At 38.0% G+C, this 69,719-nt stretch overlaps 4 protein-coding genes across 4 annotated transcripts; 1 reads left to right on the plus strand and 3 right to left on the minus strand.

Moving 5' to 3' along the window:
* The first annotated feature begins 16,471 nt into the window (after positions 1 to 16,471).
* Positions 16,472 to 17,434, plus strand: LOC128123905 (olfactory receptor 51F1-like). The gene has a single exon (XM_052760182.1). It carries the CDS (start codon positions 16,472 to 16,474, stop codon positions 17,432 to 17,434), a length of 963 nt encoding a protein of 320 aa, XP_052616142.1.
* Positions 17,435 to 29,264: 11,830 nt separating this feature from the next.
* LOC128094665 (olfactory receptor 51F2-like) lies at positions 29,265 to 30,215 on the minus strand. Its single transcript, XM_052713144.1, has one exon. The coding sequence runs from the start codon at positions 30,213 to 30,215 to the stop codon at positions 29,265 to 29,267; it is 951 nt and encodes a 316-aa protein (XP_052569104.1).
* A 9,130-nt stretch (positions 30,216 to 39,345) lies between these two features.
* On the minus strand, positions 39,346 to 40,325 carry LOC128094661 (olfactory receptor 51F2-like). The gene has a single exon (XM_052713141.1). It carries the CDS (start codon positions 40,294 to 40,296, stop codon positions 39,346 to 39,348), a length of 951 nt encoding a protein of 316 aa, XP_052569101.1. The 5' UTR covers positions 40,297 to 40,325.
* A 13,904-nt stretch (positions 40,326 to 54,229) lies between these two features.
* On the minus strand, positions 54,230 to 55,174 carry LOC128094632 (olfactory receptor 51F2-like). Its single transcript, XM_052713100.1, has one exon. It carries the CDS (start codon positions 55,172 to 55,174, stop codon positions 54,230 to 54,232), a length of 945 nt encoding a protein of 314 aa, XP_052569060.1.
* Between the last annotated feature and the right edge of the window lie 14,545 nt (positions 55,175 to 69,719).

The following is a 69,719-nucleotide window of genomic DNA, read 5'->3' on the forward strand; positions in this document are numbered from 1 at the left end:
GCACATGGTAAGTATGCTAACAACAGGGCAAACAAGAACTTTAAATAGAAAGATTTGTGTTTAATGAAATAACTAAGCTAAGTATTTAAATGAAAATGAACATGACAGATAGGCTCTAACTTGGAGTGGGAGGAGGGAAGAGAGGGGGATCTGTGGTTGGTATCTAAAATGAATAAAAAGTTCTTAATAAAATAAAACACAGTCCAAGAGAGAGAGAGAGAGGAAAAAAAGAACTCTATAGTATACAAGAACTACAGTAATGATCAAAATGCCTGGAAATCAGCAATTTTAACACATGAGCTGTGCCATTTCAGGAACTTCCTACAGATTATCACGCTTTCCATTAACTCCACTTCCACAGTTTTCTTCTTGACTAGAATTCTATGGCTGGAAGCTTTTCATGTGTGGTTTTTCATCCATTTTTGCTGTCTCTATTTGATTGCCTTCTTGGGGAACAGCAGTATCCTCTGTCTGGTGGTGAGAGATGTCAGTGTCCATGAGCCCATGTACTATTTCCTCTCCATATTCTCTGCTACTGACACGGGTATCACTATTTCTTGTCTTCCTACAACACTGGGTATCTTATGATTCAACACCAGCCTTGATGGATGCATCCTACAGATGTTCTTTCTACGTGGATTCACCATCATGGAATCATCTCTGCTTTTAGCCATAGCTTTTGACCATTTTGTTGCCATCTGCAAGCCCCTGCAATGTGCTAGAATCTGAACCAACTCTAGGATCACAAAAGTGGGGGGTAGTGATTTGTGTATGTATGCTGTTCATTCTGATGCCCTTGTTCCTGCTCTTTAAATGACTGACACTCCGTGGCCCTAATGTGCTTTCTCATTCCTTACTCTAACACCTGGATGTGCTCAAGTGTTCTTGCTCAAGTATTAAAGTCAACAGCATTTGTGGGTTAGTTGTTCTCATTCTGAAAACAGGTATAGACATCCCCTGAGTTTTCCTTTCCTATGTGCTTATCATCAAGTCTATCCTCAGCATTGCCTCCACAGAGGAAAGGCAAAGGGGCTTTGGCACATTTGTCTCTCATATTGGTGGTGTCATAATCTTTTACATCCCCTGCATCGTCTTATCTCCGGTCCATCGCTTTGGTCATAATGCCTCTCTATATGTTCATACACTAATGTCCAATCTCCATTTCCTCTCTCCCCTCCCCCCAGTGTTAAACCCTATTTTATATCATGTAAGGACTAAACAAATCCGTAAAACTTTTATCAAGATTTTTCCAAGCACAGAGTAGATTATCTGACTAGGCAATTACCTAGATGGGGCAATCTTCCTTTCATCCTCTATTTTCTTCTTTCTTCAACATTTTATTTCTTAACATCAGGGTTTTTTTCTTAGGGATGATAATACAAGTATACACAAGAATCTTATCTCTCTTCTCAAATACTTTCTGTGGTCTCATAGTAGAGACATGAAACTAAATAATAATAACAGTAATACTACTAATAAAAAATAATGATGATGATTGCCAAATTATTCAAGAAGCTGTATAGACACTGAGGCAAATACAAACCATCCTTAGAGAAAGTGATTAGTTGGACTGAGAATACGTTATAACAAATATAGATATAATATGCTGAGGCCCAGAGCACATCATTGTGAATCCAACAAAGACTATACCAAGGATCTACATACAGTTAGTGTAATAGGAACAAGTGTTACGTCCAATATGGAAAGGAGTAAGAAGTGTAATATATGAGATTATGGAAGAATCTTTATACTTGGCAAAGTCACAACTATAAAAGCTTCCCAAAGGAGATAATGTGTAATGAAATAATTGTAGTGACAATGAAGAAAATGGAAACTCTGCACTGTAGTCTATAGGCAGTTGTGCCTACATTCTCTCCTTGACCCACAAAGATCATATGTCCATCCTCAAATAAAATTATTTATGAGCCAATTTTTCAATATTACAAAAGAGAGCCCAGCCAGTGCAGCATGGTAAAAAAAAAATATAAACAGACACATATTCACAAATATTAAATGGAAAGAAATGAAGAAATATGTATACTAACACTTACTTAAAATAATGTTATATAGAAAACAAAAAAGAATATGTTTATAAGCTTTTTATGATTAAATGATTTGGAAACATATCTACCATAAGGCTACCATACAAACATTAGTGCTTATATCTCCTACTAAAACAAAATAAATGTAATATGTTTAAAACATCCAAAGCAATGAATATTTAAGGATAAATTTAAAGAGGTCTAAGACATCTCTACCTGAAAACTGAATTAGAGAAATTCTAAATAAATGGAAACATAAGCCATTCTCATTGGACAATTCATTACTTAAACTGTTGTAAAGTTTCTCCCAAAATTGAATTGTATACTCATTGCAATTCCACCAGAACCTCACAAATGCCTATGTGTATATGTTTATTATGTATGTATATAAGTGTGTAATTATGTTAAGCTGCTTTTAAATCCATGATGAAATTATAACAATGAACTTTGAATTTTATTCTACTTGTTATCTGTTATTACAAAGCTTTGCTAATTTAAACAACATAGTTTTACTCTGACTTGACACAAACTAAGTGACAAGACTGAATAGAATACAAAACTGATAGCCATGTATTTAGTCGATGTAATTATATAATGTAACAATCTTATAACAGTAGGGGAAAAGATGGTTTCCTTTGTAGAATTTACCCAGTTATTTGTCTGTGACCCCATTTTACACCTTAAGAAATAGATTCCTTTTCCTTAAAAATTCTTTTCTTATACATTACACCCTGACAGCAGTTTCCCCTCCCTCCACTCCTCCCACATTCCCCTCACACCTCCCCTCCCCCACCAGATCCACTCCTCCTCCATTTCCCTTCAGAAAAGATCAAACCTTCCAGGGAGATCAACTGAACACAGCTTAACAAGTTACAGTAAGACTAGGCACAGACCCTCCTGTCAAAGCTGGACAAAGCAACCCAGTAGGAGAAAAAGGTCCCAAGAGTGAGCAAAGAGTAAATGGGTTTCTAATGGAGTTTATTTAAAGGTGAATAATTTTTTAAAAAGCTGCTATAGATGATATAGAGAAATATACTTGTTTAAGTACATCACAAATAGCATATGGAAACCACTAAATAAAAATTTGAAATTTAATAGAAACTTTTACTAAACAAAATACAATGTTAATTTTATATATGTTAGCTAGACCACAATATACAGGTATTCACAAAGACCTTTTGCAAGTTTATTTATAGTAGCTTTATTTAAAACACGTAAAATGAGAAGCAATACAAAATATTCATCAACAGGTGGACAGGAAAACACATAAGAATTACTGATACAACAATCAATATGAGCAAGTTGCATTTGATTTCTATAATCACTGGACCCATTTACACATCATGTTGATTTTATCCCGTTTCTATGCTTCTGGGTGTCAATTGGCAAGTCTGAAAGAAAGATTCAATACCAAAGATTTAGGACAAAAATCAATAGTTCCCTCCACCACATTTGGTGCTGAGATCATAACTTATGTTCATCACTACCTTCCTTTACCAGATTTTTACTGAATTTCTTTTACTGTGAGCCACTTCCCATGATGTAGGTTTCTGCTCATTAGACTAATCTAGTTCTTTACTCTTGAAAAATATAAGAACTTCATTATAAATCTCTCATAGGCTATAGCTTGTACAATTGTCCCTTTCTCCTTTTGTTTGTTTTAAATTTTCACATGTGAATACTGCATGTATAACATTTCCTCTAAAAAACTCTTGTCACTCTTACTCCTCAAATTCATGGCCTCTTATTATAAATATATAATATAATATATAATATAATTATGTATCATTTATACATAATATAATATGTATGTGTATATTATATATTATTATATTATGTAACATGCAATATAATATAATATAATATATTATTTATGTGTGTATTTATATATATAGCCTGCTGAGTTCATTTGGTGCTGCTTATATATGTCTGTATATGGCAACATTTGTTGAAGTAAAACTGATATGGTCCAAAAAAATATTTAATCCATAAAATTTATTGAGTTTTTACATATGTATATATCCTTGAAGCTATCAAAATAAGAAAGGTAATGATCACCTCTGAACATTCTCTTGTGTTCTTGTTATGTTTTTGTTTGTTGTTGTTATTTGCCTTGGTTTTATGGAAGGAATTTGTACTATGAGACATACTATCTTAATAAATTATTTACATGTTCAATACATTGCTATTAACCACAGGAGCTGTGTTGCCTCTCAGATCTCTAGAATTTGTTCATCTGGTGTAACTGGATATTTACACACAATGAACAAAAGCTCCCCATTTCTCCAAAATTTCTCTTTGACTCTATATTCATTAATAACATAGTGTCCCCAGTGAATGTTCCAAACCCATATATAAGGCCCTGACTATGCACCAACAGCCTTAGTTCTTCATGGTGGTGATAAATGAGTTAATGGTCACAATAGCACAGTACATAGACAGGATAGTAGAAATAAAATCAAACTGTTGTGTAGTTCTAAACAGTTACTCAAGGTCATTAGATGTCTTCAAGTCAAAGCCACCTATCAGGGCAGTCCTGAGTCTTCCAGGAATGGGCTTTGTTTAGTTTCCAAATCCTCATCATTTTCTAGAAGCATGGAGAAGAGGTCACTATGTCATATGATGATGATCTGGGACCATTAGCATTCATAACTTGAAATGTGAAGGGAACGATGAACAGCTGTCAAGTGTATCAAATTAAAAGGAGCATAAACAAGGTGAAACACAACAGAGTCAAACCACCAAACCTCCAGACAAAGAAATCAGACAACCTATGAACAACTTCTTGAGAGAAATTCAACGATATGCCATTTTTCAGTCTTCATGTGCCTCCCTTAAAATTTCAAATGCTCAGGAAATGGTGTGTGAAGACAGAGGATATATGACAAATTAATAACCTTCACACAACTTTTCTATATCTCCGAAAGTTTTTGAAATATGTTCAGAAAAGGGGAAATATTTTGCCAAAGAAATACCCAATACCACTTACACCTACAAAATCACTGATCATAGGAATAACAAAACAATTTCACAAAAATTAGAGTATACACATTTTGTTATGACATACCTTTCCTACTGGTTATCAGGGGCAGTATCATACACTTTAAAGTAACAACTAAAAAATAATCAAGATTAAAAATTTATGTTACTAGGCTAAGAAACAATAAAATCCTTTATACATAATTTAGATTATACATAAAATTCTCATGCTTGTTATATTAAAGAATTGCTTATTCTGACAATTATTGTTTTAGGAATCTCATTTAATATTAAAACTTGGCTAATGGCAAATGATGTAAACTATTAGATTTTTTAAAAAGCTAATATTTCTTAATCTGTGACAATTTAGGAGAATTAAAATATGCAAAACTAACCACTAAAAAAATCTCAATTGTAACTTAAATCTGTTTTTTCACTAATTGCCCTATGATTTGGTAGAAATCCATTTTTCAAAATTAATTTCACAAATTATGTCCTTATTGTTCATTGTTCATTCACTGAATATTTCTCAACACCTGCTCCATACAAATGTTAAAATGCACTTTTCTAACCACCTTCCTAGACAACCCACACAAAATCCTTCAAGTTCCTTGGTCCTTCAAAATCAGCAAGTGAATCCAAGTCAACATAGTTTACCTTGCGTGCTCCATCCTGCCTCATTTGTCAGTAAGGAATACAAGACATTTAAAGCACTTTACTTTCAGAATCTCAGACTCCTGTCTCTGTGTTTAAACTTCCTTTTTAATCGAAATAGTATTTCTTATTTCCCTTTTTGAGATGCTATCCTGTTTGACCAGCTAAGCTGGATATATTAATGTCACTTGTGACTTGTCTCTGAAACACCATTCAAACTGATTCCACCTTACAAAAATATGATTGGTTTGGTTTCACTCTTCATATATTTTACCACTTTGGCTTCATTTTTCGGTCTCTGCAGACTCTCTTGTTATAGGCACATGTAGGGGTGGTTGTCTGTTCTTTACCTTGAAGCACTGCCCCTAGTAGGCAGCAGGAAACTGTTAGGTACCTACCTCCCCTAGGGCATGGCCTAAGGGGGACTAAGACCTGGAATGCATACATGCTGGCGCTCTTGGCTACCTCGTGGTCTTAGATGCTGAATGCTGGTGCTGCAGAAGGCAAAGCTCTCCAGAGAACCTCATTGGACCCTGCCACACCCTTTCTGGATCCTGCGACCAACTTCCTTATGTGTATTGTAAGTTAAAACAGAATAAATCCCCTTTGAACATCAGACAGACTCTGTGGTATGGCCACTTCAGGCACATTTTATCAGGAGCCCCTAACTTCATCCATTTCTCATTTGCACTTTTGAATTTTAATCCATGCAAATATACAATTGATCTTATACTGAAATCACATATTAAGTGAAAATATCCCAAGGTTTCTTCTGCTCTCTAAATCACAAATCCACCTGCAAAGAAGATACTAAGTCATAAGCCTATATATTGACTTTAGATTTTTCAGAAGTGATCTGTGCCATTATCCTATTCTGCTGATAAGAAAACAAATGCCGGTAAGTGTGGTGTCCTTTTTTCTGACCACCAGTATTATCAAAGCAGAGTTTTCTGTATTTCGGCTAATGCTCCACAGAGATCTTGGTGCTCTGAGATGCTTCTCCCAAAAGCAGGAATGTTTGAGCCAGTTGGCTATCATCCTCCAAATATGTCACCGATGCCAGCAGCTGGACCCTTGGAGATCATCCTCTAAGCAGCAGTACCTCACTACCCCGTTAAGCAGCTATCATCAACTTTTTTTGTATCATTTCTCAATGAGCATAATTATCATAATGGGATTTTTACATGGCCTATTGAATATTTTGCTAATTACAAGGAAAATAATACAGACTTACAGTTTTCAGTTTCCTTAAAAGGCTCAACATGAAAGAATGAATGTGTCTGTAATTTCTAGATTAAAATAAAATATTAAACATAGGTTAAAATACTCCTGGCTCAAGTTACATCACTTTTGCTAGTTTATTAACCTAATAGCCCAAATAGAATTGAACAAAATGTCTTCTACTTTTCTACTTTCTTTACTCCCATGATTGTCTTTCCTAGTCTGAAGTATTTAAGAGTGAGGATAATATATCCAATGAGAATCCATTGGAGAAAAGTATTTTTTTTCCTTTGCAGGAGATTGTCAAGTGCCCAGAGTAGTTGGTCAACACAGAACTAACCCAATGTATTTTTGTAGCCCTTTTGTCTCATGCTGCTTTGTTTGAGCTTTGTTTTTTTTTTTTTAATTTGTCCTATTGGTCTTTTGCTTGTATATTTTGTTTTCCTGTGTGTACATATGCCGTGTGTGTGTGTGTGTGTGTGTGTGTGTGTGTGTGTGCGCGCGCGCGCGTGCATGCGCGTGCATGTATGTTTTTGTTGTTTAGTTTGTTGTATGTTTGTTTTTAAAGAGAGAGAAAGAAAGGATGAGGAGTGAGTGGGGAAGAAGATCTGGGAAGGATCAGAAGAGAGGGTAAACGTGATCAAAGTAGATAGCATGAAGATTTTTCCAATAAAAAGAGAACGTTAAAAAAGAGTGAGAGTAAGTTATTTCAACAGACACTGTGGGTGGTATATAGTTTTTCAAACACCAAGTTCATTGGTACAAAAGGTAAATTAAAAGGTATGCCTTGGCTTGGCATGAATAATCAAGGTTAAATAGGATAACGTAAAACTGCTTAGAAAGCCTTAACTACTGGACAAGATTTAATCAGTATAAAAACCTGAATAACAGTAATTTCTTCTGGAAGTCTCTTTCACTTGAGTTCCCAAGCTGCCAATTCTTCCTTCTATTGAAATAGCAGCTCACAATGGAACCCTTGATTTTGTCTCTCTAATTTACTGCTTACTTCTGAATCTTGGAGATTCGTGTCTTCATTTTAACAGATACTTAAGACATGCATACTATGTAACTGCAATGCATACATACTATGTAATTTATGTTAACAGTAATCCTCTTGAAGTTTCTGTTACTCCAATTATACACATAACAGATGTTAGTATTCTGACACACCCCTTGAAGGCCCACCCAGCGTCCTGATGTAAAGTCTCCTTTAAAAAAGAAAACTTTATTTGGTTCTTTTCCATATGTCTAAGTTTTCATGAGCCCAGAGGTCAGTTAAGCATCCCAGGGGGGCAGAGCACTGAGACATAGCAGTGTGGCCCAGAAATCCCACATGCTTGTGTTTACTCCAGCTGAGTAAGTGATTCTGTCACCAAAAGTCCTTATAAAGATTCTCCATTCATAGAGAGAAGTGGGTGGCCTTCATATATTCCACTATGTAAGAATAAGAGAAACCTCCACTAAGGGTCCAGACAACCAGCCACATTCTGGTAGGAAACCATACTTTCTCTGCCTGTAATAAGTTTCATCTCAAAAGACACAAGATTTCAGTGGACATAAGTATAAAAACAACTGCAAAGTTGGTGGTGTTTTTCCTTCAACATACCCACCTGTAAGGCTTCTAATTCTCCACATTGTTCAAGGTAAGGCCCTCCCTTACTTAGCCTATACCATTCCACTCCTCTGAACTCCTCACTATACTTATGAGGCCTGTTGCGTTCACTTCTGTGGGACTGCCTACTCAGAAACTTCAAATTCAATGTAGATGTTTTACTTATATATGTTTAAGTAGTCATAGTAAATTAATATACAAGTGTGAAAATGTCTAATTAGACCCAACATTTTGTAAGACATATATTCTGTATTTAACTTATGATGTATTTGTGATACATGTAATAATGAAACTCCCAAGTACAGACATGGGCACATGCTCTTACATTTCTAGTTGATTTGCACTTCTACAGCACATTTATTCCATTTATGGTCCTGGGAGCATCAATTGAATTAATACTTATAATTTAATTCTGAACAACAGAAAGACAATGTGACATAGTAAGGACCACACTGAAAAGACATGGATTCACATACTGGATCCACTACATCATTCAGAGGAACCTTCAATAAATTCTTCAGTCTGAAACTACATGGTCATTCTTTTGCCTGTTGTTGATGTCAAATCATCCTTTATTAAGGGTGGACTCGTAATTATTTAGTGAATTCCACTTTTGCATTTTTTTCAGGAACCAGTGAGTTTTAATGGGGTTACTTCCGGGAGTATACATGAGGGGTGACTTACAGGAGCAGAAATGACTTCTCATGTTCCATTGTTTCTTCAGTAAGCATATTATCTAACTGAATGGTGTATATGTTCAAGCATTTCTATCACTTTGCAATCAGCTTTTTTTTTTTTTTTTTTTTTGGTTTTTTCGAGACATGGTTTCTCTGTGTAGCTTTGCGCCTTTCCTGGAACTCGCTCTGGAGCCCAGGCTGGCCTCGAACTCACAGAGATCCGCCTGGCTCTGCCTCCCGAGTGCTGGGATTAAAGGCGTGCGCCACCACCGCCCGGCGCAATCAGCTTTTTAAATATGGGAGACATTTTGCTATAAAATAATTCTTCATATTTTACCAAAATAAAAACAACAAGTTTGACCCCTTTGGCTTTTAGATTTAGTTTTGTTATTAGAAATTCTGCTTTCACTCTGAAATTATATTAATGTTTACCTGCATTTTGTTCTAAAGCATCTGTGGTTTATTGATATTTAGTTATTTAACTGTCAGGAAATAATTTCAATATAATTTTGGTGATATGTCTTATGTTATTTTTATCAAGTCATTTTATGTAACACTTTTTCCTCACTACCTCATTCAATTGCTACTGGTTTTAAAGTCTACTTAGTGTTTACCTGGACCTCTTTCTATAATTATATTCCAGGACTCTGTTTCCAAATGGGAACTAAATTCTCCTATTTATGTCAGTATCTAATACAATAGTGCAGATAACAGCAAATCTTTCTATGTTGGTAAATACCTGCCAATCATTTCAGATAAAAATTTTTTTCCAGCCGGGCGGTGGTGGCGCACGCCTTTAATCCCAGCACTCGGGAGGCAGAGCCAGGCGGATCTCTGTGAGTTCGAGGCCAGCCTGGTCTCCAAAGTGAGTTCCAGGAAAGGCGCAAAGCTACACAGAGAAACCCTGTCTCGAAAAACCAAAAAAAAAAAAAAAAAAAAAAAAAATTTTTTCCTTGCCTGTTCTTGTTCCATTCTCAAAAAACACTGCAGCATTTCATGTTTTATTTTAAAGCTACATTTTATGTTTTATTTATATGAAGATGTATTTTCTGAACTTTTGTTTATTGCTTATGAGAAACCATCACCACTATCCAATTTTAGAAGATTTTCCATCACCCAAAATAGTTTCCTGGTTGTTGTCCAACTCCTACCCCTAGAGAGAAACAAGTGCTAACCTGCTTTCTGTCTTTAAATCAAATTTCTTTTCAAGACTAAGGATATAGCTCAGTGGATAAGAGAATTTTCTAGTCAAGCATGAGGACCTGAGTTTGAATCCCAAATAATCCAAAGAAAATGCTAAGTTCTGACAGTATATGGAAAAACTGGAAACACCCTGCAGGGCTGGTAGCACGTAACAGTACATCCACTTTGAAAAATGAATTGGCAGTTTCCTAAATATTCAACCATAAACTCACCATAGGACCCAGAAATTCTTCTTCCAGAAACTTTCCAAAGACAAAGGAAAGCATATGTACATACACTTACACATCAATGCTCATAACAGCGTTAGTTACAATAGCCCCAAACTGGGAACTATTGTTTGATAAGACATGGCCATTCACACTGTAACCCCGGCTCTGAGGAGGTGGGTCAGAAACAGGTGACTCACTGAGGCTTGCTGGCCACCCAGCCTAGTTGCAGCTTCAGTGACAGACCCTGTCTCATAGGACTAAAGTGAGAAATGATAGAGCAGGGCACCTGATGACTTCCCCTGGTCTCTGAACATGCACAAGCAGGAGCACCTGCACACACATGTATAGTACTCTACACACACAGGTCACACACCGAATTTTTTCTCTTTTCTAATGATTTGATTAAAGTGGATCACACTGTAATTTTCAAACTAGGGCTTTTCTCATCCTGCACAATGTGTCTGCGGTTCATCCACATTGCAGCAGTCTGAACATCATTCCATCATGCGGGTGCTTCATAGTTTGTTCACCACACATCCAGCAGATAGAATTGGATTGTTCCCAGTTTGGGGCTATTGTAACTAATGCTGTTATGAGCATTGATGTGTAAGTGTATGTACATATGCTTTCCTTTGTCTTTGGAAAGTTTCTGGAAGAAGAATTTCTGGGTCCTATGGTGAGTTTATGGTTGAATATTTAGGAAACTGCCAATTCATTTTTCAAAGTGGATGTACTGTTACGTGCTACCAGCCCTGCAGGGTGTTTCCAGTTTTTCCATATACTGTCAGAACTTAGCATTTTCTTTCTTGCCTTCTTCTCAGCTCTAGACATTCAAATATTTACGTAGCCTTAGCTCATTGCATTTAGAGAACCGCTATCTTGCATGTTGACCTTTCTAATCACTTTATGGGGACATTCTACATATTCATATCTTATAGTTCACAGTCTCTAAACTTCTACTAATTTATGTCTTATACTCCACAATGTCCAAGTCTTAGTCATTGGGGGAGGGTGGATAAGTTTTCGGAAAAGTTTATTATTTCTACAGCTTAATTTAAACATTTCTTTAGTTAGTCTAGCTTTTTAAAACAGCTTTATTTAAATTTTTATAGAAATCCATATTTTATTCTGAAAAATGTGTAACTTCTAAAAAACTTATTAAAGTCAAGAATTTTGTATATGATTTCATGCCTTATCAAATATTTTCTCATTATTTTCTTTTCACTATTCTTTGTTTCTATAAGAATTTTTCAAGTGAATTTGTCCAAATTGAGCTGATTTGAACAATTACACTTCAATTTCACTTTTGATTGTATCCAGTATGTTCATTAATTTTGTATTTTTAGTGTTTCATTATTTTGACTCCTTTTTTCTATATACTTTTTTTTTCTCCTGGTACAGTGTGGTGGTATTATATGCACTGCTGTAAGGATATTTTCTTTGAGTTCTACAAAAGTTTGGACACCTATGAAGATGACATAAAACAATTTTATGATGTAATAGACTCTGTTCTGGGTGGCTTACAGATACTACTGCACATCTCTATATATGTACATTCTCTGTTTTTCAGATGCTATTTTCTTTTAATGTAATGTTTTTAACATTTCATAATACTATTTTTTTCTTTACACTTTCCCAGTACAAAGGAAAATCTCTTTAGTTTTTTGTTTGTTTTTGTTTTTTGCTTATTTGTTTGTTTTGGGTTTTGCTTTGTTTTGGTTTTTGGTTTTTGTTGTTTTGTTTTATTTTGTTTTGTTTTGTAAGCTGGGTACATGACTTATCCTTGGTGGCTGTCTCAATAGGCATTATTATATGGTGTGTGATCTGATTCCTCGGTTACAGAAGACTCTAACTTCCACTAAGACAACACCCATCTGTAGCACTGTGTAGTTCTTTTCTATTCTGAATTAATAATGAAAATCAGAATCCTGAATTTCTAAAATATGTTTTTTTCCTTGTTTCCACTTCTTCTGATGAAAATGTGTATGTTAATGCTAATTACAAAATTCAAAGTTTCTCCATCAGAACCACCCTATATGCCATTGTCTTTGCCTGTTTTTCTTAATAAGAGGTATATGTCACAAGGAAAAACATCTAGGTTGATCGTATAGTTAAACATCCTATGAAATCTAAAAGCCCGTTTCTCATAGTTTCTTTGGTAAAAACCAGATTGGCTTGTATAGACTTGAACATGCATTGAGTGTTGCCCTGTCTCTCTAATTCTTTCATTTTTTGAGATTATAATATATTACATCATTCCTCCATTCCCTTTTCTCCCTTCAAGCCCTTCCATAGACCTCTCTTTGCTCTCTTTCAAATTCATGGCCTCTTTCTTTCAATAAATTAATATTACAGGCACATATGTATACACATATGTATTCATAACTATATAAATGCAACCTACTCAGTCTGTATAGTGCTGTGTGGATATTTGAAGAGCTGACCATTTGGTACTGGATAATCAGTTGGTGTGCTCTTCCCTGGCAAACACTATCTCTCCTCTCTCAGTATTCTTTCGTTGCCTTTGTAGAACTGAGGCTTTCTGAGATGCCCCCTTGTACTGCAGCAGGTCTTTTGTTGCTGTCCTTGTTCAATTCATCTTCCTTAGGGAGTCATGTTGGTGAGACTTTATGGGCATAGCTTCTCACAGTCCTGAGAGACAGTCTTACAGAAAACTCTCTGATTCTCTGGCAGTTAGAAGCTTTCCTCCTCTCTCCTTCAATGTTCCCTGAGCCTTAGTGTTTTGTAGATGTGCCCACTGGGACAGAGTTCCACAACTCTGCACTTTGGTTGGTTGTGATTTTATGCAGTGGTCTCTATTGCAAAGAGAAGTTTCCTTTATGAGGTCTGAGGGCTACATTTATCTGTGGGTATAAAGAAGCATTGTCCTGCTTTTTTAGTCAATCCATCTCCATATGCTTTATTTTAAAGGAGTTACTCTCAAAGATATTTGATTTAGGATGATTATCAATTTTAGCAGTAGATCATATGTTTGCTCATCTTTATCAGTGTTGAAAATTTAATAGAAATAAAATAGTTGAGGAAGACTTCCTTTTACACTGTGATTGTAATAAAGTTACTCTGAAATGAAAGCCTCAGAAAACAGACAGTGGTGTGAGCTAGACACAGCTGCAGCAAACCAGGAATTGAGGATTAACAAAGAAAAAGAGGTTATGGATTTCAGAGAGAGTTGAGGTTACATGGGAAGAGCTGAAGGGAGAAAATGAGGTCATTGTATTTGAACTTCAAAAATTACAAAAAAAAACCCACATGGGGTGAGAATATGCAGATTTCTGAATTTGGGAGCATGCCTTATGGTGCTGCCATGGATCTGCAGATATGTCTGTAAGACTATCATATAACTCATGGAAAGCTACCAGCTGAAAAGAGAAAAAATGCACAGGCTAAGTTTCCATGTATAAGACTGAATTCTGATGAAGATATTGTGTTTGAGCTTACATTCAGAGAGTGAAGTGAAGAAATAAAAAAAAAAGCTAGATGGATCTACTAGTCTTAGTGTTAGTCTGAGAAGAGTAATGCTGTAAAATAAAAAAAAAGACAGGAAAAGAGTAAAAAGTTTTGTCCTTGTACTGCCCAAGAAGTTTAAATTTATAACAAATAATACTTTGTACAGAAAGGCAAACTCATATTCATCTACATCTGTAAGTTAGCTGTGTAAATAGAAAGGAAGAATGTATAAAAATATGCATAACTGATTAAAATGACCATGGAAGTCTTCTATGGAATCATTAGAAATCTGAAAGAAGTTTAAAATACATTTTGAAGAATATGTTGGCTTTTATAGTAAATATGTAATTTTCAAAATGCACTACTTTATGTATTCACATTATGCCAAATAATCTACTACTTGCTAAAAGCAACTCTCAGCAATTTAATTATGGGTCACAAAATGGGTACACAGTCCTAAAATATGTGTTGTAAGTCTGGACAATAGGCATTTTAAGTAATTTGGTATTTTCCAACAAAGATATATATCCCACATTTACTTCATATATTAGTAGAAAATAATATTATTAATTGAAAGAAAATCATATCATAATTACTGCCATCATCACTATCACCAGACAGGGTGGTTTGGTTTGTGATGACATGGACCCTAGAGCCCCTTATTCTCTGATTCCCAATGCCACCCCCCTGTTTTTATAAACATGAAGAGTTTATCCAAACTTCTAAGATTTAGCCATCAAGAAGACAAATACATCTCTCAGATTCATCAGAAGGCTCAAAACAAATCTATGCGAAATATTTACAGGAATGTGTAAAACACTCTTATCATTGACACATTGGTGTGTATCTCTCTAATACTATAACAGATCAACTTCAGGTTAAGAATCAGGCAGTATGTGTTATCAAAGAAGTTTATAATTTGACTCAGTGACCACTGCTACAGGAGAGGAAGGATCAATAATCACAAACGAGGCAAGGTTTTAGTACTACAAAACAAGAATCCCAAGCTTTAAAGTCATAGGAACTGAAGCATCTTCTCTCTAATAACATGCATGAAGATGGGCATTAACTGGATGGAATTCTAGGCACATCCGAAAAACAGTTGTTCACTGCTTACTAAATGGATCAAGCAAAACTTAGTATTACCATTTACTACTCTAAAAATCCAAGTAAAAATTAATTATTTTCCTAGACTAAGTCCTAACTGTGGTACAATAGCATGTTTTAGAAAACATACATAAACAAATATAAATCAATTAGAAAGCACATATTTATGCACTATGAACAGTACTACTAAACAAAGATTAGCTTAAAACCCCTTTTACTCATAGAACATATTAATAAGAACGTTAAGAGACACACTTTTTTGTTGTGGGATGGTCTGTATGTACTCTGATTGGTAAAAAATAAAACACTGATTGGCCAGTGGCCAGGCAGGAAGTATAGACGAGACTAACAGAGAAGAGAATTGAGAGAACAGGAAGGAGGGGGGAGACACTGCCAGCCGCCATGACAAGCAGCATGTGAAGATGCCGGTAAGCCACAAGCCACGTGGCAAGGTATAGATTTATAGAAATGGATTAATTTAAGATATAAGAACAGTTAGCAAGAAGCCTGCCATGGCCATACAGTTTGTAAGCAATAAGTCTCTGTGTTTACTTGGTTGGGTCTGAGCGGCTGTGAGACTGGCGGGTAACAGAGATTTGTCCTGACTGTGGGGCAGGCAGGAAAACTCTAGCTACTAATTTTGATTAATTTTTTTTATTTATGTGTATGTGTGAGTGTGTGACATATGTATGTGCCAGTGATCAGACAAGGTTGTAAGATACCCAGAGCCTGATATGTAGGGAGTTGTGAGTAACCCAACGTAAGTCCAGGGAACTAACTCTGCACAAGCAGCAAATACTTTTAGCCCTGAGCCATCTCTCTAGCCCCTAAAGGATGAAAGTTTTAATTGAAAGTAAATGATTGATAACTATACAAAATACTAATAATAAATGTGAAATAAATTTAGCTGCATAAATTTAAATTAATTTAAACTTATGGCTGAGCTTTCTGATAGATCTATATATAATTTTTAATGGAAAAACTCCCAACAAAATAGCATCGTTTGCATGGTTCTACTTATATCAAATTCAAAAATAGGAATTGGTAATTATGGCAAGAGAAGCCAAAAAAAATGATCACTGCTAAAGTAGACAATGGATAGCATAGGCATTAGGAAGCCTTCTGGTAATGTTCTCCTAACTGATGTCAGAAGTAGTTACCTGATATGTATAAACACCAAATTTAATTGGGCCACCCTCTAAAGTGTTGTGCACTTTATTGAATGCATATCAGACTTCAACTAAAATAATTTTGAAATTCTAGATTTAGGAAGTCAAGATCCTGATTGGGCAGACCATAATGCCAATCTTCCATAACTCCACCTCTCCTACTTTTCTCCTGACTGGTGTCCCTGGACTAGAATGGGCTCATTCCTGGATCTCCATTCCCTTCTGCTGTCTCTATTTAACTGCACTATCTGGAAATTCTTTGATCCTGTTTGTAGTCCTTACGGAGCCAACTCTCCATGAGCCCATGTACTATTTCCTCTCTATGCTATCCACCACTGACATTGGCTTATGCATCTCGACAATGGTAACAGTGCTGGGAATACTTTGGCTCAACGCCAGGGGGATCAGCTTCAATGCCTGCTTGTCCCAGATGTTCTTCATTCACCTCTTCACATTCATGGAATCCTCAGTGCTCCTGGCTATGGCCTTTGATCGTTTTGTGGCCATCTCAAACCCCCTGAGATATGCTACCATTCTAACTCATACAAGGATTGCACAGATTGGTCTGGTAGTCATTACTAGAGGGACTGTCATTTTGACCCCACTGGTCCTGCTCCTTAAGCGTCTATCATTCTGCCATAGCCACGTGCTCCACCACTCTTATTGTTTCCACCCCGATGTGATGAAGCTATCGTGTTCAGACACAAAAATCAACAGTGCATTTGGACTAACTGCAATTATTTCTACTGCTGGAGTGGACTCTGTCCTTATCCTGCTCTCCTATGTCCTGATCATCCGCTCAGTTCTCAGCATCGCATCCCCTAGAGAAAGGAAGAAGGCTTTCAGTACCTGCATTTCTCATATCACTGCTGTGGCCATCTTCTACATCCCCTTGATCAGCCTCTCCTTCGTCCACAGATTTGGAAAACATGCCCCACCCTATGTGCCCACTCTCATTGCAAATGTGTATTTGCTCATCCCCCCTGTGATGAACCCTATCATCTACAGTGTGAAAACGAAGCAGATTCAGAAAGCTATTCTCAGACTTATATATTGCAAAGGACCTCATGTTTTGCAATCATTAAGCACATAAAGACTTATTTCAAGATGAGAAACAATTATCACACATTAAATGTTAGAGTGATATGGATCTAGGTGTAATCCAATCAAACAGATTCAAAATAATCTTCTCTAATACAGTTTTGTTTTATTTTTTAACCACCAGAACACTTACTCAGATTCTCATTATCTCGCAGCTTCCTTATTTTGTATTTGATTTTTTAGCTTTTATTTTATTTTTAATTTAAATTTTTCATAAAATAAGTTTTTAGCATGTTTTCTCTTTCCCTATCCCCTCTCAGATCCCCCACCACCTCCCTACCGATCCAACTTCATGTTATTTCTCTCTCAAAAAAAAACAAAAATAAAATAATAAAATCAAAATGAACAATGAATAAGACAAAAAATAACAAAACAAAATGAAACAAAAATTCCACAAAAAAAATAAAAACAACAAGCCTATTTATATTGGCCAACAATTTCTAGGCATGGGACCTGCCTTGTAGTGTAGTTAATATACCCAGTAACACTCCATTGGCAAAACTGCCTTTCTCTTTCCCAGAAAGGATCAATTACAGATGTTTTTAATTAAGTACTCAACTGGAAAGAAATTTTAAAAGAAAACTAAACATATCTCGGGTTTATTTCCTATATACAAACTGAATAAGCTCGTAACTTCTATAATCTGCTTCAACTTTCTTTTAGTTTTAACACGTCTCACTATCTCAAGAGTATAAGAAAATTAGTCTAACTGTTCCTTTAGATTTTTGTACTTTTCTTGGTGGTGAACTTTACTGTCCACTCCACTTCAATCTTTCACCCACTTTCCACCTCGAAGTTTTATGGTTTTATGACTTATCTTTAAATATCTTCATTAAGTTTTTCATAATCTCTTCAGTGACATTCAACACTGTCTTATCACCTGCCTTTTCTAGTGTTTTGCTCTTATCTGTTCACTTTTATATGAATATGAGCATTGATATGCATGTATACTAATCACTCAAGTTCTCACAAGGATATAAATTACATAGATAAAAATTGCCTTGATTTGTAAAACTTCTACAATACCTAACTGAATATTATCCATGAAACAGGCACTCACTGATAATTGTTGATACTGTTCCTAATAGTCTTTCATATATACCCTTAGAAAAATTCCAATGTAGCCAATTCCATTTCATGTATGACATGTACGACCTAAGAAATTGCTTTTATAACTGGTGGCAAACTTTCTGCCTATATCATCTAAAAATTTACCTTAGTTCTGACACAGCTAATGTTAAAAAAAAAACTACTTGAGAAGCTGAGTTGTCCATACCTTATCCCAGTTTGAATAAAGTGAACTCTATGAATGATTTAAACTATATTTTTTCATGAGTAAGTTTCCCCATTGGGTTTTTTATTTTCTGATATTCTTTAACTCCCAAGGTGCTAGCAAGCTAACAAACTGCCCTTCACCACTTGCTCCCACATACACTGCTTTCCTATCTTTTTTCTAACATTTCTGATCTTTACCTTTGGGCTTAGTCTAGAGCCCCTCAAAATGTTATGGCTTCCTCTTTGGTCTATAGCTGTCCAACTTTGTCATTTTCCTTCTGTTTTCTACAAAATAATCAGAAAAAAACCTTTTTAATAGCCTTTTTGCTAAAGTTTAATTACAGAAGAAATAACTATTATGCTCTGATTAATAAAATATGGTACAGAAAAGGATAAAGTCCTCCTTGCTACTCTCTTCAAGCCTAATTTGTAGTTCTACTTTCTTGGGTAACAATAGTGTATTGTTGATTCTTATCCTTCCTTCTACATTGAATTTATGCACATGGGGATGCAAAATATATTCAAAAGAGTAGCATTTAAAGCAAAATTTTGTTATTTATGAACTGGAAAGGCTATAAAATTCCTAGGAACACTTTATTTGCATTTGCAATTTCCCTTTTTGTAGGTTTGGCCTAAGAATGATGTTTCATATAGAACTAGAGATGTATGGATGTCTACCTGTAGGAATCTCTTACCAGGTCCCATTGGCATCAACCCTTGATTCTCAAATTTCCTACTATGATCACTCCAAAACATTGTCTATCAGGTTAACACCTTAGACTATGACAGCAAAATCTAAGTTTGATCCTTGGGATTTTCATGGGGAAAAAGAGAGAGCTGACTACTGCAAGTTAGTTGTCCTCTAATCACTCTAAACACACACACACACACACACACACACACACACACACACACACACACACACACATACACACACACCGCTAAATAAATAAAAATAAGTTCTACACCCACCCTCAAAATAGCATGTGGCAGTCTGATTTATTCTACCCCTACTTCACACACTCACTTTTTGTTTTGTTTTGTTTTTAAGATAGGGTTTCTTTGTGTAGCCCTGGCTGTCCTGGAATTCACTATGTAGACCAGGGTGGCCTTGAACTTATAGATCCACCTGCCCATGCCTCTTGAGTGCTGGGATTAAAGGTGTGGGCCACCACCCTTTTTTATGATAATAAGAACATTTTTATGACAATAAGAATGTTACGCATTTTACCATAGAACTATCCATCTCTAAGTTCTTGTGGCCTTAGGAATAGAACACTCAAGACTTTACTACTCTTCAGACAGCAAAATGTATTTCATGTCTATGCAAACTAGATTAGGAAGATGATGAAAAGCTAAACATAAATTTGATTTCCACAGTGAGAAATAAAATTGGTAAAGATTGTTTTTCATTAAAGCATTCCTTATAAATGCATCTTATTTCAGGAAATATAATAATGAACAGGAAGATTGTGTAAATCATTAGAAAAAAATAGTAAATAGTACATCTTCACAGTACTGCAATCAGGGTATGACATCATAGTCTACTTGACATTTAAGTAGACATAAAGAACCTCTCCCAAAAAAATAATGAAAGACAGTCAAGATTAAGCTTAATAATGCTCATGCACCTACTATTACAAACACTAATGACATCCAAAAGGAACAAACATTCACAAGATGAAAATTAAACTGGCTTTAAACATTGGTGCTGGCATCTTTCCTCTGTGAAATGTTAGGGTGAATGTAGAAAAGTCATGGTTGGTACAAGGCTAAACACAGTTTGTTATTTCTTATCTCCAGTTTCTGTCTCTGTATCTCTCTGTCTCTATCTCTATCTCTGTCTGACTCACACACACACACACACACACAAAAAAAAAATACATACATACATACATACATAACACACACACACACACACACACACACACACACATACACACGTTGAGGGTGAAATAATTCTGCCTAAAGTCCTAGAATATAGGATGACTTTTGTGATCTCTATCCCAAAACAAGTATGGAAATTACATCCCTACACTTTTCATATGTTTAACATTGATATTTTCCCTGACAAAATTTTAATAGCAATCACCAGTTTTTTTAAAAGCACCTCATCAACTGTATATGAAGCTACTGTGTAAGTAAGTTGTGAAGATCTAATGTTTAGCATACAGAGAGCTAATAATATTATGCTGTAAACTTGAAATCTGTGGTGATATATTGTGTACCCTAGTAAACTTGCATGAAGATCAGAGAACAGAGCCAGCCACTAGATTAGACACAGAGGCCAGGCAGTGGGGGCACACACCTTTAATCCTATCACTCTGGAGGCAGAGATCTGTCTGGATCTCTGTGAGTTCAAGGCCACAATGGGCTACATGAGATTGATCCAGTATAGGAGAGAAACAGAGCCAGGCAGTGATGGCATACACCTTTAATCCCAGCACTTGAGATCTCATGCCTTTGCTTGGGAAGCACACAGGCCTTTAAGCCTTTAATCCCAGGAAGTAATATGGCAGAGTAGAGAAAGGTATATAAAGCATGAGGAAATAGGATCTCACTCTCTTTAGGCTAAAGATTTCATAGAGATAAGAACTAGTGACTGCCTGTTCTGCTTCTCTGATCTTTCAGCTTTCACCTGATATCTGGCTCTGAGTTTTTTATTAAAAGACCATCTAAGATTTGAAAAACAGAAATCAGCTATGAAAGTTAATTGTGAAACTCATCAAAAAAAGAATCTGTATGAGATGATGACTGTGGTAATTAGCTAGACATGCACTGTCAAATTACTCAAAACAAAGTTGAAGCTTTAAAAAGAAAGAATCTGCTTTATTGTAGGATGGCTTTTTCAGGTGTAATAGGGTCACCATCTTTGAGTATAGACTACTTTGGCCCAGAAGTCATGGCAAAGGAGTACGGAGATATAATGGTAGCTAGGTCTATGGAAATTGTAATAGTGCCATTGATACTAATCAGAAGAAGAAAGAAGAGAATCACAGGACCCTCATCAGAGATTCCACACATTGCACCCTCCTGCCACACTCCAGTTGATGCAAGAATATATAAGAAGTAGAATCTTAATTGAGAGGAAAACTCCATGGTGAGGCTCCCAAACAGTGAAGAATGATTAAATACAGCACTTCAGATGGGCTGTGAGTTGACAGGAAGTAACCATTACAAGTGTGTGAACACAGTGCCCACATAACTAATAGATTTCATAATTGAACTTGCAGTACGAATATTATTGGAAGAATCCTCATATTACTCATATTACAGGAAGAGATGTAGAATATTTTAGAAGCATATTCTTATTCCCCAGAACATCAATATGAGCAGAGAGGAACACCCACTGCTAACTGTCTTCAAAGATTACAGCATTGGCACCTGGAGCTGCTTTCTGAATTGCTTTATTCTGGCTCTGGATCATTTCTAAAACTGAAGAGTCTTGAGCACATTTCTGTTAGGATTTCCAAGTATCTGATTCTAGAATGGACAGGTAAAGAAAAACACAGATAGTTTTTTCAAATGAGCCCATAAAAATTCTTGTTAAATAATAAAATTTTTATATTTGGTACTTATAAATGTTTAAAGACTATAGGCAAACATTTTAGCAGGTGTTGTTAAAAACACCATGTGGGCAACAGCACTTTCTAAGTGATTTGCTTGAAAGTACAAGATGATACAGGTTGCTCTTTATTATGGAAGTGATGTTGACCACTATATGCGGGGAAATTATTCTTAAAAAAACAAATGCAGCTTTTGTTCTTTTAGGGTTGCTAAGTTGAAAACAGTCTTTCCTGATGCTGGAGAAAAATGTGGCAAACAACACCAGTTTTCTGCCTACACTGGGAAATAGAAAGTCCCATGAAATATGTTTTTCAATTAAAACTATGTAAAGGTCAGTTCAATAACCAGATTAATGTGTCTTCATTCAAAGACAATTTCCCTTCCATCTGTCTGACCTATAGCTGGCTGCACTTGGGCCTCTGGATATGAAGAAAGATGGTGTCTTCATTTTCACTCACATCCTAGGAAAAGTTTTTTAACATTGTCAACTCAAGTTTAAAGAAAGACAAAAGACATAAAACCAATAGAGGACTTCTTCTTGTTCATATGGTATTATTGTATGATGCTTCCATATTTGTGAGCCTAGAGATTTTATATACTGACACTTTTGAGAGTCCATCAAAGATCTTCCACTAAACAGCACTGCTTTCTCAGAGGCTTCTTTGATTTGGACATACTCTAAGACAGTATTCTTAACAATTAAATACAGATAGTGTGGGTCTCCTTCTTCCTCAAGGATCATTGACTACCGATCCACAAGATTGGAGGGAGCAGAAGCAGGGTTCGGATGGCTGTAGATAGAACGGAGATAGGCCTTCAAGAGATAACTTCAATGAGACAACTGAACTTTATTCCAGAGTATGGGAAATATATAGGATTAGGAAGCCTGGGGACAAATACTAATTCACATTAAATGGCACAATCCTATCATATAGCTGGATTAGACATACAGAACATCCCACAACACAGGGCCCTATCAAAATGGCTAGACTGTTAATGCAATTATCATTCGGGCAGCAGGGAAAGAGCAGTTGCAGGGAACTATTTTAAGGGTCTTCCTTAAGATAAGGCATGAGCCGGGCGGTGGTGGCGGCGCACGCACGCCTTTAATCCCAGCACTCGGGAGGCAGAGCCAGGCGGATCTCTGTGAGTTCGAGGCCAGCCTGGACTACCAAGTGAGTCCCAGGAAAGGCGCAAAGCTACACAGAGAAACCCTGTCTCGAAAAAAACCAAAAAAAAAAAAAAAGATAAGGCATGCATCCAGGCCTAGAGACATTTCCAGATAAGGTTAGGTAGGGATCAGGAAGCCCCTTCTGTGGGGGAGGGAGTCCTCCATGTTGCCAAGCATAGAGAGAGCTGCCAGGCCATGGTAGGCTGCAACCTCTGACCATCAGGGCCTTCCAACAATGTAGCTTTCTTTTCATAGGATATATTTGTGCAATCTTTGCATAAGCAGACCTTGAGAGATAAGCTTCAACCCAGTAAGCAAAGTAAAATTCTCCCTATAACACCATAGCAACTCCCAACTTCCCAGTCCCTTCACTGGCTCTTTATAGTTTTCTCAGAAGGAATCAGACATCAATCAACATTTGTTTCCATTTCTCTCTGAAGGCACCACTAAGTCACCCCAACCTACTTGATTATTCCTCCTCTGTTGCTCCAGAAAACAAACTAAACACAGCTTTCTCTAGAGCAGTCCTTTTCTCAAGGCTTGTAATAAAACCTTATCTGGCAATACTTCCCTCTCCATATCAGAAGGTACCTTGTCTATTACTTCTGCATTTCAGTTTCCTGACCTCAGAAAAAAAGTTCTTAGAAAGCAAGGGTAAGAGAACAAAGGCTAGTAGTTCTTGCAGAAAAGGCCACTTGCCTCTAAAATCAGATGCTGAGTTAGCTCTACCTTAGGGAGCAGAGCATTTGCCTAGATCCCTACAGATGATGAGTGAAATCTGCCTCTTTCTTTTTTCTGGTTCTAGGATCTAGAAGGGTGTAAAGAAACAGCCTACAGAGCACCTCCATGCCTGTATCTGGGTGGAGCTTTCCAGAGACTTTAGATGAGAAAAAACTAAGCTCATGGCAATAAAAACCCCCATTAAAGTACAAAAACAACATTTATTTCATCTGTAGGTGAGATGGAATATGATCTCATTGATGACAATATTAGGCATCCCAGGCTCCAAAGAGCTTGCAGATTTGCTTCAAATTGACACGCAAGACCAAGGAGCACTTAACGTTTCTTCTTTGAAGCACTGTGAATAGTTAGTAAAAAAAAAAAAAAAAAAAAAAAAAAAAAAAAAAAAAAAAAAAAAAAAAAAACTTATTCAAGCGACTTTGATTAAATTTTTTAATGTTTTTATTAAATATTTCCATTCAATGTATTTTATAATATTCTTTCCCCTTCTCCAGATCCTCCAAGATCCTACCCACCTCCCTACCCACCCAACTTCATGCCAATTAAACATAATGTCTTGAATAGAAAAAGAACTAAACAAACAAGCAAACAAAACACTAAACATCAATAAAAAAGATGTGTTAAAATAGAATTAAATCCTTTTCTCCCTCTGTCTCCTCCTAGGTACCTTCCCTCCAACCTACCCATGACCCTCACTATCAAATTGATAGCACCTTTTTCTTTGATTACTATTGTTATACACAAACACATATTTGTGTATACATAAATGTGTGCATTTATATGTATACACAAATATGTAAATACAGCCTGCTGAGTCTATTTTTGTTGTTTGTGGGCACATGGTTTCAGGGTTGACCATGTTGTATTGAACAACTAATAAGGTGGCTCATCACTGAGAGAAGCTAATTCTCCCTCTCCTGACAGTCATTAGTTGCCTATAGCTCTTTGTCTAGGAGTATGACCCAGTGTAATTTTCTCTTTTCCATGTTAGCATATATACTGATACTGATTCTGACTTGCTTATGTAGCCATTTCTAGGAGAGACTGTTTCACAGCAAATTTCCTGATATTCTAGCTCTTGTGGCCTTTCTCTCCCTCTCCTGTGATGTTCTCTGAGTTGTGGATACAGGAATTGCTTGAAATTTTTTAATGAAAAGACTATTTTCAAAATGGTGAGAGAGCTAAGGAAACAAGCAAAGGGTACTGAGAAACTAGAATATCAGTAATATTTTTAAAAATAAAATCTTTACTATCTGATGGGCCAGATAGGAGAAAGAAACACAGTCAACACAGTATATCTCTTCAAATTCTGCATTATCCTGCCAATGTCTTCCATTTTGTTAATGCAGCCTGGAGTTAGCCAACGGTAGAACCTGAGTAAGGTTATCCCATTGAGACCAAAACTCTGTTGTATCAGGAGATGCACAGAGGGATGAATAATAGAACTTATGAAAGCAGGAGAGAGAAAATAATGAGCCCAAATTTCCAGTCTATCATCTAAGCACAGAAATGACATGTATTCAACCTTTGTAGGGAAATCCATTAATTATCAGAAACAAGAGCAACTTGGAAAGCTGAGTGTTAATCACAGAACAAAGAGCAATGCACCAGGGATAGATGCTGATCCCATTGCCAGGGGCCCCTCAAACAGACCAAGCTACACAACTGTCTCCTGTATGCAAAGGGCCTAGTCTGGTCCCTTGAAGGTTCCACAGTGGAAGACCTTACCCTTTTGGAGGAGGGGCTGGGATGGGGTGGAAGCTGGGAGGGAAGAGAGGAGGATCTCTGGTTGGTATGTAAAATATAAAAATATTATAAACAAAAAAATTAAGTTAAAAAAGCAATGCAGTAAATTCAGTCTCTGAGCAGCCTACAAAGCCCAATTCAAGAGTGGATGCAGACATAACCTGTAACTGTCATTGTCCATTTTAAATAAAAACAGAGTTAGTTGTAGAAAAATGAAGAATGATTATAAAGGAGAAAAAAATACATGCCTCCAAGACCAGACCTGAAATTTATCAACTAGCATCTTCCTAAACTATGTCATTATAGCCTGTGAAGCATGGAAACACCAGACTAGTTACAGTTAATGATTACTGCTTTTATTATCAGCAGTCAGGGCTAAAGGACCAAATAAACCCTTTTCATGACCATAGTAAGCTTAATTATGTAACAAACAACTTGTTCCATCATGCTGATTTTGAAGATATTATATCTCAGCTCCAAAATCTACAATCTACTTTTAGTAAGCAGACAGCAAGTCAGAAATCACATACATTATTTGACAGACAGTTTCTGATTAATTCTCTTAACTGGAGGATGTTAGAGAAATTAGAAGATGCTAGAATCTTGTGTTTGATTGATATACTGTCAGTAATCAATCTGCACAGTAATATACAGTAATATTTTCTGCACAATGACATTAGTTTGATGTCTATTTTTACTTATCCCCTATGATCCATTACAATATAATTATGCTGTCTCAAAACACAACAAGCCAATAGACCCTCTTCAGGACTTAGAACCTGAACTCAATTAATGCTAATCTATTCTCCTAAGGAATAAGGTATAATATGGAAACACCCTTTCCCTGAGGTTAAGTCCTGGCTCAGTAGCGCAGCACCCTCTCAAGGGAGATCTTCATGTTAGCTCAGGGGAAGCTTGCTGTCAAGGTTCTAGGTTTTAATAACCCCAGGTCTTCTTTGTTCTCAAACTATACAGGTAAAGGAAACTTCCGAGAGTTATTCATTCCATGTCCCTTTCTCAATTTCATTGTCCATTAGCTTTTTATACAGTTACTTACATTAAATACTCTGTGTATTTATTACTGGTATCATTTCTATAACCCTAACTAGAGGGTGGCTGACATCCCCACCATCATTTTTTTTGATGAAGAGGTCCAAAAGTAACATTACAAATATAATCAAATTAAAATATTTCTACATTCATTTTCTTGTAATTTGAACAGACCAAATAAAACTAACTTATTATATAAATATTTTTCATTTTCTTTATTTTTGAGAATTTTATGCATATATATATATATATATATATAAAATGAAATATGATCATACCTACCATGTCTCCCTCCAATTTTTTCCATATCCTCCATCAGGTCACTCTCAATTTCATATATTTTTGATAACCCACTAACTCCTGGTAGTGTTGCTCATTTGTGCATGGGTGAGGCATCATCCACTGGAGCACGGGAAACCAGCAAGCAGCCATAATCCTCACTAAAGAATTGGTCTCCTTCCCCTGGCAACTATCTACTGCTCTTTGGTATGGAGTAGAGATCATCTACCCTATCAGTGCTGGGATTTTGGCTGTCTTGATCTCATTCAGGTCTCGTTTAGGTAACTATAGTTGTTATGGGTTCATGAGTGCAATATCCATGTCAGGCCCATAAGTCAGCATTTCATAGATCTCTTTCCCATCCTATAGCTCTGACATTCTTTATGTTTCCTCGGAAGGTTTCTTCCTTCTGGCTAGATTTCATAGTGACCGAAGGTACTTTTCGGGCTTCTGGGGGAGGGAGACATTAATGGCCCTTAGCCTTCCAGACAAGACATGCCTTTGTTGCAATAGTGTGGCACAAGTGTTATGCAATTGCTGCCACTTTCTGATTGGATTTGAAGCATGTTCCACAGGAGGAAGTTTCATACCTGATGCTGTAACCCTGCTCCAAACCCATGGCTAGGGAGCTCATACACCCAAAATAGAACCTGATGTTGTCATTTTGCTCAATGATCATGATGTCAAATTGCCTTCTAAATATTTATGTTTATATACATAGACCTGGGCTGCTCTCAGCCTTGGTCAGAGAAACTTCTTTATGTACTACGAAACAATCAACAGAGAGATACAGAACTGGTCAAAGTACTAAAAAAAAGTGACTGAGTGCTCAGCCCTAAACAGGACAGCTGTATTACCTTACTCCTCACCACCAAGGCTCATGAAAATTTAATTAATATGTAAAAAAATCTTTGGAAAATCATGAGAACAGAATTATTAAGTAGTAAACACAGCACTAGTACTATGAAAGAAATAATACATTAAATATGAGTAAGACAGAGCTATTTCTCTTGGACGACTTATACTAAAATTCCAGAAACTAGGAAAATGTATGAATAGTTATCAACTGGTCATGGAGATACACTAATATAAATTTGGTAATTTATATTAGTCTTTATACAGTATAATTTTTACTTGTACATATCTGTGTGTTTTATTACCTATAAAAATTTCAAATATTTATTGTACATGGTACTATATAGCATAAACTCTATACTTTCACACAAGTCTGTATCACACATTGACAACATCACCATCATGCTCTTCTACCCTGTCCTTTCTCACTACTCCACTTCTTACTAGCTTCCTTTACTGTACTACGCAGTTTTGTTTCTGTTGTCTTGTGATGTATAATACACTATTATATATATACATCTCTATAAAATCTAGAAACCACAACTGAGAGAAACACAATATTTTTCCTTCTGAGATTGGGTGAATTTGTTTAATATTGAGAACTGCACTTGCATCCATTTTTCTGCAAACTGTAACTTTGTTCTTCATGATTAGAAGAGAGTCCATTGTGTATATACAGCACATTCTTCTTTCTCCACCCTGTTATTAAACATATAGGTTATTCTATAATTTCACTATTATAAATAGTGTAGCAATAAACTTTGAAGAGGAGAGATGCATTTCTTTCCATAAAGGAGATATATAGGCCACTTAACAGATATGTCTCTTCTTCCACTTAAATAGAAACATTCTACATTGCAAAACAAAGCTAAATGATTGTTTATCTAGTTCCTGAAAATATTTGATATTACAATCTGAAAATGTTCCTAATATCATGAAAAGTATTTGAGGAGACAGTAATATCTCCAAAAATCTGTAGCTCGTATTACTATCTCTTAACTCACTATCTTCTTGTTTAAATCTGAAGCTATCTTTTTAGACACTTGTAACATAAGCATCAAAGTACATATTATAACCTCCTTTAATGGCATTTGCTTCATTCATAAAATGACAGAATAGAAAACAGTAAAAGGACCATTTAGCTCTTTGCCATGCTGGAATGTAGAACTTTCAGCACAGCCTTGCGAATCTGCTTGGTCTTCACACTGTAGATGATGGGGTTCATGACAGGAGGGATCAGCAAGTAGGCATTGGCAATCAGAGTATGGACATATGGGGGAGCTCGTTTCCCAAATCTGTGGACAAAGGACAAACTGATCAGTGGAATATAGAACACAGCCACAGCCCCAATATGAGAGATGCATGTGCTGAAGGCTTTCTTCCTCTCTTCTGGGGAAGCAATACTGAGGACAGTTCTAATGATCAAGACATAGGAAAGGATGATGAAGACAGAGTCCACTCCAGCAGTGGAGATCAGGGCAGTGAGCCCAACTGCACTGTTGATCCTGGTGTCTGTGCATGAGAGCTTCATGACATCGGGGTGGAAGCAGTAGGAGTGGTGGAGCACACGGCTGCTGCAGTAGGACAATCTTTTCAGAAGGACAACCATAGGAGTCAGTATCAGGGTTCCCCGGGTAACAATTGCTATTCCAATCTGAGCTATTTTAATATCAGTTAAGACAGAAGCATATCTAAGAGGGTTTGAGATGGCCACATAACGATCAAAAGCCATGGCCAACAGCACTGAGGATTCCATGACAGTGAAGAGTTGAATGAAGAACATCTGGGACAAGCAGGCATTGAAGCTGATCTCTCTGGCATTGAACCAGAATATCCCCAACATGGTGGCCAGAGTGGATATGGACAGCCCAAGGTCAGTGGTGGACAGCATGGAGAGGAAATAATACATGGGCTCGTGGAGGCTGGGCTGAGTGATAATGGCGAAGAGAATCAGGCTGTTCCCTGAGAGGGCAGTTGCATAGAGAAAGCAGAAGGGGATGGAGATCCAGGTGTGGAAGGCTTCCAGCCCGGGCACACCAGTGAGCAGGAAAATGATGGAAGAAGTTGTGGTGTTCTGGAAAGTTGACATCGTGAATTCAAACTTCAGTATTTTCAGCTGAGTGTTCTGCAATAACAAATCAGATGGTTCAAAGACTGAATACTTGCTATATCAAAAAAACCTGTGTGAGAAATTTCCATAAAACATAGTCATTATGAGCAACTATGTATTATGTAAGTTTCATAAACAGTTTGATGTTATAATTTTTATTCTTCTTCTCAGACCAATTTTATTAAAACTACGTACTCTACATTTGATGGGCTTCAAATGTTTTGCCATTTACTAAGTTGCCAGATAACAAATTACTGAAGTGAGTGTGTCTCAGTTTCATTACCTCTAGCATAATAATGATGTCCTCCCTGACGAGATTGTTATAAGGAAGAAACTAGGTAATACAAGAAAAGCTCAGGACAATGGCCAACTGGCATAAAGCTCTAAAAACACTAGCTCTTGTTTATTGTGACCCTTTCATAATAAGCATTATAGGGGATGACCTGGATTACCATCAACAGATAGATGGATAATCAAAATGTGGCGTAGTGATACGCAATGGGGTTTTACATAGTCACAGAGAAAAACAAAACTACAACATTTGCAGAGAAGTGAATGAAACCAAATGCTATTGTATCAAGTGAAATAAGCCAGATTCACAAAGATATTGCCACACTTTTCTCTCCTTGGCCTAGATACATGTATATATGTAGACACATATGTATGAAAGTTAAATATGGAAGAACTATTTTTGTGAGAAAGGAGACAAAGGAGTTAGAGAAGAAAAAGAATCAAAAGAAGGAAAAATATTGCATGTTTTCTCCTCTGTGTAAAAACTAGTTTCTATCTATTTGAGAAAGGGTGTTACTCTGTTGACCTGGCCTGAAACTCACTATGTAGACCAGGTTGGCCTCAAAATCACTACCTCTGCTTCCCAAGTGCTGAGATTAAAGGCATGAGATATGAAACCTAGAAGAATCCAGTTTTAATATGTGTGTGTGTGTGTGTGTGTGTGTGTGTGTGTGTGTGTTGTGTATAGAACATGAAAACAGAAAGGGAACTATTAGAGGAAACAGACAAGTGAGTAAGAATAGAGATCATAGGATGATGGGAATGGTGCATAAAACCAGAGTGCAATTATATATATGCATTAAAAGATCATAAAATAGCATAGGCTAATTATACTAATTTATACTAATTAAAATTTTAACCACTTAATTTACTTCTAAAAATAAAACATACCTAGAAAGAGTTCTCCTTAGCTGAAAGGCTAACTAGCATGTCTTCTAAGGGTTTGAAGACATTTGATTGAAATGTCTTATTTCCTTATCTAATGCTTTCTTTCCCCAAAATCATCAGCAATGTGAGTAATGAACTCGTTGTATGCTAGAAAATGGGTTACATGATGTGATTTTCCTAGGTGATGGCATGTAAAGTTACACCATATTGGTAAGTTTGTTATTCCTTCAATTTAGGTCTATTTTTAACTTGACTGCTGCTTTACTCATCTGTACTAGATTTTTAAAGCTCACAGTCCAGTGATAAACATGAATAAATTCTAGAGCATTCTTCCCTTCGAAACTGTTATAAATTCATTTAAATAAAATATATAGCCAAATGTTTAAAAAATAAAATAAAATGAAGCCAGTCCGTGGTGGCACACGCCTTTAATCCCAGCACTCGGGAGGCAGAGCCAAGCGAATCTCTGTGAGTTGGAGGCCAGCCTGGTCTACAGAGCGAGATCCAGGACAGGCACCAAAACTACACTGAGAAACCCTGTCTCGAAAAACCTAAATAAATAAATAAATAATAAAATTTAAAAAAATAAATGAAACAAATATTTCTTACCCTTCCTTTACTTACACTTCTTCCTCTCATCCTCCCACTCTAGTATAGACAAAGATGTGGGAAAGATGTGTAATGAGTATCTTTTATACTTCTGTTCCATCACCACTGCTTTAAAGAGCACTTATGCTGATCTCCCTGACATTGAACTATTCCAATGATGATTTAAATAATTTGTCTGCCCTGTGGCTAAAAGGTTTCCGGACTTGTCCTGTATCAATGCCAGTGGGCTCTACAGAAAATCAATCACCATTTTCTTCCTCAAATGCAGCTCTTCATTGCCCTCATCATAAACTGCAGCTTTTTATCTCTGTATCACAATATAGGGTCTTCCCAAACTGTCCAATGTCTACTGTTATTGTCACCTGCTCACTTCTCAACTCCATAATCCATCTTAACTAGCAGCCTGGGTGTCCCCTTCACTAGAATATCAACTAGGGCAAGTTCCCTCACACATATATACTTTCCTCAATTCATGTGGCTTCCTCTTCTTTGAAATGTAACTGAATTCATTGAACTCCTTTTCTGATACATCATATCATTTATAATTTAGGAAGCAGTCAACAATACCACCTTTACTAAACCATAACACAAGAAATTACTACTGGTGCAATTGTTCTCCCCCCCCCCTCTCTCTCTCTGTCTGTGTGTGTGTGTGTGTGTGTGTGTGTGTGTGTGTGTGTGTGTGTCTGTGTGTGTCTGTGTGTGTGTGTGTGTCTGTGTGTCTGTGTATCTGTGTTACAGTTGGGATTTTTTGGGTGGAAATAAAATATTCTTTCCTAAACAGAAAGATATCGTAAGTATTCTCTCCCATTTATTAACACTAATCTTATGTGAAGATACTATCCCAATCCCACATCAGAGCAGGCTGCTAGTTCAGTGCTGAATGCTTCTAGTCTCTCTCTGACTACTGGTCTTTAACATTAGTGTGGTGTCAAGTAAACCTGGGTTGCAGTGCTGCTCAGCCACCAATTGGACTGAGCTCTCCGAATGAGCACCTCATAACAGATACCACTTCTGTGACCTTGAGAATTCAAAACTAGAATGTGGAAAATAAAACTAAAAGCATTTGTAAATAATCGAGCATGCTCATTAGTTTGTAGGACATAATAGTCACTTGGCAACAGTCAGTGAAAATGATGGCAGCAGTGGATAGCAGTGACAGTGACCACTGACTGTAAGTGACAGTTTTTAAATAATACTAATCAGAAACTAGAGTGACAAAAGCTCTTTAGACTTCTCTAAGGAGCAGAACAGAAAGACCCCGCAACAACTAAACACCCCCTTATACAGAACAGAATGCCCAGAAATTATATGCTTTACAAAGAAGCTTTCCAGTTTCCATCAGGGATCAGAGACTCCTTTGAAGTTACTGAAATCAAGATGCAGCCTGGGTAGAAGCTATTGTTTCCCTGAATACATACAGCACTTTACTTACAAATCACACAGATTTGTTCTTTCCTGCCTTCCTTTCCAGATGTGAGCTGAAGAGTTGGGGAAGTGATAGGGGGCATATATCAGGAGTTGTGTCTCAGACTCTGAAATCTCCTCATTAGAAAACTCCTGAAGGAGAAGACACAGACCCCAGAGGGTGAGGCTTCCCATGAACTGATGACACAGAACCACAGAGGGCGGGGAATCCCAGGGGCTCATTGTATTTTCTGGTTTCTTTTCCATCTACTTCATTTCATAAGTTCTTTGAAGAGGCTAGTATTCTAATTATTTTACCCATGCTCTAAGAAAATGTCCCCAAATAAGGACAGAATCTTTATCTACCACCTCACTCCTCATCCCCACACTACTGCCCAACCCAGCAGGTAAATGTATCTTCCTCTTGTATTAAATTTGATTCTATGATTTTGTTCAAACTTTTCACTTCTTTTTTACCTGCAACCAAATCATCTTTTTCTATTTTTTATTTTTCAAATTAAAATGTAATTATCTCATTTCTCTGCCTATTCCTCCCTCCAGTTCCTCCCACACACCCCTCCACTTGCTCCCTGTCAAAATCATGACCACTTTTTCTTTAATTGTTATTATTTCACGTAAATATATGTATGCCTGAAAATATGAATACAACCAGAGCATTCATTCATTGTCACGTGTACATGAATGATTTCAGAGTTGACCATTTGATGTTGGAGGAACAATTGGCACACTCATCACTGAGGAAAACTCTTTCTCAAATTCTCAGAATTCCTTAGTTGCCTGTAGTTGTCTGTGGGTAAGGCCATGTTAACTGTCTATTTCTCCCTTTCATGTAACATTTCTATTGGTACTATACTTCTTGTTTAAGCAAACATATTGTTGAAATGTGCATTGTGGGTGAATCTTTCTGGTCATTTCTAACAGATATAGTCTCACAGAAGATTCCTTGTTTCTCTGGCTCTTACTGTCTTTCCCCTCTTCCACCAATATCCCTGAGCAGGGTGCATGAGACAAATAATCTTTATTAATTCTTTCATAAAACACTGTAAGTATGGTGCATTGCAGGGATTAGCCCTAATAATAAGGGGGGCAGGGGAAGAACAGAATCTCCTGCTCATAACTTTAAAACCCCAGAGGGCAAACAGATATCAAATACAAGCATTTAACAGACAGACATACTTTTACTACTTATTGTCCATGCATGCACCTGTAGGATTCAATGTCATAATTCAGAATATTTATATGGTGATGCATTTATCTAATTATTCTTTATCAATAAAAAATCAGGAGCCACATATTGGGGTAAGAACCTGAATGATCAGAGAAGCAGTGGAGAAGCCACCAGTGACCTCCAATCTCTTCTGTTCCTCCATCCAAAAGGGCTGAGATCTCAATCTAGAGAACACAGTACCCACATTCCCAAGAGGCATGGTGGGTAGTTTTTGGTCACTGAATGAGTTATAGATATTTGTCATCATTTAGGGGAGTTGGTTACAAATTGTTATTAATAATGATCAGGAAAAAAGCTGAACACAGATTAGATTCAGGGATCTCATTCTGAGAAGAAAAAGGGGGATGTAGAAATAATTATATAAAAGGGTAGATTGTTCATTCTAATTTTTTAAATTAAAAAACTAGTAGTCTTAAATATTTTACATTGGTGTGGATTTTTACATATTGATACAAATTTGAGGTTATACTGTATATGTTTCTACTCTTGCTTAAGATATTTTTGTATACTAATACAAATTTAAGATTATTTGTGTTAGAACATACTGCACATACATTTCCATTCTTGTTTAAGATATTGTACCTATGCAGCTCATTTAGCAAAGTAATATAAATTTTTAGTCCTTGAAATTATTAAAAACTATCTAGGATAATAAAGAAATACAGGTTGGTACTTAGTCACTTATTACAATCAAACTTGTAGTCATGTTAGGCATGTTTTCAGGTCAAACAGAGATATATTTTAGATAGACAGGTGGTCTTCAAACACTTCTGAGATCTACAGAATATGATATTTATGGTATTTTAATAATATAAGACTTTTTATGACGAGACATGTCTGCTCATGGTAGCACCAATCTATTTCAGAGAAGATATGGGCATTGAAGAAATCCATATGGAATTTACTTTCTTTTTGACAAAAGGTAGCCACTTGGCAAGAAACTCTCCTTGACTACACTGCTGACAGTATGTTGTCTAAATTGGACAAGCAGGACACAAAAGAAAGTGACTGCCAACCTTTGCCAAGACAAGGCAGGACAGTTCTTCAAAATTCCTGCTTCACAGAAAAGTCTGTCACTTATTCTAGGACTGTAAGCCAAAGATGGATGACCCAACATTATAAAGAAACCATGGATGACTGTCCAAGCAGCTAACTGTTTCTGTCATTTCTTAGTACTGGAAGTTGTTTGCTTTGAACTTCATGTTTACTCAGGTAATATTCACCACAGGGAATAGGTTCCAAAGAGCCAGCTCATACACCAGGGACAGATCCTGGTCCCACTGCTGGGGAACCACAAACATACCAAGCTACACAGCTGTCACCCACATGTAGGGGGCCTCTATTGCATCGAGGCTCCCTGGCTATCAGTCTAGAGTCTGTAAGCTCCCCCAAGCTCAGGTCATCTGTCTCTTGGTTTCCCTTTCATGATCTTGACACCCCTTGCTTACATAATCCCTCCTCCCTCTCTTCAACTAGACTCCAGGAGCTTGGCCCAGTGCTTGGTTGTAGATCTCTGCATCTGTCCACCAGTTGCTGGACAAAGGTTCAATGATGACAGTTAGGGTAGTCACCAATCTGATTACAGGAGAAGGCCTGCTCAGGCACCTTCTCCACTATTACTAGGAGTCTTAGCTGGGGTCATTCTTATGGATGCCAAGGAATTTCCCTGGCACCAGGTTTCTCTCTATCCCCACAACATAAAAGGCCTTTCTCTTATGTGTTTATATTTATATCTATATATTTATATATATTTATATAAATATATCTATGTATTTATATTTATATAAATATATTCATATATTTATACATTTATAAAAAGTATTTAAGGAGAGGAAAGGAGAAGAGGCCCTCCTGTTTCCTTTTTAATAACTCAAGTCTACATCCATGGAAAATCCTCTTCTCACTCCTGACAAATGAACTGTAGTAAGGAAATATTCCTTCTTCTGATGTTAGATCTAAGTCCCTGAAGTACCAGGATAGAAATGACAATAACATACAATTACAGGATATAGCCTTAGCTCTGGGGAGAATTACTATTAAAAGATCTTAATGATGATAAAATCTTCGATTTGTTCCCAAAGCAACTATATAGAAGAAACATTCTAGTTATTATTTAATTGTTTCCATTCCCTTTGCATTTTTGTCCTCTAATGCCTTCTGTTCAATGTGTTGAATTAAATAATCCCTGTGTTCATCAAGGATATGATTTCTGTCTTCCAATCTAAACTCTCAGAGATATACTCACTAACTAAAATTTTTCCTGGAGAAAGATCCAAAACAAGTACAAAATGTATATGAAAATATTTTCTCCTGCCCATCAATGCCTGAGGCAGAAGGGAAGCTGGCCTTGTGGTCATAAGAACAGGGGAGCTATCCCTGACCCCCACAAGCTGCAACAATCAGGAGAACAGGACCTATACCTTGCCTGGGCAACACAATGGAGCCAACCTTGTTGGTGCAGGTATGGGTGAGCCAGCTCTGAACTAGTCAACAAGGGAGAGCTGTCCCCATCACCCATCTATCCTGTGGTAGCATGGGTGGAGGAGAGTTTCCCTCCTCTCCCTACCATCCATTAATGCATAAGGCAGGTGTGAGAACTGGCCCTGAAGTCACAAGAGCAGGAGGACTGTCCCTGGCCCTCACCAGCACAGGGAGAGTTACCAGGGAAACACAGCAGAGCTGACCCTAATGGTGTAGGTTCTGGAGAGCCAAACCTGAGAGGGTGAAAGTAAGAGAACTGGCTTCACCCCTCGCTCATCACTGCAAAGAGGAGAATTAGCCTGGACAATGCTGGAGAGCTCAACCTGGTGGAGAAGACAGAGAACTGGTGGGCAGACCAACTCTGCAGCTGCCCAGAACCAGAACCAGGGTTATGACTTGGCCCGCCCCAACATCCACCCCATCGATGATCTGCTAGAGCATGTGAAGGGACTTGACCAGCAGACTCAAAGCTGCAGGATCTCCACAGTACAGGGCAACAACAGGATACCCAAAAAGAGTCCCATTGAGGGCCCAGCATCGATAATGTAACAGAAACGAGAGGCATCAAACCAGATCAATGACTCTTTGCAATGAACACTGCAAGTGTGCAAAGTGAACGAGGGGGTTTACTGCATGACTCGACTCACAACAGATTCCATGAGGAGGTTGTGAATTTTCCCGGGTTTTTTTTTTTTTTTAATATTGTTTTATTTTGGGGGGAGTGCAGGAGCAGAGGGCAGATGCAAAGGAACAGAGAAATGAGTGGGATCAGGATACATGATGTGAAAGACCCACAGAATAAATAAAAAGAAAGAGAAAAAATATTTTTACATTTGTTTATTAGGTCATCATATAATATTACAATTGCCTAATAAATCTGCCTTTGTCTTGGATAAAGATCATCTCCAAATAATTTAATTTTTTTGATGTCTCAAAAAAACCTGAATGATCTGAACTTGTGGTCTTCTTCCTGTAGCTGGAGAGTTTTTTCTCCAGGTCCCACCAAGCCCTGGCAGTCCAACAGCCCACTTATAAAATAAACACACAGACGCTTATATTATTTAAACTTTTTGGCCTAATGGCTCAGGCTTCTTGTTAACTGTTCTTATACCCTAAATTAACCCATTTCTATAAATATGTACTTTACCACGTGGCTTGTGGCTTACTGGCATCTTCACATGCTGCTTGTCATGGCAGCGGCTGGCAGTGTCTCCCTTCCTCAACCTTCCACTTCCCAGAATTCTCTTCTCTGCCTATACTTCCTGCCTGGCCACTGGCCAATCAGCATTTTATTTATACAGAGTGATATCCACAGCATCTTCCCTTTAACTGAGCAGTACTGGGAATGCAGGGGTATATACCACACCCAGTTTATGCAAGGCTGTGAATATAAACTATTTATAAGAGTTGAATTTAAAAGTTGTTTTTCTTTTTTTCATCTTCAAATAAACATCTTTCCTTTTATTATTAAGAAATTTTCTATTCATTTTATATACCAACCACAGATCCCCCTCCCTCTATCCACCCCCAGCTTCCCCTGAAACCCACCCTTCATAAAAGTTATTTTTAATAGGTGGCATCCATAAAAATCTTCTCTGAATAGATGAGAATATGAATGTTTGACCAAAATGTTAGATTCCTGATGGCAACATTACCTGTTCAATAAGAGGGCTGAGACTCAGAGAAAAAGAGATAAAGTAAGGGTATTTGTACAATTGAGTAACAATGGACAAGGCCAGTCATCAAGTTATAACTAGGTACTAAACTTTGGTAATTTGGAATGATAATATATATTATTCTCACTTATGAATAGAAATGATGCTATTTCTCTCAATAAGGAAGAAATTTAAGTCAATAAGCAGACATATTCCCTTTTTCAATTTAAAAAAGTAATAAATCCACATCAGAAATCTTTACTGAGACATTGGTTATCAACATTATTGAAAGCTTTCACTCTAATTATGAAATATCACTAATATGATGGCATTTTAGGGAACACTGATATATATGAAAATCTGCAAATTACTTTAGTCTCTCTTGGATCATACAATCTTTCTTGCAAATAAATCTACCACTTTGGTAACTCTCAACACAGGCATGGCTCTCAACATTGTAACCTCTTTAAAAGTCACTTTCCTCATCCACAGAGAGACAAAGACTAGACAACATGTGTGAAACAATCATCTAACTCTTTGCCATGCCAGAATGGAGAACTTTCAGCACAGCCTTGCGAATCTGCTTGGTCTTCACACTGTAGATGATGGGGTTCATGACAGGAGGGATCAGCAGGTAGGCATTGGCAATCAGAGTATGGACATATGGGGGAGCTCGTTTCCCAAATCGGTGGACAAAGGACAGACTGAGCAGTGGAATATAGAACACAGCCACAGCCCCAATATGAGAGATGCATGTGCTGAAGGCTTTCTTCCTCTCTTCTGGGGAAGCAATGCTGAGGACAGTTCTAATGATCAAGACATAGGAAAGGATGATGAAGACAGAGTCCACTCCAGCAGTGGAGATCAGGGCAGTGAGCCCAAGTGCACTGTTGATCCTGGTGTCTGTGCATGAGAGCTTCATGACGTCGGGGTGGAAGCAGTAGGAGTGGTGGAGCACACGGCTGCTGCAATAGGACAATCTTTTCAGGAGCACTGCCAGGGGAGTCTGGATCAGGGTTCCCCGGGTAACGATTGCTACTCCAATCACTACTGTTTTAACATCAGTTAAGACAGAAGCATATCTAAGGGGATTAGAGATGGCCACATAACGGTCAAAAGCCATGGCCAACAGCACTGAGGATTCCATGACAGTGAAGAGTTGAATGAAGAACATCTGGGACAAGCAGGCATTGAAGCTGATCTCTCTGGCATTGAACCAGAATATCCCCAACATGGTGGCCAGAGTGGATATGGACAGCCCGAGGTCAGTGGTGGACAGCATGGAGAGGAAATAATACATGGGCTCGTGGAGGCTGGGCTGAGTGATAATGGCGAAGAGAATCAGGCTGTTCCCAGAGAGGGCAGTTGTGTAGAGAAAGCAGAAAGGAATGGAGATCCAGGTGTGGAAGGCTTCCAGCCCGGGCACACCAGTGAGCAGGAAAATGATGGAAGAAGTTGTGGTGTTCTGGAAAGTTGACATCGTGAATTCAAACTTCAGTATTTTCAGCTGAGTGTTCTGCAATGATATATACATATTTATATGTGATGCACTCAGCCCCAAGTGGGTCACTTCCCTAGTAAACGTTTCTCAAAGGCAATAGCTGTTGAAATAGCATGTAAAAAAGATTAAAAATACTAAGGGATCAACTGAAAATATTCCCTTAAGGGACCAAAGTCATGAAAGGAAGAATTACATTAGGATGATAGTTTATAAAAAATAATATACTAAGTGAATTAAGCCAAACTCAGAAAGATGTAAACCACACGTTTTCTTTCCTTTGTGGAATCATTTTTAGAAGCATACAAAAACATAAGAAGGAGCATAAGGCTGTGTACTTTAGGAAAGTGTGACTAGTGTACCAGCAAAAGGGATAAGAACAGATAAAAAGAGAATATAATCAAAATACATTGTAGTCCTGTATGACAATACCATGCTGAAAGCCTCTATTTTATAGAAATAATACAAATAATAATGTAAAAACAATAAGGGAATTCCATATTATTTATATTCACAAATTTGATAAACAATGAATGAGATGTTTGCTTATTTCTTCCTAAATAAAATTAGCAATAAATTAATAAATATTGAAATTTGAAATAAGTGCAAATGGTTATGAAATTTCATATGTATAGTGAACAGTATATGCAATGATTCTGAGATGGTCCATTTACAATGTTAAAAGTTCATCTATACATGAGCAGTTTCAAATATAATGTATGTATGAGGAATTAAGACACACAACCAGAATGGAGTATGGAGCATTCTCAATATAAATATTAGGAAACATATTTTGAATTTTTATACTGCATTGCAAGCCAAATTTCTTCTAATTGCATATTGTAAGCTATGAGTAGGTTCAAATGCTCTGCTATTTGCCTTGTAAGAGAAGACTGCACTATACTATACCTCAGTTTCATCATCTCTAACAGGACAAATGCTACACCTAATCCCATGAGGATTCTGTGACTGTTAGGCTAGCCAATGTCTGTGGAAATCTCAGCAGAGTTCTGATGTTAGGAATCATTTGCAATTAAATAACAAATCAAAGTTTAAAATTAAGCAATTATTTCTCTCTTCTTTTTCTTATGTCATTTCCTGTGTCTCTACTTACCTATTTCGCTTTCTATCAGAAAACTGAGAAAAGGACAGGAATATAATGTACGTATGAACAGGTAATATTTAGCTATGAGTCTCTTCCCTATTTAATCTCTTTTTAACCCACTTTTCTAATTCTTCTGCAAGATTCCAGACATGTAGGACAAGCCCCTGCTATTACAGCATATATACATAATTGACTTTTTGATAGCTAGTGAGTTATTTAGGGGGGTGTTTGGGTGTGTGGGTGTGTGTGTGTATCAAAATACTAGAAAGAGACTGTCTTGGATATAAAAAAGGAACCAGTGAATACGAGCAAAGTACAATGATAATCACATATGAAAATATCACAATGAAACCACTCTTCTGTAAGCATATCTTTAAAAAAAACTGTTGCTTCTTTGCAGAGAGCTCTACTGTCTATCTTCCCAGTCAGCTTCAGATGTGTTTAATAGCAAATATGAAAGAATGTACTCTAAAATTCAATATAAGAATAAATAAGTTTAAAAAAATCAATAAGCTAATCACATGCTGATCCTGCCCTCAAAGACAGGAAAAATTGAGTCAGGTTATAAGCAAATGTATATGCAAATAAATAAAATGCAAGGGTGCATAGGGTGATGGGAATGCGTTATGAATTCAGTAGTTGTAAACGAGAGAAAGTTTCTGAAGAAGCATCAAAAGGCTTCACTGAGTAAAAGAAAATATTTGTACAGAAGCTGATAGATTAAAATTCAAAGACAGTGGCCATTTAGATGGTTTTAAATACCCTTAGGGTGTAAGAGATACAATATGCCTCAAAGGCAGTATATGAGAGATGAAGTTTCTCATTACCTCACCACAGTCAAAGGGTAAGGAGGGCCTGAGATGGGGCTCAGTGGAAGAGCACATACCTAGTAGGGGTGAAGATCTGAGTTCTGTCACAGCATCAGAGAGAGAGGGGGAAGAGGAGGAGGAGGAGGAGGAGGAGGAGGAGGAGGAGGAGGAGGAGGAGGAGGAAGAGGAGGAGGAGGAGAGGGGAGAGGAGAGGAGAGGGGAGGGGAGGGGAGAGGAGGGGAGGGGAGAGGGGAGGGGAGGGGAGAGGGGAGGGGAGGGGAGGGGAGGGGAGGGGAGGGGAGAGGAGAGGAGAGGAAAAAAAAAACCATGTTGTAACAAAAATCTACACAATTATGCCGGTTTCCTTGGCCACCTAAATACTTGTTTCTTCCCTCTGTTCCACTGCTCCTTCTAAGTCCTCTCCTTTACCACTCACAGCATGTTGCCTCTCTTCATTCTCGACAGCAATGGTTCATACATACTTTGAAAATCTGGCATCTGGCATTGACTGACATGTAACATTCTGCTGCATGAGCCTGTCTGGCTGTATCTGAACGTACTAAGACTTTGAAACAAGGCACATTCCTTACAATTCTGTCTTAGACTGTAACAAAACAAGGTACTCAACTCAAGGTCTCACTAAGCAGTCTGAGATCTCAGCCCAGAAAACCTTCACCTGGAGCTTGGAGTCCTCTCTCAAATTATTCAGGTTACCAGCAGATATCAAATCTTTGTGGTACTTATTTGAGGTCTCCAGTTTCTTGCTGGCTGGTGAGGGGAGGAAGAGACTCCTGCATGCTTGAGCCCACCTTCAGTCTCATGCATGTGGTCCTCACACCATGATGTTGTACCTCTCCAAATCCAAAACAAGAACTCCTCTGTAGCTTCATCTTGCCTCCAGAAGCTCCTGTGATTAGGACACAGGGCTGGGACAATCGTTGCTTAAATTAACTTGATGTGAAGCAACCAAAGACCTTGTCTGCATTAAAACTCAACTGTAGTCTAATGTACCTGATCACTAGTGTGGTTAACCATTACATTAGCAGGCCTTGCTCACACACAGAGGACCAAGGGGTTGTTCTCATACAGAACAAATAATCTGGGGTAAATAGTAAATTTAGGGCCCTCTGAGAATTCTATATACCACAATTAACTGAGCCACCAATGGTTCAAAACTTGTTCTTTATTATTTCTTTTATTTTTGAGATGATAACAAAATTACATCATTCCACCTTTCCCTTTATTCCATCCAAAATCTCCCATATACACCATCTGGCTCACTTTCAAATTCAGGGCATCTTTTTTTCATTAATTATTGTTATCTGCACATATGTGTATATATATTTATATAGTGACCATTGATAGAGTATCCTTTTCCTCTACTTCTTGATCACCACTTTACATAACACTTTATTCAGTTTTGCAAGAAGCACAGAAATATTACTGTAAGTGATTTTTTTGTCTTGTGTTCCCAGTTTCCAGACTTTCTCTCCATTGATGCCAGTCAGAGCTCTGAAAAACACACCTGCATATTCTTGCTTGTCTAGCACTTTTCACTGCCTCCAGCATGAAGTCAAACTCAGTATCTCATCACTAAAAGTAAGCAGTTTTACCAAACTGGCAAACACCTATTTAAAAAAAAAAAATTCCGACAGACTCAACCTGAGGTTTTCCTTACTTGACTAACCACACAGTATAGCAAGGTCCCTCCCACTGGTATAATTTATTTAAATCATACAGCTCTCTTTTCTGAATGAAACTAAGCTCTTTAGGTTCTCTATTTTATCCATAGAGTTATCGATAAATCCAACATAACTTTTTATTTATGGAAACATTCAGTGATATCACCTTCACTAGGATGAATCATAAGAAAACACTTCTTCCTCTGGAGTTATGTGTGTTTTTTTAGATTCATACAAACAGACTAATGGTTATCCTATTGCTCGATCATGTCATCTGAAAATATGCCTCTGTAAATAACAAGGTATAGATAGGAGAACACTTGCTTATTAATCACTAGGTTCGTTTCAAAAGGTGGATCTTATTTTTAATTATGTGGCATGTGTAAGTGTGTAGGAGGTGGGGTTGTCCATGCAAGTGCAGGTGTCCACAGAGGCCACAGCCATTGGGTCCTCCTGGATTTGGAGTTACAACCTACTGTGGGCCCCTCACCATGGATACTGTAAACTAAACTTGGGCTCTCAGTCACATTTATGTCCTCTTAACCACTGAGCCATCTCTCCAGATTCTCATCATTATTCATTAATATCTTCCATCATATTATAACAAATGAAAGCAACTGACCAATATTCTGAACTTACCTCACTATATGGCCTTCAGCACTTCCCCTCCCTTGTACTTCAAAAATTCTTATTCAGGTTACATAGCTTGGAAAAATAAAGTTTGAGGTGTGTGTGTGTGTGTGTCTGTCTGTCTGTCTGTCTGTCTCTGTGTCTGTGTGTCTATGTCTGTGTGTCTGTGTGTCTGTTCTGTATGTGTGTTAATATAGTCACATGCTTGAAGAGGTGTGCAGTGTGTTAATTATTGACATGCTGGACAAGGTGTGCCTGTGCATACACATACATGTGACAGAGGAGGACTTCAAGGGTATTCTTTATCGCCCTTCATTTCATTCTCTTCAAACAAGGTTTCTCACTGAGCCTGGGGCAAGGCTGGCAGCTAGCAAGCCTCAACAACCCCCCTGTCCGTCCTCCATAGTGTTGACTTTTTACATGGGTACTGGAGGTCCAAACTTCAGTTAACATGCTTGCATAGCAACATCTCTTACACACTGAGGTATCTCCCCAAGTCCCTCCCATAAAATGGAACTAAGTGTCATATATTTCAGGCAGGCCTCAATTTCTCCATGTAACCAAGAGTAACCCTGAATTTCTGATTTCCTGCCTCTAATTCTAGACTATTGGAATTGCAAGGATATGCCATTTCATCCACTTTTGTCACCATATCTCATTTACTCAGTGTTGTGGGTCAAAGCCAGGGCTTTGTGCATGCTACCAAATGAGATGATGTATCCCCATGCCTTGGACCAGAAATTTTATGTTTCATAGAGCTCATTCATGGTCTCCAAAATTCAATTCATTCTCTCTGTCTCTGTCTCTGTCTCTGTCTGTCTGTCTGTCTCTGTCTCTGTCTGTCTGTCTGTCTCTCTCTCTCTCTCTCTCTCTCTCTCTCTCTCTCTCTCTCTCTCTCTGTGTGTGTGTGTGTGTGTGTGTGTGTGTGTGTGTGTGTGTGTGTGTGTGTGTGAGACATTTGGGATTATTTGTGAATGGCCCTGGTTTGTTACTATATAATAATCTCCTCTCTGCTCAATCATTTGTTGACACTGATCTACCTACATTAAGATGATGGTATCCCATCTAAACTGTAACGCAGTATTAAAGGTTCTATGCTGAGCTATCTTGAGTTGTCTCCTCCCTTGCTAATGATTCACCAAAACTGTTAGAATTATGTGCAGTTCTAGATCCCATGAAACTTCTGCCATCAACTACACTGAGTTTTCCAAATGAGTACACGACATTCCATTTTATGAAGTTTGGTAGGTCAGCAATGGTACGTGGGGGTTAAAAATGGCAGCATTTGTAAAGAATCAATGTGATAGCAAGCAACAGAATATGGGAGGTGTGTGATAAAGGCAAAGGAAGATGGCACTGATGGGAGCAGTGGGTATAGGGCAGGAGTGGCTGCTGACATCAGATTCCCTTTTGAATGTTCCAAAACCACCCAGAAAACTCCAAATTGTAAGAGAGCATTTACCTGTATGCAGCAAGACAATTGTGACATTAAACTCACTTAGAATAGATGGTCCCAAGTTACATATTTCTGATTTTCCTGTATTTCCTTAGGAATCAAGATGACCTCCATGAAGTTAATAGAATCTTTTAATTCTTACAAGAAATCACAGAGGTAAAGTATATTGTTTTCCTGAATGCAACAGCTTTACTTACAAGCACACAGGTTGTTCTTTGGTGTCTTTCTGGAGGAGAGAGCTGAGGAGCAGAGGGCTTCTTCTCAAAGATACATAGCATATGTGGAGAGTCCTGTCTCAGGCCTTCTGAAATCTCTTCATTAGAAACCCCAGATGGAGATGATGTGGGCCCCAGAGGATGAGGCGCCCCATGGGCTCATTCTACTTCATGGTTTCCTTCCCCTCGGCTTCACTGCATACTTCTTTAGTTTCCGTGAAGAAACTGGTATTGTAATTCTTTCTCCCATGTCTGAGAACCATCCTATAAAAGCACATTTGTAAAAGTCCCCCATCCATGCTGGAATGCTGAGTGTTCTGAGCTTATGTAGGTCTAGTGCAGGATAATGTAGCTGCTGTGAGTTCATGATTCTGTAAACTTCAGAAAGATGTCGTCATTACTGCCCCATAGACAACCAAATAGCTATACTAATTCTTTCAAAAAGCACTGAAAGGATTTAAAATAGTCCAAAGTTTTCACTAGAGTGATACAGAGAACAGAGCAATCTTTCTCCCACAGAATCCACAGCCCAGTGTGGAAATAGATATCAAAATCAGACCTTTATACAATACTTAGTTCTCATTAATCATTTTAATTAAGATACTATAGGGTACAAGATGATAATTCAGTATATGTACTCAATGCATAATGATAAAATTAGGTTAGCATTTTAATCTCCTAAATATTATTTTTAAATTTCATAATAAGCTGAAATAGTTGTGTAATTATGTGATACAAAGTCTGTTTCTTTGTATAACTCCATTGTGTGATGGTCAAATCAGTAGAAGTTTCCTTATAGATCCACTTTAGACAATACATCACCATATCTTGTAAGATTGAAATATTAATTTATTTAACAAAAAGAGCTCAAGGCTTATTTATTTTTTATTTTATTTAAATAATATTTTTTCATTTATTGTAATACTGACCTCAGTTTCCCCTCCCTCCTCTCCTCCCAGGTCCCCTTACTTCACATCTATCCCCCTCCCCTTCCACTCTTCTTTCATCTCTATTCAGAGAAAGGAAGGCCTCCCATGGGGCACATCAAGTCAGGCAGGACCAAGCTCCTCCCCTTGCCTCAAGGCTGAGTAAGGTAATCCAGCAAGGAGAACAGGTTCCCAAAAGCCAGCGAAATGCCAGGGACAGGTCCTGATCTCACTGCTAGGAGCCTTACAATGAAAGCAAGCTATACTACTGTCATACACATGCAGAGGGCCTAGATAGGTCCCAAGGCTCCCTAACTGTTGGTCCAGAGGCCATAAGCTCCCACAAGCTCAGATAAGCTGTATCTGTGAGTTCCCCTGTCATGGTCCTGACCCCACACACACCTCCCTGGCTCATACAATCCCTCCTTCCTTTCTTCAGCAAGACTCCAGGCGTTCAGCCCAGTGCTTAGCTGTGGATCTCTGCATCTGCTTCCATCAGTTACTAGATAGAATATCTCTTATGACAATTAGAGAAGTCACCAGTCTGATTACAGTAGATGACTAGATCAGGCACCCTCCCCACTGTTGCTAGGAGTCTTAGCTGGGATCATCCTTGTGGAATCCTGTGGGTTTCCCTGGTACCAGGTTTCCCCCTAACCCAAAAATGGTCCCCCCATCAAGACATCTCTTTTGTTACTCTCCCCCTCCATCATGCCTCCAACCCACTCCAACAACCAGCCTGCTCCCTAAAGTTTCCATTCTTTCATCTCCCCTTCTTGGTCCCCAGTTTACCAGGAGATCTCTTATATTTCCCCTTCCCTGGGAAAGCCATGCCTCCTTCTTTGAGCCCTCATTATCTAGCCTGTGGGGCTGTGGATTGTAGGTTGTTATCCTATACTTTACTCCTAATATCCACTTAGGAGTGAGTACACAACATGTTTGTCTTTCTGGGTCTGGATTACTTCACTCAGAATGATTTTTTTCTAGTTCCTTCCATTTGCCTGCGAATTTCATGAGGTCATTCTTTCTTACAGCTGAGTAATACTCCATTGTGTAAAAGTTTCCTTATCCATTCTTCCATTGAGGGGCATCTAATTTGTTTCCAGATTCTGGCTATTATGAATAATACTGCTGTGGACATAATTGAGCATGTGTCTTTGTGGTATGATTGAGCATTCTTTGGGTATATACCAAGATTAGTATAGCTGGGTCTTGAGGTAGACTGATTCCCAAATTTCTGAGAAACCACCATATTGATTTCCAAAGTAGCTGTACAAGTTTGCATTCCCACCAACAGTGGAGGAGTTCCCCTTACTCCACATCCTCTCCAACATAAGCTGTGATCAGTGTTTCTCATCTTAGCCATTCTGATGGGTGTAAGATGGTATCTCAGAGTTGTTTTGATTTGCATTTCCCTGATGGCTAAGGATGTTGAGTAATTTCTTAAATGTCTTTTGGCCATTTGAGGTTCTTCTGTTGAGAATTCTCTGTTGAGATCTGTAGCCCATTTTTCAATTGGATTATTTGGTATTTTGACATCTACTTTCTTGACTTCTTTATATATTTTGGAGATAATCCCTCTGTCAGATGTGGAATTGGTTAAGCTCTTTTCCCATTCTGTATGCTGCAGTTTTGTCTTATTAATTGTGTCTCTTGCCTTTTAGAAGGTTTTCAGTTTCAGGAGATCCAATTTATTAATTGTCAACCTCAGTATCTGTGCTACTGGTGTTATATTTTGAAGTAGTCTCCTTTGCCAGTGTGTTCAAGGATACTTCCCACTTTCATTTCTATCAGGTTCAGTGTAACTGGAGGTCTTTGATCCACTGGGACTTGAGTTTTGTGCAGGGTGATAGATATGGATCTACTTGCATTCTTCTACCTATTGACATCCAGTTATGCCAGCACCATTTGTTGAAGATGCTTTTTTTCTCATTGTATAATTTTGGCTTCTTTGTCAAAAATCAGGTGTTCATAGGTGTGTGGATTTATGTCAGGGTAGTCAATTCAATTTCATTGGTCCATGTGTCTGTTTTTATGCCAAAAATGTTTTTATTACTATAGCTCTATAGTAGAACTTGAGGTCAGGGATGGTGATACCTCTGGAAGTTCCTTTATTGTATGGAATTGTTTTAGTTATCTTGGGTTTTTCTTTTTCCATATGAAGTTGAGAATTGTTCTTTTGAGGACTGTGAAGAGTTGTGTTGGGATTTTGATGGGGATTGCATTGAATCTGTAGATTGCTTTTGGTAAGATTGCCATTTTTACTATGTTAATCCTACCTATCCATGAGCGTGGGAGATATTTCCATTTTCTGATATATTCTTCAATTTCTTTCGTTAAAGACTTAAAGTTATTGTCATATAGGTCTTTAACTTTTTTAGTTAGAGTTACACCAAGATATTTTATATTATTTGTGGCATTGAGAAGGGTGTTGTTTCACTGATTTCTTTCTCAGCCCATTTATCATTTGTATATAGGAGGGCTACTGAAATTTTTTTTTAGTTAATCTTGTATCACGCCACACTATTGAAGGTATTTATCAGCTGTAGGAGTTCCCTGGTAGAATTTTTGGGGTCACTTGTGTATACTATCATATCATCTGTAAATAGTGAAAATTTGACTTCTCTTTCTTTCCAATTTATATCCACTTGATCTCTTTTTGTTGTCTTATTGCTCTAGCTAGGACTTCGAGTACTATATTGAACAGATATAGAGAGAGGAAACAGCTTTCTCTTGTTTCTGATTTTAGTGGAATCGATTTGAGTTTCTATTTAATTGATGTTGGCTGGTGGCTTGCTGTATATTGTTTTTATTATGTTTAGATATGTTCCTTATATTCCTGATCTCTCCAAGACCTTTATCATGAAGGGGTATTGGCTTTTGTCAAAGACTTTTTCAGCATCTAATGAGATGATCATGTGGGTTTTTTTCTTTCAGTTTGTTTATATGGCGGATTACATTGACAAGATTTTTGTATGTTGAACCATCCCTGCATCTCTAAGATGAAGCCTATTTAGTCATGGTGGATTTTTTATGTGCTCTTGGATTCAGTTTGCCAGTATTTTATTGAGTATTTTTGGATCAATGTTCATGAGGGAGATTGGTCTATAGTTCTATTTCTTTGTGTAGTTTGGGTATCAGTATAACTGTAGACTCATTAAAAGAATTTGGCAATGTTTCTTCTGTTTCTATTGTGTGGAACAATTTGAGGAGTATTGGTATTAGCTCTTTGAAATTCTGGTAGAATTCTGCTCTGAAACCCTCTGGCCCTTTTTTTTTTTTTTTTTTTTTTTTTTTTTTGGGTTGGGATATTTTTGATGACTGCTTCTTTTCCACAGGTGTAATAGGTCTATTTAAATTGTTTGTCTGATCTTGATTTAATTTTGGTATGTGGTAATAATCAAGAAAATTGTCCATTTCTTTTAGATTTTCCAATTTTGTGGAATACTTGTTTTTGAAGTATATGACCTGATGATTCTCTGAATTTCCTTAGTGTCTGTTGTTATATCCCACTTTTAATTTCTGATTTTGTTAATTTGGATATTCTCTCTGCCTTTGATTAGTTTGGATAAGGTTTGGTTGATCTTGTAGATTTTCTCAAAGAACCAACTGTTTCATTGACTCTTTGTATTGTTCTCTTTGTTTCTATTTTATTGATTTCAGCCCTTAATTTGATTATCCTGCCATCTACTCCTCCTGAATGAGTTTGCTTCTTTTTGTTTTAGAGCTTTCAGGTGTGCTGTTAAGTGGCTAGTGTGAGATTTCTCCACGTTCTTTATGTAGGCATTTAGCACTATGAACTTTCCTCTTAGCTCTGCTTTCATGATGTTCCATAAGTTTGAGTATGTTGTGCATTCATTTCCATTGAATTCTAGAAATGCTTTAACTTCTTTCACTTTTTCTTCCTTGACCCAGAGGTGGTTCAGTTGAGAGTTGTTCAGTTTCCATAAGTTTTTAGGCTTTCTGTAGTTTGTGTTGTTGTTGAATTCCAATTTTAACCCATGGTGATCCTATAAGATACATGGGGTTATTCCAATTTTTTTGTATCTGTTGAGATTTGCTTTGTGACAGAGTATATGGTCAATTTTACGGAAGGTTCCATGAGGTGCTGAGAAGAAGGTATATTCTTTGGTGTTTGGGTGAAATGTTCTGTAGATATCTGTTAAGTCCATTTGAGTCATAACATCTGTTAGTTCCCTTATTTCTCTGTTAAGTTTCTGTCTGGCAGACCTGTCCATTGATGAGAGTGGGGTGTTGAAGTCTCCTACTATTAGTGTGTGTGGTTTGATTTTTGATATAAGCTTTAGTAATGTTTCTTTTACAAATGTGGGTGTCCTTGGATTGGGGGAATAAGTGTTCATTTTGATGAATTTTTCCTTTGATGAATATGAAATGTCTTTCTTCATCTCTTTTAATTAATTTCAGTTTGAAGTCTATATTGTTAGAAATTAGGATAGCTATACCAGCTTGTTTCCTAGGTCTTTTGATTGGAAAAGCTTTTCCTAACCCTTTACTCTGAGGTAATGCCTGTCTTGGATGTTGAGGTGTGTTTCTTGTATGCAGCAGAAGGATGGATCCCGTTTTCATATCCTTTCTGTTAGCCTGTGTCTTTTTATAGGCGAATTGAGTCCATTGATATTAAAGGATATTAATGACCAGTGATTGTTAATTCCTGTTATTTTTTGGTTTTGGTTGTGGTGGTGGTAGTGTGTGTGTGCTTACATTCTTTAGGTTTTGCTGGTGTGAGATTACATATGCCTGTGTTTTTATGGGTGCAACTAACTTCCTTGAGTTGGAGTTTTCCTTCTTGCATTTTCTGTAGGGCTGGATTTGTGAATAGGTATTGTTTAAATCTGGTTTTGTCATGGAATATCTTGCTTTCTCCATCTATGGTAATTGAAAGCCATGCTGGGTAATTGAAAGCTATTCTGTGGTCTCTTAGTGTCTACATAATGTCTGTCCAGGACCTTCTGGCTTTCAGAGTCGCCACTGAGAAGTCAGATGTAATTCTGATAGGTCTACCTTTATATGTTACTTGACCTTTTTCCTTTGCAGCTCTTAATATTGTTACTTTATTTTTGTATGTTTAGTGTTTTGATTATTACATGGCAAGATTATTTTGGGGGGGTCCAGTCTATTTGGTGTTCTGTAAGCTTTTTGTACCTTCATAGACATATCCTTCTTTAGACTGGAAAAGTTTTTATCTATGATTTTGTTGAATATATTTTCTGGGACATTGAGATATTCTTCTGTCCTTATTATTCTTAGGTTTGGTCTTTTCATAGTGTCCCAGATTTCCTTAATGTTTTGTGTTAGGAAGTTTTTAGATTTAACATTTTCTTTGACAATTAAAACTATTTCCTCTATCATATCTTTAACACCTGGGATTCTTTCTCTCTTCCATCTCTTGAATTTTGCTGGAGATGCTTTCATTTGTAGTTCCTGTTCACTTATCCAGATTTTCCTTTTCCAGAATTCCCTTGATTTGTTTTTTCTTTATTGCTTCTATTTCAGTTTTCAAGGTCTTGAACTGTTTCCTTCACCTGTTTGATTTCTTTTTCTTGGTTCTTGGCTTTCTTTAAGGGATTTATTGATTTCTTCCAATTTTTTGTTTGCCTTTTCCTTGATTTCTTTAAAAGAACTTTTCATTTCCTCTTTAAGGGCCTCTTATGATCTTCACAAAGTTATTTTTAAGGTCATTTTCTTCTGCTTCATCTGTGTTGGCATGTTCGGTCTTGCTGTTGTAGAATCACTGGGTTCTGGTGGTACCTTATTGCCCTTTATGTTATTGAATGTATTCTTACATGGCCATTTACCCATCAGGTTTGGGATAATTATAGGTACAGGTGTTGATTCTTGTGATGTCTTTGTGGGATGGGTCCTTTGTTCCTTTATTGTCTGTTTCCTTTATTGTCTTTTTGTCTGAATGGCCAAAGGTTCTGGTGGTTGGCTGGACCTCAGGTCCAGTAGGGTTGTCTCAGCTGAGGTTGGTGGAGGTTTGGGTGCCTAAATGCAGTGTATCCTCCAGTTCTTCTTGCTTTTGTGGGCTTTATTTGTGCTTATGGAGTCTGTTCTTCCTACTGGTGTGGGTTGTGCCTGTGCCAATGGAGACCGTTCTTCCAGCTGGTGTAGGTGGTGCTGGTGCCTATGGAGGCTGCTGCTTTTCCAGCTGGTGTGGGTGGCTTTGGTACCTGTAGGGGCTACTGTTCTTCCAACGGATGTAGGTGGTGCTTGCATCTATGGAGCTGCTGATGTTGTGGTGGATGGTTGGCCAATGGGAGGATGATGTGGTCAGTGGTATAGGGAATGGAGTGGGTCATAGAGGTTACAGAATCCAGTGGGTGTCAGGGTGGAGGTGCAGCCTGTCCGCAGGTCTCTCACCTGTTGGTCAGATGCTGAGGACTGCTCCAGAGCAATGGAGATCCACCCAAGGCTAATTTAAAGAACTACAAATGTACTCATTTCAATTGCTTTTTTTCTCATTGATTAATTAGTGATTCTACTATTTCATCTTATTAAACCCTGAATATTTGTTTGGCAATAATAATCATATTAGCAGTATTATGTTAATGATACAAATACTGAAATAAATATTTCTTAGTATTTGTATTATATAAACCATTAATAGTTACATTATCTAGAGGCCTAAAATCAATTTAACAATAACCATAAAATTAATTTAACCATATTATACCAGGTACAGAAGTAATAATAAGATAATAACTATACAACATGATATCACTGTCATTAGGAAATCCATGGTCTAAAATTTTGTAGACAGGAAATTACAAGATCATCAGAATAAAGAAAAAATGAATTAATTAACAGGCTCTTTCAAGCTACAGAGTAAATCACACAAGTGAAGAATCAAACAGAGAAATTCAAGGAATAATTTTTTAATTTTACTTATTTTTTTTCATTCCGAACATGGCATTCCCTTCCTCCTCTCCTCCCAATGCAACCACTAATTCCCTTCTGTCCCCCCTTAATCCACATTTGCTCCATATTCCCTTGGAAAACAGCAAGCCTCTGATGGGCATCAAAAAGCATGGCATATCAAGCTGCCATAAGACCAAGAACTCTAAAACTTTCCTAAGATGGCTTAATGAAGAATATTTTAAGCATAGTCTTGCGAATTTGTTTGGTCTTCAAGCTATAGATTATGGGATTCATTACAGGAGGGATAAGCAGATAAACATTGGCAATTAGAGTGTGCACAAATGGAGGAGCATGCTTCCCAAATCTATGCACCAATGACAAACTGATCATAGGGATGTAGAAGATGGCAACCGCACTGAGATGGGAGACACAGGTGCCAAAGGCCTTTTTCCGCTCCTCCTGGGATGCAATACAGAGCACAGAGCGGATGATCAGAACATAAGAAAGAAGTATCAAGACAGAGTCCAAGCCTGCAGTAGAGATGACAGTGGCCAGGCCAAAGGCACTGTTGACCTTGGTGTCTGAGCATGAAAGCTTCATCACATCAGGATGGAAGCAATAGGAATGATGGAGCACATGACTACGACAAAAAGATAGACGCTTGAGGAGCAGGAGTAAAGGAACAAGAGCTGTGGTTCCCCTAATTACAATTGCAAAACCCACTGCAATGATCCGTGAATTGGTTAAGATCATAGCATACCTCAGTGGGTTCCAGATGGCAATGAAGCGGTCAAAGGCCATCACCAGGAGGACTGAAGACTCCATGAATGTAAAGCCATGGATAAAGAACATCTGACCAATACAGGCATCAAAGCTAATTTCTCGAACATTGAACCAGAAAATGCCCAACACAGTTACCAATGTGGAAAGACACAAACCAAGGTCTGTGAAGGACAGCATGGACAAGAAATAGTACATGGGTTCATGGAGGCTTGACTCGGTGATGATGACAAAGAGGATCATGCTGTTCCCAGAGATGGCAATGGCATATAGACAGCAGAAAGGGATGGAGATCCAGGCTTGAGAGGTCTCAAGCCCAGGAATGCCAGTGAGGAAGAAGACAGTTGTGTGGACAGTGCTCTGGTTGAAGGGTGGCATAGTGACTTAAGGAAGCAGATGCTCTTGGGAGAAAGGCACGCATCCTGTAATGACAAGAACAGAAATGCTTCCAATCTCTACTACATACCATGAAGTTTAGGAACACTAAAAACCAGTTCCTGTCCCTCATCTTCAGTTGAAAGGCAAAGCCATTTACTATTGTATTAGATGTCAAACTGAACACTGGTGAAGTGGGAGAAGAAACAGCACTAACATCTGTGAAGAGACCCAGGTTTTCAGAAGATCTGTATTGTATTATGTATGGCTGTCTGTGTACTGACATCAAAAAGGAGACTAAATTAGGCTGGCAAGATGGCTCTGTGAGTAAAGGCAAGTGGAGTCAAGCCTGATGACCTAAATTCATATAAGAACCCATAAGGTAGAAGGAGATAACCTACTTCAGCAAGCTGTCATTTGACCTTCTTCCACATGTATGGTACATGTTCAAGTATACACATGCATGTGCACACATGCGCGCGCGCACACACACACACACACACACACACACACACACACACACACACAAAGTACAAACATGTAATAAAGTTTTAATAGGTAGTAAAAGTATCTTCCAGTTCTATGGCGCTAGACACAGCTGATAGGGTATCTCTGGGAAACAAGATAATTTGACTTCCTTTTCACCACTTCTTAGTTTCTGATCCAAAATCTTAGGGGCCATTACACTTTGCCAGTTCATTAATGCCCAGGGAAAATAGGAGAGTAAGACAATATTAAAGCATTTTTATAGTCGTGATTGAATAAATATATAACAATTGTCCATGTAAAAAATCTAAATGTTAGAAAAGAACCAATAAGTCTACACAAATAAACCACCCTGGGTGATAGAAGGAAAAGGTTTGTTTACACAGGTAGCAATTGGAAACCTAATTATGTTTAAGGAAAATTCTGCCTGCAGAAAGATGATTTAAAGATGTCCTCACTAAGAACTAACAACACATTGGAAGCTTGTGGAAAATCACTGAAGCAGAATCACCTTAGCAAATGCCATGGTTTTCTACTTTTCAAAGGAGTATTAATGTTAGAGTGAGGAGGAGTGTCCCTTCTCTGTAGAGATGTAAATCTGAAGGATTGAAGGAACTGCTTTACATTGCTTCTGAAGCTTTCTAAGGTCACATTTTTTTTCTGCAGCATGCTTGATTTTAATGTAAATGACTGCCAATTCCATTCATTGATGCATATGTTACAGTGTCCATACATGTGATGGATATGTGTTAAAATCAGATGTGTCTCAGCAATAAAGCCTGATAATGACCCTGAGAAAGAAAACATTGGAAAGGTGTGAGTGTAGACCTAAGTAGAAGAATCAGCTAGAGGTGTGACATTTCTATGATATTGAAGTAGAGAAAATGATCAAAACTGAAAGCCTTTTGAGTATTGTAATAACTGCCTTTCCACGAGGTTTATGAAGAGACGAGGTTTACTTAGGCAGTTTTAGAGGTTTCAGTCCAGGGCTAAGCACCTGTGTTGTTTTAGTCCCATGGCAGCTCAACATGGTAGGAACATTTCATGAAAAATAGGTGAGAATCAAAAGAAAATGGGGGGAATACCCCATGATCAGTCTTAAGGACATGTCACTAAGAAACAAATCCCTCTTGCCACAGTCCACCCCTTAAAGTTCTTACCACCTCCTATGAGCTTCAGTTTGACACCCTACAGGATGGTTCAGGTCTAAACACAAATCTCTCCATCTCTCTCTGTCTCTCTCTGAGTAATCATAACATACAGGCAAGTTAAGTATTTGGGCTCTACTGTCATTTTTCAGAAGCAATTCATTTATGTATTTGATAGCTTCTTTTATATCTTGTCAGGCATCTACAATGGCTTTAGGTTTAGGTCTGAGGAAATAGGTGACTGTGTGTCCCTCAGTCATTTTCATCTTGTGACTCTGCAGTTGCATTAGAAAGTGCTTCTTTTGCTTTTTTCCTTAAATCCTAAACCTTCCTGGTGCTCTGCTCCCAGTGGTTTTAGTAAACCATTTCCCGCACCAGTCCTGTGACTCAAGCCACATCAATCCCTTAGGCAAATGTCAAACACTGAGAGCAGGGCAGAAATTACTTCCCCTGGTATTCAAGGATAGGCGCTTGTCTATCAATTCTTCCAGGAAAAGTTGCAAATAAAAATGTCACACACACACACACACACACACACACACACACACACACACACACACACACACACACACCAAAAAAATAACAGCCATCAAAGAGAACTCTTAAAAATTGTGATAAGGCATATCAAGTTGAGGCAGGACAAGCCCCTTCTCCCCTGTATCAAGGCTGACAAGGTTTCACTGCATAGGGAATGGGCTCCAAAAAGCCAGTTAATGCACTAGGGATAAATCCTGGTCCCACTGCCAGTAGCTTCACAAACTGCCCAAGCCACACAACTGTCACCCACATTCAGAGGTCCTAGTTCAGTTCCATGCAGGTTCTCCAGCTGTTAGTCCAGAATTAGTGAGCTCCAAATAGCTCAGGTCAGCTGTCTCTGTGGGTGTCCCCATCATAATCTTGACCTCTTTGCTCATATGATCCCTCCTCCCTTTCTTTGACTGGACTCCAGGAACTCCACCAGTGCTTAGCTGGATCTCAACTCCTGCTTCCATCAGTCACTGGATGAAGGTTCTATGATGACAGTTGGGGTATTCATCAATCTGATTACAGAGGAAGGCCAGTTCAGGCACCCTCTCCACTATTGCTTGATATGCCAGGATTGGTTGACTCCCCATGGGAGACCTTACCCTCTCTAAGGGGTGGAAGGGGGTGGGGTGGGGGGAAGGTAGTGAGGGAGCCAGAGGAAGGGAGGGAGAGGGAACTGTGGTTGGTATGTAAAGTGAAAAAAAAATTAAATAAAAAAAATTGCAATAAAGATGCTGAAGTGTAGCCCTCCACAACTGATAGCTTACAGCAGAGTGCTAGGGGAGAAAGACTCATTTTTCTATAAGGGGCTAGCCACTGGGAGTTTGACAACGTCCCAGTGAGTATACAATCAACACAAATTGGACTTGTTTCTTCTTCCACTTCTTATTCTTGTTCTTATTCTTTTGAGGGGAAGGTTGCAAGGGTGGGAGTGGACCTGACCTGGGAGGACTGGGAAGTGATTGTGATGGAGGTACCTGATGTGTGAAATCTCCAAATAATCAATAAAAATATTGTCTTTCATCTGAGGTCGAAGACCCTGAAATCCAGTTATTTGTTTTGATTGGCATTACCTCTCAATTCAGCATTCTCTCTCTCTCTCTCTCTCTCTCTCTCTGTCTTTCTGCCTCTCTGTGTGTGTATGTGTGTGTGAGAGAGAGAAACAGAGAAAGACAGGGAGATCTTCATTTGTAAATATTTATGGAAAGTTATTGATTTGTAGGCAGGAGGAAAGTAAGTTTTCTGACTACTTTCAAATTAAGATTAAGACTTCACTTGAACTCAGACCTGGGGAGAAGAACTATTATTTTCTTAGAAAAAGTGGAGAGATTTTAAGGACCTTAAAATTATGTCTACTTTGTTTTAAATATGAAGAATTAAAATCTCAGTTCTCTTTTTTTTTTGATTCTGTAGTTTTCTCACTTGTTTACTTTTTGACAATTTGATTACTATTCCGAGAGCTTCATACATGAGTACTGTGTTTACATCATTCCCACCTCACAACTACCCTTGTAAATTCTCCATGTTCCCTCCCAATTTCATAACCTCCTCTCTCTACAGTAAATTATTGAGACCTCACTTACAATTGGCATTCATAAGACAGCACACCATGGAGATGCTACTTCTCAAAAGCACAGGCGACACATACCTGTCATCCCATAATTTAGGAAGTGAGGACAGCAGGATCAGAAGTTCAAGGTTATCCTCAACAATCCAGCATAGACTAGAGACTCCATTTATAAAACAAAAGTGGAAAACAGGGAAAGAATTTGTAACCACTGCCCATAATTGGAGAAAATGTGAAAACCATGCACTCTTGAGAGAACTATTATAGAACTTTATTATAAAACTAAAATGATAGCTCCTTGAGACTGAGTAACCCCACATCTCAGTGAACAACCAGAGAAAGTAGATGTTGAGGAGACATCTGCATTCCAATGTTCCTTTCAACATTATTAGTAAATGGCAAAATATGGAGGCATCCAAATGCTCATTGACAGATAAAAAAATAAAGAAAATACAGCATGCACCATGGACTTTAAAAGGTAATAAAATTCTGAAACATGCTACAATATAGAGAGACCTGGAGAGCATTAGGTTTGGTGAAATGAGCCAGCCACAGGGGGGATAAATACTGCAGGATTCTACCTACAAGTGAGGTGTCTTAGTTATATTCATAGAAATAGAGTGTGAAATGATGGTTACCAAGGTCTGGGGACATGAAAAATGGGAAGGTTTTGTTCAGAGGGTTTAAACGTGCAGTTATTCAAGTTGAATACTTTTTAGATACTGTTGATTTTAAGGATTCTAACTACAATTATAATACCCAAAATATTCTACATGTGTAGATTTCCTATGTAGTGCCATAGCTAAAATAAAAATAAATAGGATGACTATGTTGTAGACACTAAAAACACATAAATAAAATTAAAGAGTGAAAGACTCCAATGGGTTATATAAGCAGTCCAGATACATTTCTCCCTAACAACAATGGTGATAATATTTCTGAAGGGGTTTGTTCTTGATGTTTGTTTGTGGCAAGGTTGTATTAAGCAGGCCTAGAAAACATCATCTCAAGACGCTCTACCACTGCTTTCCTACTGCCAAGTTATAAATAATTATAAATAATTCCTAAATTCCAAGCTATTTACTTCACTTAATTTGAAATCTTTTTATTCTAGTGTGAACTCCTTAGAGTGCTATAATCAAAGATAAGCACAAAGGAATCTATTAGCAAACATGGAAGAAGAATAAATAAATTTTGGGAAAAAATTATGATTCCTAATTCACTCCTGGAACAAATGAGCAAACATCAAATAGCTATTCTTTTTAAATCTCATGCATTTTTATTTATGTGTATGTATGAATGCCTGTGTGAATTTCTGTTCACCACATATATACAGATGCCCCTGGAACACAGAGGCTGTAGAACCCCCTAGAACTGGAGTTACAGGTGGTTGTGAGCTGGTACTTGGCAAGAGCAGTAAGTGCTTTTAACCACTGAGCCTTCTCTTAATCCCAGAATAACTATTTTAGGACATAATTAAACATCTCCCCTACACCAAGAATCCCCCATGACAAGGACTCTGAGTTAAATCTCCCTCTAACCAGACCACCAGGAGCATCAAGTGGACAGCCCTCACCACAAAGTCTTACACACATCACTGTCACAACAGTGTCAGTGAGTGCTTCAGCTCCATCTTACAGACGGGAGAAGATTAAGACAAGGAAATCAAGGCTGAGAGGAGCCAGGTACTTTTGCACATTCACCCAACAACCTGATGGAAGATAGACCCAGAAAACGAACTCTGCCCTTGATGGCGAAAAACTCCTTGGTCTTGCAACTACCTATTTAAAAATGGTTTATTTAATTTTCATTATTTTATTTTAATTATGCTTTTTAAACTTTAAAAAGTAAGAGGCTTCTGTATGGGGTTGTCATTGGATCGATTCCATCTCCCCTCACTGTCCTGTCCCCTCTCCTCACTGCACCCTGTTGTCCAGAGTGTGCCCCTTTCTATTTTGCTCTATTGTCTTCTCCGCTCCATCCCTTAAAATCTCTTTTTGGTCCAGTCACATGGGATCCTTTCAAGTTTTTTCTCCTTTACCCAAATTTACCTCCACCTGGATCACCTGCTTAAATGTTAGCGGCTAGACACACATATGAGATAGAGCATACAGTGTTTGTCTTTCTGAATTGAAGTTATTTCAATTTCCTGCAAATTCATAATTTCATTTTTCTTTAAGATTTTAATTATACAATGAATTACGTATTTATAATTATAGTCTATATTTGTAGTAACTATTTTGAGTGTTGCATTTTAAGTTGACATAACATATTAAGTTGTTATATGCTATATGTTGCTGAGAACTTCTGGGTTTTTATTAACCAATTCCTCTAAACCAAATAAGTCTTTATAGATAATCTGAAGACTATACATTGCCTATTGGATTCCTAAAGTTTTCATTACTCTCAAACTGTGACATCCTGTACACAGTTTTCAGAGTGGGTCTAGAATGGAAGCATTGGCCATGCTACCAGATCTTTAAAGGATCATCAGAGAAGAGAGGAGAAGAGATGAGAGGAGAGGAGACTAGGCAAGACAAGATGAGAGGAGACAAGAGGAGAGGAGATTAACCTTAAAACTTACAGGCCAAGATGTTCTTCTGTATTCAGAGTAGAGGATCAATCCCAGCCCTGCCTTCTGACACTGGTTCCAAATGGTTGTTTTTCTAGAAGAACCCAAAAGAAAAAATCTTGCAACAGGAACACTCTAAGACTCGAAACGGGGAGGTTTTATGAGGACTCTGGAACCTATCTGATGATAGCCTTTTACCCAGCAGAAAAACATGAATTCCTAGGAGAAAACTCTGCAGAGCTGTGTCCTGCTAACCCTTTGTGCTCCAGATGACAAACTGATAATTACATTTGCTTTTAAGCTAACTTTACTCTTACTTCTTCAAAGCCCCTATAGATGAGTTACAATTTCCAAGCTCATTCAAGAGCAATGTCACCCCCAAGGAGCTGTAGTACAAAGCTCTGCATAGGGCCAAAGCCTAGGAGAAATGGTTTAATGGCCTGACCATGAGTCTGTCCAGCTGTCATTCACCTGTTTGAGACACAGAATGCATATGGAAGAGGATCTAGTGAATAACTATGGTTACTGAAGGCAAGTATAGTTACTTGATTAGGAGTTCAAGTCTTTCCCTGTGTATTCCATATCACTTGGAAATTATGAACCATATGCACAGTGCCACAGAAACTGACAATTTAAATGGAAATAACTAAAGGAAGACAACAAAATTCTGTGACCTCTCTGTGTAGCACTTGTCAGTTTTATAAAAATGATCTGATAACTCACCCTAATCTGTTATTAGTATATTTACCATTATGGAGAATGTCCTATATGAAGACAGATGCCTCTTGATTAAAAGTTATTCTTGATCCAAGCCCACATCTTCCTTGCTAGTAGTCCCTATCCCCCTGTTGGCCTTCCCCACAACTCCAGAAGACTTCCACTAAGCAGGCCCAGGCCACACAGGCAGGAGTGACCTTCCTGGCAGTGGAATTATAACCCTCCCTGGATTCTGTCTCCCAAGACCCTTCCCCAAGCCAATGCCATCCCAGCTCATCCCTAGTCCTACTGCTATTGAGTCCTACCTGAGGTACAGACCATACTAGCCACAACTGTCATCACCAGTTGATAAGTAGCCCTTCCACAGAACTCCAACAAACTCTACAGGCCCAGATACAGTCCATACTAGTTGAAAGAACATAAACTATAGCCCCATGTAGAGTCCACACCAGCCTTAAGAACAGCCCCAGCACCTCCACCAGAGGCCAGGCTGGTCCTAGATACCACAGAAGAAGACTCAGGCTTTACTGGAGAATCTAGATCTAGAGGCCAAATCTAGAGTTCCAAAAAGACTTTACTAGAAGCCAGACCAGATCAATGGACACAAGACTCTACAAACCCCAGTGGAGATACCCTACTGCACCTAAAGACTCACCAATCACCAGAACCCTTTGCCACTTAGACCAGAGAGGAAATAGAAAGCAGGGAACAAAGCACCCAGCCAAGGAGAACAAACACAGGAATCAACACCTAGACTTATTGTCATCCCAAATCCAGATACGTAAACCCCAGTATAAGAACACAATCAATAACAGAAAGGGCAATATGTCACCACCAGAGCCCAACTATCCTATGACAGTGAGATCTGAATATCCCAACACAGCTGATGCACAAGAAAACGACCTTAAAAATAACTTTCTAAAGATGATAGAGGGACTTAAACAGGGAATGAAAGAAAAAAAAACTTAATTAAATGGAGGAAAAGACAACCAAAAATTCAGAGGAAATCAATAAATCTCTTAAGGAATGTCAAGAAACCAAGGGAAAAAACAAGCAAACTGTTGACAGAAACAAATAAAACTGTATGAGATCTGAAAATGGAAATAGAAGCAATGAAAAAACACAAACTGAAGGAATTCTGGAAATGGAAAACCTGAGTTCATGAATAGGAACTACAGATGCAATCATCACCAACATAATAAAAGAGATGGAAAAGAGAATATCAGGCATTGAAGATGTGATAGAGGAAATAGATTTAACAGTCAAAGAAAATGTTAAATCTAAAAAGTCCCTAACACAAAGCATCCAGGAAATCTGGGATGCTATGAAAAGACCAACCCTAAGAATAATAGGAATAGAAGAAGGAGAAGAATCCCTGCTCAAAGGCCCAGAAAATATATTCAACAAAATCATAGAAGAAAATTTCCCCAACCTAAAGAAGGACATACCTCTAAAGGTATGAGAAGCTTACAGAACACCAAATAGACTGGACCAAGAAAAAAAAGTTGCCTCGCCACATAATAATCAAAACACCAAACAGAATAAAGGACTATTAAAAGCTACAATGGAAAAGGCCAAATAAAAAAGAAAGGCAGATGTATCAGAATTACACCTGACTTCTCAATGGAGACTCTAAAAGCCAGAAAAGCCTAGACAGATGTCTTGCAGACTCTAAGAGATGATGGATGAGAGCCCAGACTACTATATCCTGAAAAACTTTCAATCACAATAAATGGAGAAAACAATATATTTTATGACAAAGCCAAATTTAATCAATATCCATCCACAAATTCAGCTCTACAGAAAGTACTAGAAGGAAAACTCCAACCCAAGATAGTTAACTACACCCATGAAAATGCAGGCAATAGATATTCCCACACCAGCAAAGCCCAATGAAGAGAAACACAAGCACAACAACAACAACAACAAATAACAGGAATTAACAATCACTAGTCATTAATATCTCTCAATAACAATGGACTCAATTCACCAATAAAAAGACACAGGCTAACAGGATGGATATAAAAATAGGATCCATCCTTCTGCTGTATACAAGAAACATGCCTCAACATCCAAGACAGATATTACCTTAGGGTAAAGGGTTGAAAAAAGATTTTACAATCAAATGAAGTTAAGAAGCAAGCTGGTGTAGCCATCTTAATATCTAACAAAGTAGACTTCAAACCAAAATTAATCAAAAGAGATGGAGAAGGATGTTTTGTACTCATCAGAGGACAAATCTACCAAAATGATGTTTCAATTCTGAACGTCTATGTCCCCAAACACAAGGGCAACCACATTTGTAAAAGAAGCATTATTAAAGCTTAAATCACAAACATTATTAAAACTCTACACATTAACAGTAGGAGATTTCAACACCCCATTCTCACCAATGGACAGGTTATCCAAACAGAAGCTAAACAGAGAAATAATACAACTAATAGATGTTGTGACTCAAATGAACCTAGCAAATATCCACAGAACATTTCACCCAAACACCAAAGAATGTACCCTCTTCTAATTGCCTCATGGAACCATCACCAAAATTGACCACATACTCTGACATAAAGTAAGTATTAACAGAGACAGAAAAAAATGGAATAAAGCTGCTATGAACATAGTTGAGCAAGTGTCCTTTTGGTATGATTGAGCATCCTTTGGGTACATGTCCAAGAGTGGTATGTAGCTAGAGTTTTCCTGCCTGGCCCACAGTCAGGACAAATCTCTCTCACCTGCCAGTCCCATAGCCGCTCAGACCCAACCAAGTAAACACAGAGACTTATATTGCTTACAAACTGTATGGCCGTGGCAGGCTTCTTGCTAACTGTTCTTACAACTTAAATTAATCCATTTCCATTAATCTATACCTTGCCACATGGCTCGTGGCTTACCGGCATCTTCACATGCTATTTGTCATCGTGGCGGCTGGCAGTGTCTCTCTGACTCAGCCTTCCACTTCCCAGCTTTATTCTCCTCCTTGTCCTGCCTACACTTCCTGCCTAGCCAATGGCCAATCAGTGTTTTATTTATTGACTAATTAGCAATACACTTGACAAACAGACCATCCCACAGCAGTGGTATCACTGACTCTTAAGGTAGCTTGAGTCCCAGTTTTCTGATAAACTGCCATGTTGATTTCCAAAGTGGCTGTACAAGTTTGCACTCCCACCAGCAGTGGAAGAGTGTTCCCCTTGCGCCACATCCTTCCAGCATAAGCTATCATTAGTGTTTTTTATCTTAGCCATTCTGACTGGTGTAAGATGGAATCTGAGTCATTTTCATTTGCATATTCCTAATGGCTAAGGATGTTGAATAATTCTTTATATGGATCTTGGCCATTTGAGATTCTTCTGTTGAGAATTGTCTGTTTAGATCTGTACTTCATTTAAATTGGATTATTTCATTTTTTGATGTCTAATTTCTTGAATTCTTTAGATAGTATAGCAATCAGCTCTCTGTCAGATGTGGGGTTGGTAAAGATCATTTCCATTCTGTAGGCTGTCATTTTACCTTGTTGACAATGTTTTAGGTGTCATCTTGGCTAACAGAAACACTCCTTCCCTAGACAGCATTTCAACAGACGGTAAGGCATTTTCCTAGCTTTTCTAAAATGTGCCAAGAAATGCATGACACTCCATGGGAAATATGTAGAGTTCAAACAGTTGCTTACTAGATACTGAACTGAAAAGAGATGCCTAGACTGTTAACAGGACATAAATGTGAAAAATCTTACTGCCCTCCTGAATACACTAGTCCTGAGAGCACAGTTGTAGGATATGGGATATAGTTATCAAAATACCAAGATTTATTTCAGTACAAACCACAAAGATTGAAATTATTCAGTAGCTGAAGAAATAACATTATGCGTAGGCACCCAGACAAAGGACACAGTGATTAATGTTCATTTTGACAAGATAAGCCTCTATTTAAACAGCCTGTCTCAGGATTTGAGTATTTTGAATATGGCCAGTACATAACAAATCCCCCAACACTCTTACCCATGGGAAAGAGTAAATCAGAACCACACTGAGATTCCACCTCCACTGTCAGAATGGCTGTCACTTAAAATCAAACAGCAGTAAGTGTGGCAAGGATGCAGAGGAAAATAAAATTTTATACACTGACAGTGGTGATGTAAGGTTTAATCAGCTATGGAAATCAGTATGGAAGTTCAAAAAGAACCTAAAAATACAGCTAGCACATGACCCAGCTACATCATTTCTAGGCACACTCAAAGTAACCTAGGGACACACACTGCAGAGAAAGATGCTCCTTCATGATTACCATAACACTAAGCACAAAAGCCAAATTATGGAATCGACGTGGGTGTCCATTAACAGAAAAATGGAAACGGAAAACGTGGCTCATATGTATGTACAAAGAGGCTTAATTCTGTCCTAAATAAAAATGAAATTGTATAATTTGCTGGAAAATAGATGGAACTTCATCATGTTCACAGAAGTAATCTGGGCCAAGAATGATATGCATAGTTACAAATTGTATAGATAGATTGTAGATGATAAGTAATAAGTAGATAGATGATAGGTTATAGATAGATGAATGGATGGATAGATAGATAGATAGATAGATAGATAGATAGATAGATAGATAGATAGAATGATAGATAGATGATAGAGGAACATTAAAATAGAAAGGTAAAGGAGAAACTATTTGAGAAATGAAGATGGACCAGTAGAAGGGAGACAGAGGACAATGACTTAATATAGTCAAAGTATATGATACTCTTGAACAAAAAAAAGTCAAGGAACATACATGTTAAAATTATAACTTGTGAACACTTCATTAAGTGACTAACTTAACTATATTAGGTTAATAATACTGTATTAAGTAATTAAGTATTTTGTTTTTTTAAGTTAATAAAAATATTTGGGAGCAGACAGCCTTTATCCAAAACTTAGTTCTGTCATCTCTCATGTGACTGTGGGCTAACAGGGTTTCTGCACCTCTACTTTTACATTCTAATGTAGGGAAATAATTATATCTGTTTTATAAAGTTTATTTTTAAAATAAATAAGATGTTCTAATATATATCCATGAGAAGGTTTTAACACATAGTCTACTCAACTCACTCAAAACATGTTACTAATGACTGTGTTATTACTTATTATTATTTTGTGCCTATAGTTCTCAATATACCAATTAGGTAAATTATTATCCATTGCCTATTATGTGCCAGATTCTGTGTTCCTCATTTTTGAGGTGAAAGATATAGCATGGAGATAAAGTCACCATCACATGAAAGGCAAATCTGGTCTGTACGTGACTGTTTTCAATGCTTTGTCATCCTACAGTCCTTGTAATTCTGGCCTTGTAACCTCTATATATCTCCTTAAAAACATTGGAGAGGTATCTGCTTTGTTCACTTTTATACCCTCGACATCTTTTCGATTTAAAATATGAGGTGGGGCCAGGTTATTTTGTACAACAGTAGGGATAGAATTGAGGGCTCACTAGAGGCTAACCCAATTCTGTAATGAGAAATAAGCTTTGTTCCTTAAATACACAAAGCTTGGTGAGAACAGAGAGGAGATAGATGGAAATATTCAGAATAGCCACTAGAGGCTCATAGGAAGAGGGAAGTGTGGGCTATGTTTCTATATGCACTAGAACTGCATGGTCACTGCTGGCTAGAGCAATAGCATAGGAAATCCTCTAATTATCCAACATGGCCAGATAGAGGAAATGAGATGGACTGTGCTGCTCTCAGACAAGGAGCCAGGAAGTGACATTGAGCTTATATTTTTGTAAATAGTGAGCTAAGTGGAGAAGCTTTTGTTGCAGTAACCAGTTTTCATTGCTGACGTCATTTTATTTCTACAATTTAGATACATGAACTCTATACTGTCCAACTTGCCTTTGGAGATTTGGGATATGATCCTTATTTCCTAATCTGTCACAGCATCTATATGATCAGTCATGCATGAAGTTTAAAGGTGGAAGAGGACTGACTAGAAATAGTTTATATATTCTATATACTGGATATTATACTTTGACTACTATAATTAATAATTCTGTATTCAATGTTCCTCTGCATAAAATGTAGCCTGCATATTTTTGTGTTTTCTTTTCAATAAATTTTTAGAAATGGAGTATATGTGAAATTTAAAACAGTAGTAAGAGCTAGAAAAACCACTCTTATTTATTTATTTATTCTATGTGTTTTTCACATCATGTATCTTGATCCCATTCATTCCTCATCCCTTCCCATCCACCCTCCACCCCTGCAAAACCCCCACCCGAATAAAACAAAATTCAAGAGAAAAAAATAAAGAAAATAAAATGGGAAAAATTTTAAAACAAAAATGGGAAGGATTTAAAAATCTCTTCATCGAAGCTGCAGTGCAACCCAACAAGTAACGCCGTATAATCCTTAGTCCATACAGCTCTACTTGCAAGTGTTCGTTGTAAAGAGTCTGCTTTGAGGACCCTGGTCTCCACTACACTTTCAATGCTGGGCCCTTATTAGGACTCTTCCTGGATATCTCTTTGGCACCCTGTGTTGTGGCAATACTGCAGCTTTGGGTCTGTGGTTCAGTTCCCTTCACGTGCTCCTGCAGATCACGGATGAGGTGAATGTTGGGGCAGGCCAAGTCATAACCAGGCCTGAAGTGGGGCAGCTGTGGGGTTGGTCCACCAGATGGGAAATGGGGACAACTCGCCCATGCTCACGATTTTGGGGATGGCTCACCCACACCTCCACTAACAGGGTTGAATCTGCTGTGCAGCCCTGGCGGGGTACAGGATATGCTCTCCTGAGTGTTGCAGCTGGTGGGGGTCAGGATCAGCGCTCTTGCTCTTATGACCCTAAGGCCAGCTCTCTCACTTGCCCCAGGCATTGATGGAGGGAGGCTTTGCTCCCCCTCCCATGCCACCACAAGACAGATAAGAAATGAAGGTGGCTCTCCCATGCTCACAACTTCAGGGCTGGCTCCCCAGCCCTGCACTAACAGGGTTGACTCAATTATGCTGCCCTGACAAGGTGCAGGACCTGCTCTCCAGAGTGTTGCAGCTGGTGGGGGTCAAGGATAGTTCTCCCACTCTTTTGACCACAGGGTCAGCTCTCCCACCTGCCCCAGGAGTTGATGGGCAGGGAGGAGGGCATCTTTCCCCTGCCCATTATGCCACAAGACAGATGAGAAATTAGGGTCACTCTCCCATGCTCACAACATCAGGGCTGGGCTACTGCACAGTAAGGTCCTGTCTCAGAGACAGAGAGACAGAGATAGAGAGGGGAGAGGAGGAGAAGGAGGAGGTGGGAGAGAGAGCGAGAGAGAAAGAGAGAGAGAGAGAGAGAGAGAGAGAGAGAGAGAGAGAGAGAGAGAGAGAGAGAGAGAGAGAGAGAGAGACTTTAGTAAGGGAATTTTAAAACAAGTATAGAACACTTTGTCTACTCCTCAAGTCTGTCCACAGTTCTTGGCTGATGGACTCCTTTTGTCATCTCCAATAGCAGAGAAGAGGGTGAAAAGCCCTTTGTACACAACCATCTCTTTAGTTCTCTATTTTCAATGGTTA

This window comes from Peromyscus californicus, unplaced genomic scaffold (assembly GCF_007827085.1).
Source record: "Peromyscus californicus insignis strain IS unplaced genomic scaffold, ASM782708v3 Scaffold_4__1_contigs__length_199733344, whole genome shotgun sequence".
Lineage (NCBI taxonomy): Eukaryota > Metazoa > Chordata > Mammalia > Rodentia > Cricetidae > Peromyscus > Peromyscus californicus.

What these genes read in the sequence shown, in the direction of transcription:
- LOC128094661 (XM_052713141.1), bottom strand. Translation starts at nt 40,296, where the DNA reads ATGTCAACTTTCCAGAACACCACAACTTCTTCCATCATTTTCCTGCTC.
- LOC128094632 (XM_052713100.1), bottom strand. Translation starts at nt 55,174, where the DNA reads ATGCCACCCTTCAACCAGAGCACTGTCCACACAACTGTCTTCTTCCTC.
- LOC128094665 (XM_052713144.1), bottom strand. Translation starts at nt 30,215, where the DNA reads ATGTCAACTTTCCAGAACACCACAACTTCTTCCATCATTTTCCTGCTC.
- LOC128123905 (XM_052760182.1), top strand. Translation starts at nt 16,472, where the DNA reads ATGCCAATCTTCCATAACTCCACCTCTCCTACTTTTCTCCTGACTGGT.